Source organism: Andrographis paniculata, unplaced genomic scaffold, assembly GCF_009805555.1.
Source record: "Andrographis paniculata isolate CXL003 unplaced genomic scaffold, ASM980555v1 Contig78END, whole genome shotgun sequence".
In the NCBI taxonomy this organism is placed as follows: Eukaryota; Viridiplantae; Streptophyta; class Magnoliopsida; order Lamiales; family Acanthaceae; genus Andrographis; species Andrographis paniculata.
The window spans coordinates 135884-207972 of record NW_026137615.1 but is presented as its reverse complement, the minus strand read 5'-3'; the positions used below and the strand labels follow the sequence as shown (position 1 = coordinate 207972).

The following is a 72089-nucleotide window of genomic DNA, read 5'->3' as shown; positions in this document are numbered from 1 at the left end:
GATATTGTTCAATAAATTTATTGATCCATGATATAAATTCATAACATAAATATTTACATGTTTCTGTCACTTTTTGTTTTTATTAGTAGAATTCTTTCGATCTTTAATCCATTTTTCTCTTGAATTTTTATCCCAATTTGTGCAATGGGCATCATAAAGAGCAGATAATTTACCGAACATCACAAATATAATTAAACAATGAATGCAAAATAACAGTAATAAAAAAAAAAAAAGAAAATAATAACGAATGCAAAAGTATTATCTTAATCATCAAACAACACGCTTTGAAATACAATGAAATGGGGATGAAATCCTCTATTTGCAACTTTTCTATTCTATTTATTACAGGGAATAAAATTGTGACATGTGTGTTAAAGAAAGTCGAACAAAATAAAAATTAACATCTATGATCTACGTATTTTTGCTTACCTATATTTTTATTATTTATTTTTTTTTACAAAATAATAAATAGAAATTATATGCAAATTAAATTTCAAGTTTTTTTTATTATATTATTTTACAATTTTTCTAACACAATAGTCTTATTTTTTATTCTTATAAAATATCATACCCAAATTTTAAAAATATATATAAATAAATCCTTAAAATATTAAATATAAAATAATCAATTTTAAATACTCTCTTTGTCCCACAAAAATAATCAATTTTAAATACTAATATCATATCAAAAAAAAACTTCTGTTATATTATATAAAACTTTTTTGATATGATATTAGTATATAATTTAACACTATCGATATACATCGAACTACCAAAATTATTTCGGTATACAAATAATACTATATTACGCTGATATTTTTGTATTTTATATATTGCTATATATCAATAATTTGGTACATTTAAATAATAAAAATAAAAATAAAATATATTGGCTGAATTTTTTTTTTTAAAAAAAAAAATTTTAAAATTTTAAATAATATATTTCATAATTAATAAACACTAACCATATATTTGGTTAAGATTCTGGATTTGGATTTAAATTTTGAATAATATTTTTTTAAAAAAAATTGAATAATTATTTGATGTAATAAAAAAAATATTGATGTTCTGAATATATAATTAATTTTATAATATAAAAATAAAAACTAGAAATTTGATTTGATATTGTTAAAAAAAATATCCGTTCACCTAACGTAATTGATTTTTGATGTATGGTATGAAAAATATTTGATTTTTTTTTTTTTTTTTTTTTTTTGGAATGGGTAATTGAAGTTTTTTTTAGACTTTTTGAGTTTTGTAGAAAATATTGTGTTGTTTATTATTATTAGCGTTGAAAGAATAAAGTGTAACTAAATACAATTTTTTTATTTATATTTAAAATAATTATAATGATAATTTATTACAAATAATTCAAATTTATCTTTATATACTTTTTAAATTTTTAGTATTTTTACAAATACTTACACCAATAATTTGTCTAAATATAAAAATTATTTGCGTTAAAATTAATTTATATTTATTTTATTCATAAAATATTAAATAAATAAAAATATATTACTCTATTACAATTATCATATCAACTAAATCCAAAACGATTAATTTTCTAATACACTTTTCTTAATTATTGTGCCGAAAAGTTTTTTTGGCACAACGGGATGATACCGAAGAAGTAGTTTGTAATATTTCACGATTTTTTTTTTTATATTTTTTGACAGTTATATTATTACAAGAAAAAAAATTATATCGGAATTTAATTTTTAACTAAGAACATTTTTTTGCCTGATGTTTTTGATTTTTCACAATTTTTGTAAAACGTATCATTATTTTACAAAATATCACATTAAATTTAAATTTTAGTTGAAATAATACTTAACACTACAAAAAAAAATAATATATTTGTAACAGAATTTCATCCCTAAAGTTCACGTAGCTAACGTAATTTCATTCCTAATTCCGTCTCTAATGTCATTAGTAACGGAAAAAGTAAATTTAGAGACAAAAAAATTTTGTTACAAAAATGATTTTTTTTATAGTGTAAATATGATATTGTATAGAAAAATAAAATATTTTTATCTAGCTAGTACTGTCTAAGCTTAATTCTACCATTATAGTTAAAATATAAATCAAACACATTCAATGAATTTTTTTTTTTTTAATGTAATATAATAAAAACTTAAAATAAAATGAATTTAATAAAACCTAAGTTTAGATATAATTTTATTTTTATTTATTTTTGAAAAAAATTGATAAGTAATAAAGGTAAACTTAAAAAGTAAATACATAAATTTAAGTCTTATTTATATGCTCTCTATTTCACTAGCCATTGTTTCATTGGTGGGAATGGTGGGAATAGTGAAAGTAGATTAGAATCTTTTTTCTTTTTCTTTTTTTTTCTTTTTATGTGTAACTAACTCATTTATCTCTGGATCTAGATTCCCGTGAGTCCCCTTTTAGGAAAAGGGTAAAATAGCTATTTTGTACAAAGACGTCGATGATCTAAAATTCTAGTACAATTTAGGTGAAATCAAATTCAATACTTGTCGGAGGAAGCACGCAAAATAATAGGACATGAATTAATGTAGTAACTATTGGAAGCTAACAACCTTAATTAATTATCAAATGAAATGTAGAATCTTCTCTAAATCTAGACCAGTCAAGCTGAATTTATAAATTTATCAACATATAACAGATGAAATCAAGATCCACCTAAATGCAACTAAAACGAGTTAATTGCAAAAATGAAAGAGATTTGAAAAAAGTGCGGGTGAAGTAGACAACCCGGCCGGCTGGCTTCATTGACGAGGTCGTCAAAAGCGACGATGAACCTACACTACCACCAGGTCCGATTACTCGAAACCGTGCCAAGAAGTTTCAAACTAATATTATGACATTAATTCTATACTTGAAAGAGGAGAACATGCATAAAGTTGAAGCATGGAGGCCAATGGGAAAAGCATTATAACATTGGACCACCCTTGAAGACCACAATTTATAACATGGAGTTTCTACTCACATCATTACCCATGTGGGATAAGAGGTGTTTTATTTTATTTAATAAAGTGGGTTCCATCAATCTAATTAATTGGACATCTCTTATTTACTTAATTAGTGAGATATAAATAATATATTTTTTGTTCCACATTGGTTGTAGAGTCTTTTTCCAAGCTAGCCTCCCTTGTAAATAAGGCACTTGGGTTCACTTGTTAGACACCTTGAAAATTATATCAATTAAAGGATCTCTTTATTCCATTATATTGGAATTAGTGTGTGAGCGAGGGTTACTCTTGCATACGCGTATCATTCTCAAATCGGGTCCTTGGGTTGATTTCTTAGGTTCGTGGCTTCCAAAACCGACCGGAGTTTCTAGCCAAATCGTTCGAGTCTCCATTGGTTTAGAGGTGTTGGGTCTAGGCAACTCTTGGGTTCACATCCGATCGATTGACGAATCGGACACCGGTAATATCTTTTTTTACTTAGTTTTTTATTTGAATTTAGTTTTAAGTTTCAGTTAGTATAGTTTAGTTACTTGGGCTGCGTCATCAATTTGGTATCAGAGCCAAGTTTTTATTGGAATTTTTATTCCGGTAGTATTAGTAGTCTTTATTTCATATTGTTAAATTATGTTAAGCTCTTTTAAATATTTGTAAGTAGCATTATCATTGTTGAGAAAAAAAATATATAAATATATTGCAAAAAAAAAAAAAAAACTGCAAAAAATTAAAAAAAAACTGCAGAAAATTAAAAAAAAAAATACTGCTGAAAAAAATAAATAAAAAAAATACTGCAGGAAATTATTTTTATTTTTATTTTTTTTAAAAAAAGCCCTCTTTGAAATACATTGTGATTTTGAGTATTGTATCCACTTGTTTATTTGTGGATATCGATTTTCTTGCGGTTGTGCTTGTTGGTTTGTTGCTATGGTTGAGTTTGGCTACTTGGGGTACACTCGTCAATTTATATTGGCTATATTCCGTGAAGTTTAGTTGGCTATAACTCGAGGGGCTTACCAAGGACCGTGAAATTTGAGCGCGTGTGTAAGACGGAGAGGTACATTACGTGGGTATACACGAGAGGGTGAGGAATCATTTATCTAACCATCTATATATATTTCCAGTATATTTTTCTATGGCAGGTGAGAGAAGTGACGAGGAAAATGATATGGCATCCGCATCAAGCTTTGACCCTAAAATGCTCGTGAAAGATATGATGGTGGAAGTACAAAGGGTACTTCGACATGAGGTTGAAGGACTCCATGCCCGAATAAATAAGTTCGAAACATCGAGGGTAGAAGGGAATGCAGCCCCTCCATGTCCGCACAATGGCATTCCACCTTTAGGACGACGACCTCCTGGGAATGCTCCAAGGCATGAACGAGTTCGTGATCTTATCGAAGATGATCGTGATATGAATGAGTATGATGGAGAAGTAGAGAGCAATGTTCCCCTTCGAGCACGACGAGGGGCACATAGGAGAGATGACAATGATCCAATTCGTTCTATGAAATTCCAAATCCCACATTTCTACGGGAAATATGATTCAGAAGCATATCTTGATTGGGAGCGGAAGATTGAGCTGATATTTGATTGTCAAGATTTGGATGGTCCACAAAAAGTCCGAGCTGCGGTCTCCGTGTTCAAAGATTATGTCATTCATTGGTGGGACAATATTTGCCTCAATCAAAGGCGAGGTAGAGCACCGATGATTCAAACATGGGAGGAGTTGACACGTGTCATGCGAGCTAAATTTGTGACGAGTTCGTATACGCAAGACTTGCATGTTCGACTGCAATCGATGAAGCAAGGAAATAGGACAGTCGATGAGTTCTACAAGGATTGGAGGTGACTTTAATGCGGGCTGATGTTCGAGAGAGTCAACAAGCCACGGTAGCGAGGATCTTGACGGGGCTGAATCGAGACATTGCTGACAAAGTGAGAATGTATCGTTTTGATGATATTGATAAATTGGTGGAACGTGCTATTACTATTGAGAAAAAATTGAAGCGTAAGGGCAAACAGAAAACATTTGGTACGAAGCCCTTCATACCAAATTATACCAAGAAGGATGACAAAACCCAAGTGGCCCAAGGGTTCGGTAAAGGAAAATGTATTATCAAGGATGACACGCCACGGAACAAGCATGTTGGAGCTGATCCGGAGAAGCCGAGGAATCGAGATATCATTTGCTTCAAGTGTCAAGGTCGAGGCCACATTTCAAGTCAATGCCCAAACAAAAAAACGATGATCTTCAATAAGTTTGGGGAATACGAAACAGAATCTGAAAATGAGGAGGGGGTTGATCAAAGAGTAAATGAGGAAAATAACACGGATGATGACTCTGATTCTGGTGTTGGTTTGAGTTTGGTTACCTTACAAGCCTTAAGCACTATGTCAAGGACCTTTGATGAGGAACAACGAGAAAATATCTTTCAAACTCGTTGCATAATTGGAGGCAAAGTGTGTAGCCTCATTATTGACAGTGGGAGTTGCACAAATATTGTAAGTAAACTTGTTGTTCGAAAATTGAATTTACTAACAACACCCCACCCCAAACCATTCAAATTGCAGTGGGTTAGCAGTTGCGGAGAGTTGAATGTGAACAAGCAGGTGACGGTTCCTATCAAGATAAAAAATTATGAGGATGAAGTCGTATGTGATGTGCTACCGATGCAAGCTTGTCACATATTACTTGGGAGACCATGGCAGTTTGGTAGAAATTTTTATCATGATGGATATTTGAATAGATACTCATTTGAGTTTGGGAGTAGAAAGATATGTTTGAAGCCGTTGTCTCCAATGGATGTCCATGAGGACCAACTCTACTTGCATCGTCAATTTTTGGAAGAAGCCAAAGAAAAGAGAGAAGGAAAAAAGAGTGAAAAAAATAAGAGTAAAAAAAGTGAGCATGGGAGTGAGAAAAGTGAAAGCAAAAAAAATAAGAGTGACAAAAGAGAGCAAGTGAGTGAACAAAGCAAGAGTGAGCTTGAAAGAAAAATGCTTGTGAGCTTGAGAGAGGCAAAAAATTTGAAAGTTCACGAGGGAAGTTCCTATTTACTTTTGATTAAACCTGTTTATTTGTCTAAGCAAGAGCTAATGGAACTCCCTTCCAATGTTGCTTCTCTTTTGCAGGAATATCAAGATGTGTTTCCTGATGAAGTAACCGGAGGATTACCACCTATTCGGGGCATTGAGCATCAGATGGATCTCATTCCGGGTGCATCAATCCCAAATCGTCCAGCTTACAAGGCAAGTCCAGAGGAAGTCAAGGAAATACGTAAGCAAGTGGATGAGTTTCTTGACAAAGGCTGGATTCGCGAAAGCCTAAGCCCTTGTGCTGTACCGGTTCTTCTTGTCCCAAAGAAGGATGGTGGATGGAGGATGTGCATCGCTTGTCGAGCCGTAAATGCCATAACGGTAAAGTATCGACACCCTATCCCTCGTTTAGATGATATGCTAGATGAACTGCATGGGTCAAAATACTTTTCTAAAATTGATTTGAAAAGTGGATATCATCAGATTAGAATGAGGGAAGGTGACGAATGGAAAACTGTATTTAAAACTACATTCGGCTTATATGAGTGGTTAGTCATGCCTTTTGGCCTTACGAATGCTCCAAGTACGTTTATACGGTTAATGAATCATGTATTACGTACTTTCATAGGGAAGTTTGTTGTGGTTTACTTTGATGATATTCTCATTTATAGTAAATCAATGGAAGAACATGTAGAGCATATTCATAGTGTTTAGGAAGTGTTAAGAGCTGAAAAGCTTTATGCTAACCCGAAGAAGTGCGACTTTTGTGTCGACAAATATATTTTTCTTGGTTTTGTTGTAGGTGCTGAAGGAATAAGTGTGGATGAAGCTAAAAAACAAGCTGTTCGGGATTGGCCAACACCTAAAATGATCAAGGAAGTTCGTAGTTTCCTTAGACTTGCAAGCTTTTACCGCCGCTTTGTGCGAGATTTTAGCTCCATTGCAGCACCACTGACTGAGCTTACAAAGAAAGATAAACACTTTGATTGGGGAGTTTCTTAACAAGCATCTTTCGATTTGCTTAAGAGAAAACTTACTAATACTCATGTTTTAGCTCTACCGGATTTTACTAAGCCATTTGAATTGGAATGTGATGCCTCAGGAATTGGGATTGGAGCTATTTTGATGCAAGGAAAGAAGCTGATTGCGTACTTCAGTGAGAAGCTGAGTGGGGCTGCCCTCAACTATTCGACGTATGACTGAAAATTGTACTCGTTGGTTCGTGCACTTCAAACATGGTAGCACTATTTGCGATCACAAGAATTCATTGTTCACACTGACCATGAATCATTAAAGCATTTAAAGAGTTAAAAAAAGCTTAGCAAGCGGCATGCAAGATGGGTAGCATTCGTGGACACATTTCCTTACTCGATTCAGTACAAGAAAGGAAAGGAAAATGTTGTAGCTGATGCGCTATCAAGGAGGCATGGGTTGCTAACCTTGTTAGAATCTAAGCTTATGGGATTTGCATTCATAAAAGATATTTATGTGAATGATGTTGATTTTTCTGATATCTTTGCAAAATGTGCTACACATGGCTTTGGTGATTATTACTTGCATGATGGGTATTTATTTCGTGTGAATCGTTTGTGTGTACCTAGGTGTTCACTTCGTGATGTGTTAGTGGTTGAGGCACATGAGGGAGGCTTGATGGGTCATTTTGGGTGTGATAAGACATTGAGTGCATTGCATGAATACTATTATTAGCCTAAAATGAAGCATGATGTTGAGTCTTATGTGAATAAATGTGTTGTTTGTAAGATTACAAAGTCACATGCACAACCACACGGTCTATACACACCCTTACCTATTCCAGAAGCACCATGGACTGATATTTCAATGGATTTTGTTATGGGATTACCTAGGTCTAGGAGAGGAAATGATTCGATTTTTGTCGTGGTTGATAGATTTTCAAAAATTGCACACTTCATTGCATGTAAGAAAACCAATGATGCATCTCCTATTGCAGATCTATTCTTTCATAATGTTTTGAAATTGCATGGTGTCCCTAAGACAATTGTGTCGGACATGGATACAAAGTTTCTTAGTTACTTTTGGAATACACTTTGGGCTAAATTGGGAACTAAGTTGCTATTTTCTACATCTCATCATCCCCAAACGGATGGTTAAACTGAAACAGTGAATAGAACCTTAGGGAACCTACTTCGTGTCTTGATAAAAAAGAATTGCAAAAGTTGGGAAGAATGTTTGCCTCACGCTGAATTTGCTTATAATCGTACGTTGCATTCTTCGACACACATGTCTCTTTTTGAGGTTGTTTATGGCTTTAATGCTCTAACACCTTTGGATATGTTACCATTGCCTAGCAATGAGTATTTTAATAGTGGTGGCAGGAAACGGGCTGAATTTGTGAAGGAGATGCATTCAAAGGTTCGGGATAACATTGCAAAATCAAACGCTCGGTATGCTAAAAGTGCTAACAAAGGTCGAAAGCATGTAGTGTTCCTTCCAGGCGAATGAGTATGGTTGCACTTGAGAAAAAGTAGATTTCCCGAGAAACGGAAGTCTAAGCTGAGCCCAAGAGGAGACGGGTCATTCCAAGTTGTGGAACGCATCAATGACAATGCATATCGTATTGAGCTACCGGGTGAGTACCAAGTTCATAGCACATTCAACGTTGCTGACTTAAGTTCTTTTGATGTAGGAGATGAACAGACTAAGAAAATGGGGGACTCAATTTTTCAAGAAGGGGGGGATGACAAGGTCGTCAAAAGCGATGATGAACCTACACTACCACCAGGTCCGATTACTCGAAACCGTGCCAAGAAGTTTCAAACTAATATTATGGCATTAATTCTATACTTGGAAAAGGAGAACATGCATAAAGTTGAAGCATGGAGGCCAATAGGAAGAGCGTTATCAACATTGGAGTGCATCCACCCTTGAAGACCACAATTTATAACACCGATTGGAGTTTCTACTCACATCATTACCCATGTGGGATAAGAGATGTTTTATTTTATTTCATAAAGTGGGTCCCATCAATCTAATTAATTGGGCATCTCTTATTTACTTAATTAGTGGGATATAAATAATATATTTTTTGTCCCACATTGGTTGTAGAGTCTTTTTCCAAGCTAGCCTCCTCTATAAATAAGACACTTGGGTTCACTTGTTAGACACCTTGAAAATTATATCAATTAAAGTTTCTCTTTATTCCATTATATTGGAATTAGTGTGTGAGCGAGGGTTACCCTTGCATACGCATATCATTCTCAAATAGGGTCCTTGGGTTGATTCCTTGGGTTCATGGCTTCCGAAACCGACCGGAGTTTTTAGCCAAATCGTTCGAGTCTCCATTGGTTCAGAGGTGTTGGGTCTAGGCAACGCTTGGGTTCACATCCGATCGATTGACGAATCGGACACCGGTAATATCTTTTTTTTTTGCTTAATTTTTTATTTGAATTTAGTTTTAAGTTTCGGTTAGTATAATTTAGTTAGTTGGGCTGCGTCATTCATGCACACCACTCTGCTCCCATCTTCTCAACTCAAAATAAACTTTTTTCCTCAAATTGCTCGCCAACTCAGCCGTAGTAATTGTAGGATGAGTCTAGTGAATAAACAACAGAGTCGAGCAAACTTTGCAATTTTATTAAGAGAAGATGATGGAAGTGCTACATCAGGTTCATGATTGAAGACGAACTAGAAAAATATGGCAAATATTGTGTCAATGATTGGGTAATTCAATTTTTTTTTGGTGAGTTTCCTCAAATCTCATAGGAAATTTTATATTTTTGTCGTAGTGAATTATGTTAGCAAATGAGTTGAAACAACCTACTCTTCCCACCAATGTTGCAATTTAGGTTAAGGAATCCGTACAAAAAAATAAAATATTTTCTCATGATTTGGTGTTTGAAGGTCCTTTGTTAGCGGCAAAGTCACCCATTTTGTTTATCGGTGATTCACCACACTTATCACGAGGTACAATGTTTGTCATAGCCTCGCCACCCTCTACCACCGATTATCAAATGACCTAGTTGAAGTGAGAAATCATGAGATGAAGTATATCTTGAAAACCACTGTGAATAAGAATAAAAATATTGGTTCTAAATTTGGATGATACACTTTAGGCCTATCATATATACTATCTTCAATATACACCAATAGGGATGTCATTGTTTCTCCTTGTATACGGGAAGTCCTGCCCTCTACCATTCGACTTGGAGAAATTTCTTAATAAGGTACTTAGATTTTTGAATTTTGAGCTTCTACCAGCTCAAGATAAGCGAAAGAACTATTGGATGGATTTGGACGTGTTTTGTTTTATCCAATAAGAGAATGGAAAAATCTAGATAAGGAAGCATGTATCTACCATCATAAAGTAATCCGCCCCAAGCACTACACCAGAGGAGATGGAGTCCTACTCTACAATTACATATTGCACTTATTCATAGGAAAACTTAAATCGTGATGGATTGGGCCATCAATAATGAAACAATTTCTACTTATGGAGCAATGAAAATCTACAATTCAAATTCCTGAGATGATCATTATGGGTCCAATCTGATTTGTTTGAAAAATATATATCAAAGGATTCTCCATGTTCCAAGATTCGAGAACTTAGGATCTAAATCTTTCAACTGCGAAAGATGCAAATTCTACACCCAATTAACAATTGTTGGAGGATGAATAGTGATTTTGTGTGAGCAGGAGAAGATCCTTACAGAAAATTGTATTGTTCACAACATCGTTTTTTGCCCACCCTACTGAAAACTTATAACAAACTTTTCACCTAGTAAACTTAATTTTCTAGAGTAGTTAAATGTAAGGCTTATTTACCTTGTTGTTAGTTTGAATGATTTGTATGTTTATTTCTCTGAGTTTCACATTTTACGAGACTACCCTTGCAACATTGTAAAATAAAGGGTACGCCACTTCTGAATTATTTACATTTTGCAAGGATGAATAGTGGTTTAGTGTGAGCAGGAGTAGATCCTTAGAGAAAATTGTATCCTTCCCCCATGCCCAGCAACCTCACGCCGTTGTGACATCGCCCGCCGTGCCTCAAGCCACTCTGTGAACTGCTGACGACCACCGCCCTAATCCTTAATCCTTATATTGGGTAATATCTCTAATCTATTTGTCTAGTACTTGTAATTCAATCTTCGGAAAAATTTCACCAAGGGCTATTGTGATTAGTATTTGAGATTGCAAGTTGGATTTGAATTTGTTCAAATTACAGGAATTTGATGTGAATTTAGGTTTTTATTAGTTCGATTCTACTTCCATTTTGGTATATCTTGCTTGGGTTGATGCTATTGGCACTATGAATTGATGCTATTGATAATTGGACAATTGAGCTTGATTTATTGAACTTTTGTGCCTAAGAGTTGATTATTTTGTGAATTTCATCCCTGTAGCAACTAGTAGCTTGCCAATTGATTGTGATATTAGAATGCTGGGAAATAATTGAAGAATGCAAAGGGAAATAAAAACAAAGCGTGTTGTGTTTGTGATCTACCAAATAGAAAAAGATCAATATTTAATTTGTAGAATGGTTAACGAAAACTTTGAATACATAGGAAAGTGTACAGTCTTTATCAAAACAATGCATGTTTTTTCTATAGCTTCTTTGGATCATGTGGTACCATTCTTTTAAGCTATTTTAAGAGCAATATTTAGTTTTTATTGTGAAATGTTATGTTGTTTCCCAGGTTGTCGTGATATTGAAAATTTGTCATTTATGTATGAATGGTTGCAATGACTTCAAGACATTCTACATGCAGGTAAGTATTTTGGCAGGAGTAACTTAATACGCAAACTTGCAAATTGCTTCTGCTTCATGTTTTGGCTTCCTGCATTTATTATTATCATTATTAAGTTAACTTCTTCAAAACAGTTTCTTCTTCTTATTATTAAGGTTACTTCTTGAAGATGGTTTTTGTCTCTCGATGTAATTAATTTTGTGGATGTGTATCTTGTCCCCATTTGCGAGTGGCTGGTTTCCCAATTAATCTGTAGAATTTTTCTTTGATGTGTATGGGTTTCTTGCAGTAGTTCATCAGCCCATTTGTTTGATTTGGCTTATTTGTAGCAACCTTGTTTAGTACCAACTTTAGATATTTGGAGCTTAAAACAACACAATTTCATGTTAATGGTAATTCTAACATAATACCCTTACGACTTTCTTCTATATGTGCTAGAGGTACGGTTTTAGTTAGAGAGGGGAAAGATGCTCTACCCAAAATTTGAATTCGTACAAGGTGAAATTCAAAGTTTAGGCCAAAAAAACTCATAGACACAATCTCTATTTTTATGAACCTTTTGATAAACACTGTACACTTGCTACAGTTTAAATCAAGTGTCTTACAATAATCAAGTTTCTGTCACTGATTTTGCAAAAACTTGTCATACTCTTTCACTATTTTTGCACCTCTTTTTGCTCCAATTGTCTTTGTCTTGGTATCATTAATAGTTGTTGCATCATTAACCTTGGAATACGCCTGATAAAGGGCATCCTAAATTGCCTTAGATGTAGAAGAAACATGTTTTTATCATTATTCTTAAGTATCATGGCATTCCATAACCAAGAAATAATCATTAAGTTATTTTCTTCCCATGCTTCAAGTCTTGCCGTTCCAGCATCTGGTATTGTTGCAACATATGGCTCAACTTTCCTTTTTCCTTTCACAAATGTTCGAACATATTATGTGGCTTTGTCCTACATTGGTTTGTTTTAAAGTTTTAAGTAATAGTTGTCCCACATTGCTTGTGGTGACAAAGTTGCCATAAGTCTTCTAAAAATTTGTAGTCTTGGGTTGGGTTTTAAGATACACCAAAATTAAACAAATAGTCTTTCCATATATATTTGTGCGATACTTGTTTTGTCTTGAGGGTGTTTTGGGAGATTGAGAGTTGTGGGTGTCAGAATCGTTATTCGAGCCAATTTTGTATTCCTCTCTTGATAGTGAAAGTTTGCTCCGTCTTTGCCCGTGGATATAGGTCATCTTGACCGAACCATGTATATTCTTATGCCGTTTAAATTTCTTGTTCTTATTTTTGTCAGTGTTAAGATTCTGCAAATATTTGTTTGGGGCCATAATCCTAACAAATTGGTATCAGAGCACTTGCTATATTTGTGGGAATCTTTTTCACCACACAATTACAATCACAAGGACGTTAGTGGAGAAATTTGACAGAAATGTCAACTTTGGGATATGGCAGCTCAAGATGGAGGCTATTTTTGTTCAAGGTGAAGTCGATTTGGCTATCCAGGGTATTGAAAAATGCCTAAGGATATGGAGAAGTCCATATTTTTGGAGTTGGATAAGAAGGCTCGTTCGAGTATTATCTTAAATCTCTCTGATGAGGTTTTGCGGGAGGTTATAACGGAGACTTCGGCTAAGGCAATGTGGGATAAGCTTAAGGCCTTATACATGAAGAAGTCTATTGAGAATCGTCTGTACCTAAAGCAAAGCCTTTATATGCTTCGAATGGAGGAAGGTCCATCATTGCTCTCCCATCTTGATAATTTTGATTCCATTATTATGGATCTAAAAAATATTGATTAAAAGATAGATGATGAGGATAAGGTGTTGCTACTTTTGTGCTCATTACCCCATTCTTTTAAGAATTTTTGTGATACTATGATTTATGGGAAAGAACATATTTTTTAAAGAATAAGAATGATGTTTTCCTAGCTTTCCTAACAATATCTATTTGCTTATATAACCTCTAAAGTACACCTACGTACTATGCTTATTAATTGCTTGTAATGCAAGCAATGGCGCAACCAATATTATGGTATTATAATGGTTCTTATATAACCTCTAGAGCACACCGACTTTCTATGTTTATTAATTTCTTGTAATGCAAGAAATGGTGCAATCAATATTATGGTATTTTAATGGTTCTTGAGTCTCTGTACAATCAGATAATGTAATCTATCTATGTCCCTTCACACATAATGAGCTTGCAATCTTATGCTTTTTAAACTCAATCTTCCTTATAGGTTTAGCACCGATCCACAGACATTAATGGGGCTAGTGCAACATGAGGGTTGGGAATATGGCGTGTTAGCTGCTATACAGGTAATGGTTTATTTCTAATTTATCTATAAAGTAACAAATGTTAGTTAGACAAATGGATAGTTCTAGTATATATATATATATAGACACATACATATATACACACACTAAAAAAATGCAATGAAAGAAAAACTGTAAATTATTTTCTTTATTTTTATTATCTATATGCTTAATATGTTCTTCGTGCAACTGTAGACTTTTTTATTATTTGTTGTTAGACTTGCTTGTTTTTTATACTTATTTCATATATGTTCTTTTTAAAGTATTTTTATCTACAAATGTAGTGAAGTTTGTAGAAATGTAATGGTAATGATGCTAAGACTTTCAAGGTGTTAGATATGAAAAGAAATTGGTGCAACACCAGCTAACTCAATATCCAGACTTAAGAGCAGTTGAGTATTGGGAAGACAAATTCAAAACTTTTGATTTTGGGAGGTGATCAGGTTGCCCACAGGGTTTGGAAACATTATTACGCCAAGGTACAGACTAATTTATGTGAATAATATATGAAATTCTGATATTCCTACAAAATATTTTAACAAGGTATTAAAGAGATATCATTAAAGTGAAACGTAAAGTATATGATTGATGGGTTTATATTGTTGAGTTAAACAATTTTTGCCTTGATCAACAATTGTTATGCTGCATATTCAAAATATATAGGACTAAATGTGAGTTGTTATCATAATAAATGAAAATGAAAGCAAAGATGTTCTAGCATTGACAGTTTCATTGCTTTACCTTATTGTTCCAAAATTTAAAATAATTTATATAATTCTTTTATGTTTTTATAGTTCTTGTGATCCTATTCATCTTGAATAGAAGAATTCAAATGTTTCAAATATTAGAGCTATAGAAGTGAAATGTGACCTTTATTTGATCGTTATTGGTAGCAACATCATGACCATTTATTTCTTCCTAATGAATCTGAAAATATTTTTTTTAGTTGTATTCTTGTCTTGTACGTTATCAATGTCATGCCATGGTTTAAATTTATGTAGTTAGAGAATGTTTTATAATACCTCAGCTCATAGAAGGAAAAGACAGGAGGGCCCTATGGAGAATGCCTTAATTCTATATTTGTTGATTCTAGTGATATTTGTCTTAATTTGCTTAATTATTGTTTCATAGGTGTATGTATGGAAAATCATCAAATAATATTATATATATTTGGGAGCTCTGACTATAGCCTAGCTGAATCTATGGAAAACAGCAAAAATAAACATTTACAATTCTACTCTTTTCAAATAATTTGTCTGGGGAATGCAAATAAGATTTGTAATTTTTTCTGGGTTCGTAATTATCCTTTACAATTGTTGATTTTACGATTGGGCCAACTCAAGATATGGAAACAGCATAATGTAAGGTGCATGGCTCAAGATAAAGGTATGATGTAGATGGAGTAAGCATTAAAATTTGACATTTAACATGCATTACTCGTTTATACCACGTATACGTATTGATCCTTACTATAAATTTATTTTGCTTATAAGTTATCCACACAAAAGAACGTTGTTGATAGCTGCAAATCTTTTGATGTAGATCGAATCTCATGCTATCCGTACCAAACCCATGTTCGTTTGCAATTTTAGTTTTTAATGGTTGGGAGCCTTTAAGTGCTTCGGAATAGTTAATACTTAGTTGTCCTTTGTTTAATTGTGGGGGTTGTCATATATTTATCTAGTGTATTTGGTTGCTTGGTTACCGTTTGCCCATTTGATTATATTTTCCTTGCCTTGATCGTCTTGTTTTGTTGTATTTTTATGTCTTTTTGTTGCTGAAACTTTTAGAAACTTTTTATTGTTGTTGTATAGCATGCATAGGGGTTTATTATTGTTGTTGATCCACTAATTCAATACTTGCCCCATTTGGAACTTCGGAGGGATGGATATTATGTTATACTTTTAGATATTTGAGAATAGGTTGGGCATAGTTGTTCGATTTACAAATGTTATATTCCTTACAAGTTGTTGTAAGTCCTACCTGAGTTGTTTCAAGTAGAAGCTTTTGCAAAACTTAACAATAGCATAGGAAAAGTAAATATATTTTTTTCCTTAATAAATTTAGAGATGCTTGTGACACTAGTGTAAACCAGTTACGGTAACTATGACAAATATTATTAGTATCTGAAAAATTGTATAAATGTTAATATTTTTTTGGGAGTTCTCATCCAATGCTATTGAATGAACCAAAAGTCGCTTTGGTTAATTTAGCAGATAGATTATCAATGTTATTTTTAGTTATATATTTAATAGATGGTTTAGAGAAGAATCTGATAGAAATTTCTTATTATAGTTTATAGTTGTGTGTGCTACAATATTTTTAGTCTGTTTCATGTGTTAAGCAAAGGGAAGTTCTTCTCTTGTGTGACATTTGTGAAATGTATCTGACTTATGTTGTAATGTATGAGTATTTGTGATGGTTAATCTCATTACTCTTATTTATTCGTTAATTATTATGTGACATTGTGAATTATTTCACTAAGTGTAACAAGTATTTATGATTTGTATTTATCAATTTTATATAAAATTTTTTATAACTTCGCATTTCATTGCAGTTACTTGGCCGTCCCTGAGTATCTTCCCAGAGATTGCAGCAACAACGATCATGTTGGCCCATTTGTCTCTTTGTATTTAGATTGAATTGGTTTATTGAATAGATACTTTTTCATAGTTCTTTATCTTTCGGATGTTGGATATTTTGGATATGGTGTACACCACTCATTTGGCATGGTTGTCGGGAGAACAATATTGTATTTATATTTTTGGTGTGCCGGAGAATGTTGTTGGATCAACATCATTTTGTATGTTTCTATATTATTTTTGTATTTAGTATAAAAAATAGGTTTTATGCTATTTGTGATGAAATTAATTCTGATTATTTTCATTATTTTTGTATGGTTGTTACAAAAGTATTTGTTACAGTCAATAGAATATTATAAAAGTTTTGTTGTTACGGTGAATTTTCATAAAAAATACTTTTTCTAACGACATTAAAGTATTTGTAACGTTTATTATTACGACGAAGGATAATAATGGATAATTTTGTTAAAAAATGAATTCAACCGTTACAAATAAATTTAGCACGTGCGTAATAGGGGTGTTGACAATCAACTTTTTGTAACGGAAATTGTCGTTACATAGACGTTTTGTTACTCGAGTTTTTGTATCGGTAAAAATCCGTTACAACATCGATACAAAAGGCTTCTTGTGTCGAGAAATGAGCATTCGTATCGACTTTTCGGCAGCTACAAAAGGCTTAATTTCTGGTAGTGCGATAGTCACTTGCATGTTTTGTGAATATAACTAACTGTCCATGTAGTGCCAGAGAGTATCCCTTGACCACCCTCTTTCAAAATATATAGGTGAAATATTCTCTTCTTCTATTGCTTCTTCTTTAATTCAAAAGTTACCCTTCGTCAAGGCCAAATTTCCTTCTTCTTTTCGGCCTTGCACTCGGAGTGTGACAAAACAACAATATAGATCTTGAAGAAGGTCAATCGGTTGTGTGAGGGTTTGCTTAAGATCATGGATGATTTTTCATCTTGTCATGTCTTGTTAGTCTTTCAGTAATTGTCTTTGTTCTACTGGCTCAGGTGGTAGAAGCTATTTGAAGTATTTGGGCTGACGGCTCTTACATAATTTGGACATCTTATTTTCTTAGGTTTTTAAATTCTTAGGTGTGTATTTTATGTAAGATTTATGGCCTTTGGTAGTAATCATATTTTATGATATATATATATTTAAATTATTGTCAATGATGACAAACAATGCTTGTGACAATGCCCTGTGTTTGTAAAATTTGAAAAACGATTCAGGATTAAGTGAGGTGTTCATAAATTTAAATAAATAATGTATTCATTTACATTATGAATGAGAGAAGAGTAAAGTACAACATAAATTACTTGTATGTATGAGATAGAAAGGCTTTCACATTTTACTATTGATCTAAATTGATATTTACAAATATTTTTGACAAAATTAAGGATTGAGTGTTCTTCTCATCAATAATTTTTTTTTTTCTCTCACAAAATATCATATATAATATTATTTAAATACAAAACTCAAACAGATATTATAGTTTAGGTGATGCATTCTTTGATGATCCTAGCTGTGGGGAGATTTCCGCAGCATCGTCCTCCCAATCATACCGCTCTGCCACACTCACTAGTGCTCTCTCCCTTGGCACATGATTCTTTTGAGATACTCCAGCAGCTGTCAGCTTTGTGCCTGAACGTTTTTTATGCTCTCCAAAGGGATGAAGCTTCTTTCTTTTCCTCGAGACCTTTGTATGCCATATAAAGATCAGAACTGGTACCAGCAACTTCTGCTGTTCTATACAACTCCGTTTTCTTCTTCTATCATCCAGAAACAATAGCTTTTGTCACATTTACATCTGCTAAAATATTTTCTTTTTTATTCAATGAAAGAACAATAACATATGGTGTATATGCAACCTTAGTCATTCGTTAATAAGAAGCATTATCTCTTGTTTCAAGATAATATAATCTCATCAGATCTGACTTTTGAGAAATTAGATTTGACGATTCTAAACTTTTTAATTAGAAAATCATTTAAAAAGTCCATCATTCAAGAAATCAAAACGCTTAGGTATACTTTCCTTGAAGAAGACCCCAGATTGATGAAAAAATAATAATAAAACATCTTTAAAAAATCAACCAACTTAGATACCAAAACCCTAGTTTTGCTTTACATGAAAACAACGTCCAAATGGTGAAAAGAGAAAGGATACAGTAGAGAAGGAGGTGGATATCAGATCCAGGACATCGAACAATATATTACCTTCAGATGAACAAATTAAGGAGCCGGAGAATGAAAGCGCAACTCAAGGGATCTGCAAGACACCGATCAACAATTCGCGGTGACACAAACAACTACACAGACAGAAAAAAAACCTACAAATGACTTTCTCACGTATATATCGTCAAGGAGAAGCCTTGGTATATATAGATCGATATAGATATAAGTCTGTGAAAATAAGAGCAAAACAAAGAGCAACAAAATGACTTTCATTTTCTCTCCTCTGTGCAGAAACAGAGTTGCCTTCGTGTTTATCCAATCCCAAAACCTATATTAATTAACTTCTAAACTATTGTTCTATTCTTAATCTATTTAAGGAAGAAAATAAATACAATTAATGGAAAATAATTGGACAACAATCATGCAACAATATACGCCAATGAAGACGGGAAATGCCCAACTTGACTCTAAGGTTGTCGAAAACTGGCTTCCCAAGAGCTTTAGTAAGCATATCAGCGAGTTGTTGAGATGAAGACACAAAAGATGGACAAACAAAGCCACGTTGTATCTCATCTCGAATATAGTGGCAATCCACCTCAATGTGTTTGCTACGTTCATGAAACACAAGATTCTGAGCTAAATGCAAAGCTGATTTGCTATCACTGTAAACCGGAATCGGGAAAGAGTTATAAACTCCCAAATTCTGTAATAAGCCATGCAACCATTTCAATTCACACGTAGTTGCAGCAAGAGAACGATATTCAGCTTCAGCCGAGGATTGTGACACGGCATGTTGCTTCTTCGTGCACCATGAAATTGGCAATTCTCCCAAGAAGATGAAATAAGCTGTCAAAGAACGCCACGTCAAAGGACAACTAGCCCAATCAGCATCACAATAGGCTCGTAATTCTAGAAGAGAGGATGACTTGAACATAAGCCCTTGCCCAGGATCAGCTTTGAGATAACGAACAACTCGAACAGGAGCATCCCAATGATCTTCCTTAGGACAATGCATAAATTGCGCCAAAACATGGACCGCATAAGACAAGTCGGGTCGAGTAATCGTCAGATAAATGAGCTTTCCAACCAAGCGGCGGTAGCGAGCAGGATCGAGTAAATCGGCACTATTGGATAAAGCGAGATGATGCTTTTGCTCCATAGGTGTTCCAACAGGCTTTGCACCCAAAAGACCAGTCTCAGAGAAAATATCTAATGGATATTTACGTTGACTCAAGGATATGCCATTCGTGCCGTATCCCACTTCTAAGCCAAGAAAATATTTGAGCTTACCAAGATCCTTCATATGAAAACATGTGGAGAGGTATGACTTAAACTTTTCTATCTCATGACTGTTATTTCCACCAACAACCAAGTCATCAACATATATTAAAATCGTCAAATGAAGAGTGTCCTTATTGTATGTGAACATAGAGTAGTCCGAGGTGGATTGAGTAGAACCATATTGGGCAAGAGCAACAGTTAATTTGGCAAACCAACAACGCGAAGCTAGGCGAAGTCCTTAAAGAGATTTGTGTAGCCGACATACTTGATTATTTTCAGAGACTTCAAAACCAGGAGAAATCCGCATATACACTTCTTCTTCCAAATTGCCGTGTAAGAATGCATTATGAACATCCATTTGGTGCAGCTCCCACCTTTGGACAACAACTACGGCTAGAAAAGTTCGAACAGTCACCATCTTAGTTGTGGGTGCGAACGTTTCATTAAAATCCAACCCCTCCACTTGATGATTTCCAAAGGCAACCAAGCGAGCTTTATGACGCTCAATTGAGCCGTCCACCTTAAATTTAATCTTATAAACCCATATGCTTCCAAGAGCGTTCTTTCCTTTTGGTAAATCTACGATTGTCGAAGTACCATTTTTTTAAGAGCATTAATTTCCTTTTTCATGGCATCTAGCCAACATGCATGTCTCATAGCTTCCAAAAAACTGGAAGGCTCAACTCCTGCAGTAACCGCAGCCAGAAAATGACGATGCGATATGGAAAAGTTATTACAAGTCAGATAGTTAGATATAGGATATGGTGTACCAGAGGTTGCTGAAACAATGGTGTTCAGATGAGCTGTATGTGTCACATAATCCTTAAGACGAACAGATGAGAACTTTTGTCGGTGGCCTCTTCCAAGTACCTCGGACCTCATTTGATTTTCACCGGAAGGTATATCACAAATTGTTGCAGGCAGCTGTTGGTGCATTTGAGATGGATCAATAATGGTCTCTGATTGCACATCATGGTCATTCAAATCAATATGTGGCTACATAGAATTCGCAACAGCTCGATCACTAATTGGAGTAGTCTCAGATACAATATTTACATTTTGTAGAGTATCATCGATGCTACTATTATGGCAAGGCATTGAAGGATTCACCCAATAAGCTTTCTCGAACATGCTTCCACATGGGTCATGACAACATCCTTCTCTTGATTCTCAAGTTGTCTAGAAAACGGAAACTCTGTTTCGACAAAAAACATATCACGTGACTCAAAGATCTCTTCGGTGTCCAAATCAAATAGACTCCATCCTTTCTTGTCATATGAATAGCCAATAAAAATGTATTTTCTAGTTCGACTAGCAAACTTGTCCCTAGCTCAGTTCAAATTCTTTGCATAGGCGAGGCATCCGAACACAGGTATATTATCCATTAAAGGTGGTCGCCCCATCAACAACTCATATGGTGTTTTACCCTTCAAAAGGGGTGTGGGGGTTCTATTAATAAGATACCAGCTGTCAAAATATACTGCCCCAAAACTTAATTGGTAAATGTGCTTGGAAGCGCAATGCTCTACCAACATTCAATACATGACAATGCTTACGTTCGACACGATCATTTTGTTGTGGCGTATCAACAATGGATGTTTGATGAACAATTATTTGTTCTTTCAAGTAAGTATTCAAGCAAGTAAACTCTCAACCATTATCACTACGTAAAATTTGAACTCTTTTATGGAATTGCGTCTCAGTCAAGGCAAGAAAATTCTTTATAATAGGTGCAACCTCATTCTTTCCTTGTAGCAAATATATCCAAACAGCCCGAGAGAAGTCATCCACAATGGTAAGGAAATATCTAGAGCCACGTAAAGAAGCCTCCCTGTATGGCCCCCACAAATCACAATGTATGAGTTGGAAAGCCTCACTAGCTTTATTTTCAATAGAAATAAATGGATTTCGGGTTTGCTTTGCTTGCATACAAACATCACAATAATGCTCTTTATTTTGCCCAATGACCACTTTATTTTGCATTTGGGAGAGTAACTCTAAAAGTTGGGAAGACGGATGCCCCATTCTATTGTGCCATAATATAAAAGTATCAACCTCGATTTCTTTGTGATGCACTTTATTTGTTCGAGCCAAAAGTATTTCCTGCACCAGATATAGTCCACCTTGTTCTTTACCCACTCCAATCAGCATCTTCGAAATGCGGTCCTGGACAACACACATCCGATCAGTAAACTTCAAGATATAATTTCTCACCCAACAATTTAGATACCGAGACCAAATGACAATCCAAAGTGTTGACAAATTGTTGGATCCTGCAATTCGGAGGTTCCAAGAATGTTCGTCGATTTGTCGGTGTAGGTTCCGGAAGTACTCCAAAGAGCCTGTCCGTCGTCGGATTGGAGGCGGCTCCTACGATGGAGCCTCCACAGCTTCGATCGTCCACGAGGCTTCGAGCCTAAACGACCGATTTCGATGGATTTAAACTAACATCTAATAAAACTCGGATAAATCTACTGGAAAGCGGATAAAAGTATGTAATTCGAATAAAAATGCATTAAACGAAAATAAAACATGAAAGGAAAGTAAGAAAATAGACGAATTGTTCTGTTGTGCGTGTGTGTTGTGTTTCTTTTTCCTACTTGTAATCCTAAGCTAGAATAACCACTTCTCCCGCTAACAGGGATGGTTATAAATTATTCCCACTTCTTTCTACTTCTCTTAACTATTAAATAACCTCCTTCCATCAGTTCCCAGTGGCTTCCATTGCTCCTGGACCAGGTTCCATTCGTCTTGAGCATCTTCCATCGTTCCTGGACCAAGTTCCATTCGCTTTGGATCTCTTCCATTGCCTTCGGATCATACCTGCAACCTACCCTGATTCGTTTCCATCATACTCCCAGCCGGTCTACGGGAATATGTTCCCGACAGCCTTGAGTTACATGGAACCCTCACTCTTCATGGTCTTCCATTAGTGTCATGAGGTTGCCGATTCAGAGTTGATGGAGCTTGTCATCCGAAGGTCTATGGAAGTCATATATTCTTGCTCCATGGAAGCTCCGCAGCCTGATGGAAGTCACTATCTTCGACATTTAAGTCATTTTGGACTTGGGGTCCAACAATTGACCTCCTAAAAAAGAGATGAAATGTAAGCTACGTGAAGCTTTGCTCTCTTTTTGGGACTTCCTTCGTGTGGGACTTACCTTCTTGGGCCTTGGCACAAAATTATCCCAACTTGATATCTCACGTCAACCCCTCTAACCTTGATGTGACGGCTGCTTCCTTCGATTCCCGCATCGTCTAAGAGAGAAAAGACATTCAAGGGTATTTTCCTAAGGGTTTATCATCACTTCCCTTTCCACTTCTTCTTTCGTTTCTCCTCCGAAGGCTTTTCTCCTGTTTGGTAAACGCAAGTATCAAGTTGTATGGCTTCTTCGACGACTCTTCCTTCCAGTAGTGTAGTTGAACCTTTATTGCAAACTGTTGCCGACGTCCATGTGTCTATTGCTCACGTTGTGAGGGATTTGATGTCAGCCTTAGAAGTGGCAGCAGACCATAATGCTTCCGAATCGCCTTCGACTTCAGCAGTCCTCGTCTCCGAGGAAGCAGCATCGATTCCAGAGGGCTCAGCTTTAGCCGGTGTAGCTTCGAGCTCTAGTGGAGCAACTTTATCTTCGGGGGGTCTCATTTCTGCAGGTCCAATTCCGATCGTTGATGGAGCAGCCCCGACCTTCGACGTTTCAACTCCAGTGGATGCGGTGCCAGTTCCTGGTGGAACAGTTCCAACTATCGAACATCCAATTCCGCCCCCGACAAGTCTGATCCCCTGGTAGCGGTTCCAGGGCCTGCTAGATTGGCTCCAGATTCGGTAAATTTGAGTTCAACTCCGACAGATTCAGTCCCTATGAGAGCGGCGTCAAGCCTCGATGGAACGGCTCTGTCTGTGGAAGATCCGACCCCAGTCCTGGCAGATCAAACTCCCAAGGACACCGGACCTGGTCTTGATAACTCTGAACCCACTGCGGGCCCAGTAGCAGAAGATACTCTTCCTGCAGTGTGTTAATTTTGGGAACCATCCGCCTCTCTTTGATCCACACGCCGTTTTGTTTGGATTTTATGATCTACTACTCATTCAGCCATTTACGATGGCTCATTTTCGTTTTGTTTCCATTCGCATATTAGCGGCTTGCTAGTCTGCTTTCATTTTGTATATTAACGGCTTGCTAGCCTGCTTTCATTTTGCATATTAGTGGCTTAATAGCTCGCTTTCGTTTTACATATTAGCGACTTAATAGCCCGCTTTCGTTTTGCTTTATATCTAGCGGCCTAAATAGGGCCTGCCTTCATTTCGCTCATTACATCTAGCGGCCTAAACAGGGCCTGCTTTCAGTTTGCACATTTCATTTCTTTATCTGAACTCGAGTGGTGACATATATCCTTTAAGGTGCTTAATGTTGATAACGTTTCTGTGTTCTATCCCGTCAATACTCATCAATCTATAAGCACCGTTAGGCAGCACTCTACTTACTTGGTACGGACCTTCCCACGTAGGAGACCACTTCCCGAATGTATTATCTTTGAATCCTTCGGGTAGCACTGCCTTCCATACCAAATCTCCTTCTTGGAATGTTCACCGACGTACCTTTGTGTTGTAGGCTCCCGCTACTTTCACTTTATTTGCCCTGATATTCTCCAAAGCCATCATCCGATCCTCGTGCACGTCATCCAATCTTTGTAACATCGTTGTGTCGTACTGCTCGGGACTAAGCGAATTTTGCTTTAACACTCGTAACGATGGCACCGTGATTTCCAACGGCAATATCGCTTCTTCTCCATAAACCAGTTGGAATGGAGTGCAACCAGTGGCTTTATTTCGGTATTGCCTGCAAGCCCATAAAGCCTCCCCTAACACTTCGTGCCATCTTCTCGGGTTATCTTCTATGGCCTTTTTTATTACCCCAATTAAGAATTTGTTGGCTGCTTCGGCCTTCCCATTTGCCTATGCATAATACGGGGACGAATGCAAAAGAGCAATCTCATACTGTGCGGTGAAGGCGGCCTTGATCGGCGGTAATCGTCTGCGGGATTTCGTACCGGTGAATAATGTGCTCCTTAATGAATTTGGTCACTTCCTGATATGTCACATTGGCTAACGGTACAGCTTCTATCCATTTTGTGAAATAGTCCGTGGCCACTAATACGAACAAGTGGCGTCTAGAAGATAGCGGGTGAATCTTCCCGATGATATCCATCGCCCATCCCCGGAATGGCCATGGTTTCACCACTGCGTGCATTTCTTCCGCCGGAATTTGGACCAGAGGACCATGTCGCTGACACGCTTCACATCCTTGAGCGTACTTGATACAATCCTCTATCATTGATGGCCAGAGATACCCATATCGTCGGATCGTCCATCTCATGACTGGCCCGGATTTGTGTGCTCTACAAATTCCTTCATGCACCTCACCCATCACCTTCATGGCTTCTTGATTATCTATGCATCTCATTAACATTCCATCGGTGGCTATGCGGAAAAGATCTCCGTCAATCAGAGGATACTTCAGAGCCTCTTTCCGCAGCTTTTCCGGAGTTTCACCGGTTGGTTGTTCCAAATATTTCCTCAGTTCCATACGCCAGTCTTCCGTATCTACTGGGTACAGATGTACTCGACCTGATTTGAAGTTTCCTGCGGCTGATGACTTGTACCCAGATGCTTCTTGAGCCAAATCATTAGCTATTATGTTTTTGGCTCGAGGTATGAATTCCACCACCGCGTCGTCGAAAGTTTGCAACATCCTAACTGCTTCCATTCGAAGATTTCTCATCCTCTCATCTTTGCATTGGAACTCTCCAGTAATCTGCTTCAAAATTAGCTGTGAGTCGCCTTGAAATCTGATCGCCTTAGCCCCCTTTTTATGTAGGATTCTCAATGCAACTAATAAGGCTTCGTATTTTGCTTGATTGTTAGTGAATCCGGGTGTTAATGACCTGGCAACAGTCCACTTTTGTCCACAGGGACTCTCGATGAATACACCAGCCCCAGCATTAGTCTGCGTGCTGGACCCGTCGAACTTCAAGATCCAAGGCATCGGACTAATACCAGCTTCCATGCGATAAGCTGCTTGGTCAGCCACCGGACTCCGATGATCTGCTAGAAAGTTAGCAACAACCTGTCCCTTAACAGCTTTGATCGGTACTTACCGTAGATCGAACACGGCTAGCTTTACGGCCCATTTTGCTTGTCTTCCCCTTAAAGCTGGCCTGCCTAAAAGATATCTCAAAATATCGACGTGACATACCACTTCTGTTTCTCTTGGGGCTAGATAATATTCAAGTTTCTTACAAGCGTAAAATAATGCGAGACATAATTTTTCCATAGGAGTGTACCTTGTCTCCGCATCATTCATTACCTTACTGAGGTAAAAAATGGCACGTTCGCTTCTATCGGGAGCTTTATGCGCCAGTAAGCAACCAACCGTATTCTCAGTGGCGGAAACATACAAGCGCAGAGGTTTGCCTGCTTGCGGAGGCATCAACACTGGTGGATTGGCCATAGCTCCTTTAATGGCTTCGAAAGCCAGTTGGTGTAGCGGCTCCCATACGAACTCTTCTGTTTTCCGCAACTTGAGCAGTGTAGAAAAAGCTTTAAGCTTGCCTGCAGCATTCTAGACAAATCTCCATAGAAAATTGACCTGCCCAAGGAATCCTTGAAGTTGTTTCAGATTCTCAGGCGGTCGGGCGTTGATGATAGCTTTCGTCTTGTTACTATCCACCTCAATGCCCTTATTATGCACCATGAAACCCAAAAAATTTCCGGAGGCCGCTCCGAACGCGCACTTCGCTGGATTCATCTTCAAGTTATAATGCCTCATTCGTCGGAAGGCTTGTTCGAGATCCACCATATGCTCCGGGAAACTCTTGTATTTCACCACTATGTCGTCATTGTAGACTTCCACCGACTATCCAATTAAATCGTGGAATATGGTGTTCATTGCTCGCTGGTAAGTCACTCCAACATTCTTCAACCCAAACGGCATCACCACCCATTCGTACACTCCAAGGGCTCCTGGGCATCGGAATGCCGTCTTTCCAACATCCTCCTCGGCTATAAAAATCTGATTATAGCCGGAATACCCATCCATAAACAACAAACTTCCGTTCATGGCGGCTGCATCTACTAACATATCGGCAACAGGCATGACGTACTCGTCTTTGGGTGTTGCCAGATTCAGATTGCGATAATCGATGCATACCCGTAATTTTCTGTTTTTCTTAAGTACGGGAACGACATTGGCTACCCATTTCGGGTAACGACAAGTCCAAATGAATCCTGCTCCCAAAAGCCGCTGGATCTCTTCCTTGATCTTCGGGTATACATCTGGGTTGAACCTTCGCGGCGGCTGTTTGTTGGGTTTATACCCGGCATTTATGGGTAGCCGATGTTCCACTAGTTCCCGAGCCAAGCCTGGCATTTCGTCATAATCCCAAGCGAAACAGTCCCGGTACTCCTTTATAAGTGTTACCAAAGCAGCTCGATCTTCTGACTTCAACAGCGCGCTAACTTTAGTGATTCGCGGAGATTCATCGGTACTCAGGTCGAAATCTTCCAGTGGATCCTGGGCCTGGAACGCTGGATAGGTTTTATGCACAAGTGACGGTAATTCCACTTCACCAGTACTTTTCTTAGACAGATCCGGACCGCCGGTGCATTTTCCTCTAAGCCGTTCCGCTTCTTCCTCGGGGTCTGCTCTGGTCGGCTCTGGATGTTGCGTAACAAAGGCTGTTTCGAGCGGCCCAGGGTTTTCTAAGGGGCCAGCTCTAGACGGCTCCGGACTCGCCACAGAACCTGTTTCCAACCGCCCACCACCTTCTGTGGAACCTGCTCTGAACGACCCTGTATTTGTAATAGAGCCTGCTCCGTGCGGCTCAAATTGAATTTTGACGCATTTGAAATTCATCATAATCTTCTTCATTCGTAGGCCGTGGATCGGCCTTCTCTTGAATTCTGAATTGATTATCGCTAAACACGCATTCATAATTTCTCTCGTTAGGCATGGAGGCGATTACTTCAGACAACGGATCATCTTCGAATAGTAGAAAGTTGCATCTACAGCTGTAACTTCTGCTGCGAATGGGTCTTTCTCCGCCTCCACTTCTTGAACCTCATCGCCATCCCAGAACAACAGTTTTTGGTGCAAAGTTGACGGTACACACGCGCAAGCGTGAATCCAATCTCGCCCCAATAATGCTGCATACGAAGGGCGACTGTCTATTATTACGAACGCTGAGGACAACTTCTTGGTGCCTACTTGTACCTCCACATTAGCGATTCCCGCCGGTTTATACGAATTTCCCATAAAATCTGTAGCTCGCACCGAAGTTGGTATTAACTCATCCCTTGTCTTTCCTAACTTTCTGACCGTCCGAAATGGCATTACATTGGCGAATAAGCCACCGTCTTATCAATACTCTGCCCACTGGTCGTCCTTCCATTAAAGCTTGGATATACAGGGGTTTTACGTGTTTATTCTGCCCGGACCTGATTCGATCAAAAGTGACCGTTGTCACTATATCGTTCCATTCTGCCGCTGGTTCTTCATCTACGGTCACTCCCTCATAACTCTGCTCCCCTTCTGGAGCTTTGAATTCAGAAGGCAATACCCCCACGACTGATAGATGACCATCTCCAGCACCACACTCTTTTGGTTGTACAGTTTTCGGCACCCATCGATGCTGCCAGTTTGGAGTCGGTCCGGCGCTTGGAGTAGAGAAAATTATGCGAGGTTGTAACTCATGATTTTTCTGAGGTCTCTCTTTTTGCTCACAGGTTTCCGAGACTTTTCCGTCTTGATTTGTTGTTTGCTGAATTTCCAATTCAATTTTCTTGCCTTTAAACCCTGCACTTTTCTGATTTGGCTGAACACCTTCAGCTTCCAACTTAGCCTGTAGTTGTTTCCTTTGTTGCCTTCTCTTCTGGGAACGTGTAAGGTCACCCATTTCCCTCCTGGCATTTGTCTCCAGCACATTAACAGTCCACTTCTCCGAATCTACGGCTGATAGAGGTTTCCGTGTCTTTCTTGAAGTAATAGTAATCTGATCGGCAGATGTAATGGTCTAGACTCGTTTCCCACTAGCAACTTTCACTTCAGCCACCGTGGCATCCGGCTTAATAATTGGGCCTGGAGCTGTGGCTTTCGTCGTCATATTATGATGCTCCCGAATTTCCTGGGCATTCGGAATTGTCACTTTCAGATTAGGGCTCTTTTCTACGACCCTAGGCTCTTTATTTCCAACATTTCCATTAGGCATCTTTCTTACAGACAGCCTATTGAACACTGAACCCCGTTATGGAACCCTGGGCCCGAGTCGTTCATGAACCGGTTGTCGAACCAGTTCTTTCCCTTTGTTTTGTCTCTTGAGACCTCTTGTAGACATATTATTAATGGATGGTGCAGGAAACGGATTCGCATCCACCTGCATACACATTTTTGTTAGCTTCAGTCTACCCTCGTCTAAAGCCTTATGAATCGTGTTTCGTAGGTACGTACAATTTGCGGTAGCATGTGTATAACTCCCATGCCACTTGCAATACACTTTCCTTTTCAATTCCTCTAGTGACGGCACTCGCTGCCCGTCTCGGAGTTTGATTTGTTTGTCCTTCAGTAGATGATCAAAAATCTGTTCTACGTTAGACACATCGAAGGTATACTGCACGCCTCCGACCTCCTTACCCCTTGTAGGTTTTAATGCCGAACAGGAGTAAGTTTTTCCTTTCAACAATTCAGCCGCTAACACATCTTGTTCTTCGCCATAATCTTCGTCGGCTGAACTTTCCTCATCCACACAGCAAGTTATCCCTGCTTTTCCATCCTTTTTCCACCTACCTACATCAGCATCCCGTCTTTCTCGAATGAGCTTTTCTGCCCTCATTGCGAGTGCACTTAAATGCGAAAATTCCTGGAAATCCTGAACTCCCAACCGGTCTCGAAGATCTGATCGCATATTATCCACTGCCATCACGGTTGCTTGCTGTTCGGGGATCTGCACTGTGCACCGTGTCTTAGCTTGTCGAAACCTTTCCAAAAATTGTGCCACAGGCTCATCATATCCCTGTTTTACAGCTACCATGTGGGATATCGTAGTCTCCACCGGTGGCGCGTAAAAACGGTCGTGAAATAGCCTCTCCAAATCCGACCAAGACTGCACAGTACCTGGAGCTAATGATGTATACCACGAAAATGCCGTACCCGTCAGAGACAAAGAAAACAATTGTAAACGATACCAATAATTTCCTCCCAAGTCCCCGCACTGAGCTGTAAATTTCCCGATATGCTCTATCGTTGATCTCCCATCCTCGCTGGAGAACAATGTAAAATCTGGTGCTTTATTTCGAACGGGCAACGGCATCATCTCACTTACCCAAGCTGGGTAGGGTCTTTGATACACCGGTCGCTCTTCGAATTTCATTCGCAGGAAAGCTCTTCGGATACTTTCCACTAGAATAACCGTATCTATTAATGGTCGGGCTTCCTGCTGATTAGGAATCAGCAGCTGCCCTCCTGGTCCCCAAGCTTGACCAGCCATTCCTCCTTAAGGGACAACGGCATAAGGAGCCTGCTGCGCCCACGGCGGTGGAGGTGCGTTCCAAGCAGACTGTCCTGCGACCTGCCCTGGCAACGCTGTTCCTGGAGGGGCTCTGTAGACGCCATTTCTGGCGACATCTTGTCCTCCCACCATTTGAGGGCCACAACCTCCACTGGGTTGCCCTCCTTGCGGGCGTTGGAGAATCGTCACATTACCGAATTGCAATCCTGCTCCACCCGTCGGTCCCCTAGGCGATCCAGTGTTTCCACGAACCAAGTTAGAACCGACGTTTCCTGTGAGAGGTGGAATCCCTCTAGCAGATGGAGTTACCCCTCTCGGTCCTCTTTATGTGTTTCCTGAAATTCCAGAATTCTGGATTCCACTAGCCGTTGCTCGGCGTTCTTCTTTGCGAATCTGAAACGCTTCATTCCTTACAGTTGGCCGGATCACATCAGCCAATTGCCTGGAAATTTCATACGCGATATCTTCAATTCCGGCCTGAATACACTGATTCACTTCTCTGCGCACCATGGTCACCATCGTCTCGGTCGACGATGATTTCTCATGTCTCCTCAGCCCTGGGATGCGGCTTCCACTGGGATGAACCGGCGTTCCAGTTCCAGTAAATCCTGCACCCTGATTCTGATTGTCCATGGCGATCACTTTACCGCTGCGAAGTTGCATATATGAATACAAATCCGACTTGGTCCCACTGGGCGTGCCAATTGTTGGATCCTGCAATTCGGAGGTTCCAAGAATGTTCGTCGATTTGTCGGTATGGGTTCCGGAAGTACTCCAAAAAGCCTGTCCGTCGTCGGATTGAAGGCGGCTCCTACGAGGCTTCAAGCCTAAACGACCGATTTCAATGGATTTAAACTAACATCTAATAAAACTCGGATAAATCTACTGGAAAGCGGATAAACGTATGTAATTCGAATAAAAATGCATTAAACGAAAATAAAACATAAAAGGAAAGTAAGAAAATAGACGAATTGTTTTGTTGTGCGTGTGTGTGTTGTGTTTCTTTTTCCTACTTGTAATTCTAAGCTAGAATAACCACTTCTCCCACTAACAGGGATGGTTACAAATTATTCTCACTTCTTTCTACTTCTCTTAACTATCAAAGAACCTCCTTTCATCAGTTCCCAGCGGCTTCCATTGCTCTTGGACCGGGTTCCATTCGTCTTGAGCATCTTCCATCGTTCTTGGACCAAGTTCCATTCGCTTTGGATCTCTTCCATTGCCTTCGGATCATACCTGCAACCTACCCTGATTCGTTTCCATCATACTCACAGCCGGTCTACGGGAATATGTTCCCGACAGCCTTGAGTTACATGGAACCCTCACTCTTCATGGTCTTCCATTAGTGTCATGAGGTTGCCGATTCAGAGTTGATGGAGCTTGTCGTCCGAAGGTCTATGGAAGTCATATATTCTTGCTCTATGGAAGCTCCGCAGCCTGATGAAAGTCACTATCTTCGACATTTAAGTCATTTTGGACTTGGGGACTTAGGGTCCAACACAAATAGAACACCCTTTAGAAATAGTTGTCCTAGTTTCATTGAACCCTCCTTAGTAGCTAGCACTTTCTTTCCATTTGGCATGATAACAGGACAAGGGTTAATGTCCCAGCATTCACAGAGCAATCCAATATCTCCAGTCATATGATGTGAAGCTCCCGTGTCAAAAATCCATTGAAAAGATTTCTTACCGGTTAATCGATTCGTCGAGGTGGACTTGTGATTACTTCCATAGAGACTTCAGAATTTCCCAATCTTCAATTTTAAGATCTTCAAGTCCAACTTTGTCCGCATCACCAATGGTATTGGTGGATGAAGTGGGTTCGATTATTTGAGCAGCATTTACCTTTGCCAATTGCCCTGCTCCTCTTCCCGCTTGAGCACCTCTTCCTCGACCACCATGACCTTGTTGATTGGCTCTCCATTCCAGAAAAGCATGAATACAATAACAAGTATCTACTGTATGGCCTGTGCGTCTGCAATGTGAACATATCAAACCTTCTCGTCGATCCCCCCCCCTTGATTTTTTCCTCCTGAAGTTTGAATTTTTGTTGCAAGGCTCATAGCTTCAAGCCGCTCACCGCCGCCTTGTGTCATGACTCTAACTTGCTCCTGCTCAGTGATTTGCGAATAGATCTTATTCATATTCGGCAAGGGATCAGACGCAATAATATTTGATCTTATTGTGTTGTAGTGCGTGTCATCCAATCCCATCAGAAATTGATGAAATTTTTCTTCTTCCCTATGCTTTGTCAATTTAACATTGATATCATAATTGCACCCATTACAAGTGCACAAAGGCATTTGATCATAGTCGTTAACATCATCCCACAATATTTTAATCCTTCCATAAAAAAGACATGATAGAGTCACTTCCTTGTTTGCAGTTTGCGACTTCAGTCTTCAATTGGTGGATTCTCGCAACATTTCTCACCGAAAACCTTTGTTGTACATCATCCCATAATTCCTTTGCAATTTCTCTATAAGATATCGTAGACCTTAAACTTGGTTCGATCGTGTTGAAGATCCAAGAAATTATCATGGAATTGACTGTCCACCAATCTTCTATCTCTTCCGAATCATCAGTAGGTTGTTTGATTGTTCCAGTAATAAAACTCATCTTCTTCTTTGCATGTAATGAAACTTTGATCGCCTTTGCCCATTGTTCAAAATTAGGCCCTTTCAATTGAGTATGAGTTATTAGATTACCTGGATTATCATTGCTTGTGAGAGCATATGGAGAAATAGACGATGAAGTCATCTTGGCAACCTTGTTCTAATCATCAACCACGAAGAAAAGGATGAAACCAACAAATAATTGCTCTGATAACATGTGAAAATAAGAGCAACACAAAGAGCAACAAAATGATTTTTATTTTCTCTCCTCTGATACCATGTGAAATCAAAATGATTTTGATTTTGTCTTTGTGTTTATCCAATCCCAAAACGTATATTACTTAACTTCTAAACTATTGCTGTCTTCCTAATCTATTTAAGGAAGAAAATAAATACAATTAATGAAAAATAATTGGACAACAATCATACAACAATATACACCTATGCTATAATATACACTAATAAAGTCTTTGGGCATACCTGTGGGCAGATTTGTTACCTGCAGCAGCGGTATTGGAATGGCAATACAAACTAAGAAATAGTTTTCGAGGGTGTGAATAGTGGTTGTTGATATATATATAATATATATATATTTTATATATTGATATATATATTCTACCTAATATATCTCTTGTATAAATATAATATTGTACCCTAATTGTGTTCAATGAAAATAGAGTTTATTCCATAAATCGTAACATGGTATCAGAGCCATGCTTTTTCCCGACTAAATCGAAACAACCCACGAATTCCAGATAGCATATTTCCGATCACTTCCGACCGTCAAACACCGACATATCCTCGATACAGTCCGCACCCTTCTCTTATCAGCCTCTTGTCCAGATCGCTTTTGGGGAGAAGCCGCACTCACCGCTGTCCACACTATAAATCGTGTCCCTTCCTCTGTCCTAGGTAATGTCAGTCCTTTTGAAAGACTATTTAATCGTACCCCTGATTATAGTCTTCTCCGCCCTTTCGGTTGTGTCAGTTTTGTCCTCCTCCCTCCTCATGAGCGCACTAAGTTAGAACCTCGCGCTCGTCTGTGTTGCTTCCTGGGCTATGGGTTAGAACATAAGGGTTATCGTTGTTGGGATCCTATTTCCAATAGGCTACGTATTTCTCGTCATGTCACATTTTGGGAGGATACCAAATTCTCTTCCTTGTCTCACTTCCGAGTCCCCTTTGATCGTTCGTCTCCGTTCTTTACCTTGTCCTCTCCACCCCTATTCCCTTCCAGTGACACGGCTCCGTCTCCATCTCCCGCTCCTGACGCTGTCTCGGTTGCGCCTCCTGAACCGCAGCTGATCCCCGAGCCTACTCTTGCTCTCGACTCCGATACATCACCACCACCAGAGCCTGACACGACTTCGATCTCAGCCCCTGATCCTGGCCCTCGTCGCTCCACTCGGGTTAGTCACCTTCCTACTCACTTACTTGATTATCACTGCTTCTCTGCCACCTTGTCCCATCATGAGCCCAGGACCTTTCGTGAGGCGTATGCGGATCCTTTGTGGCGGCAGGCTATGTCTGAGGAGTTGCAGGCTTTGGAGAAAACACATACGTGGGATATGGTTGATCTTCCCCCTGGCAAGAAACCTATTGGCTGCAAGTGGGTATTCAGAATCAAAACTAACTCTGATGGATCTATCGAGCGCTACAAGGCACGTTTGGTAGCCAAAGGCTACACCCAGCAGTATGGTATCGACTATGAGGAGACATTTGCCCCGGTTGCTCGTCTCACCTCTGTCCGCTGTCTTATCGCCATCGCTGCCGCTCGTCGGTGGCCCCTACATCAGCTTGATGTCAAGAATGCGTTCTTGCATGGTGATTTATCCGAGGATATCTACATGTCTCCTCCTCCTGGTTTTCCTACCTCTTCCAAGGTATGCAAACTTCGCCGTGCCCTATATGGTTTGAAACAGGCACCTCGAGCTTGGTTTTCGAAATTTAGCTCTGCTCTACTCCAGCTTGGCTTTACTTCTAGTGATCATGATTCGGCTCTCTTCCTTCGACGTGGGTCAGTTGGAATTACTATTATATTGCTTTATGTGGATGACATGATTATTACGGGAGATGATGCATCAGGTATCTCCGAGTTGCAAGCTCATCTAAACTGCCACTTCGAGATGAAGAGTTTAGGGCCTCTTCGGTACTTCCTGGGACTTGAGATCTCCGACACCTCCGACGGATATTATCTCTCTCAAGCCAAGTATGCCTCCGACCTCCTATCTATTGCCGGTCTCGTTGACTCCAAGACTGCTCCTACACCTCTTGATTCTGACTGTCGTCTTACTCCGATGGACGGCGTTCCCCTTGATGATCCGACTTTGTATCGTCAGCTAGTGGGAAGTCTCATCTACCTGACTGTCACTCGACCGGATATTGCTTATGCCGTCCATATCGTCAGTCAGTTTATGTCTGCTCCTCGGACGACTCATCATTCTGCTGTCCTACGGATTCTCCAGTACGTCAAAGGTACCCTGCTTCATGGACTTCATTATTCCGCTCGATCCTCCTTAGTTTTGACCGGGTATTCTGACGCTGATTGGGCGGGAGATCCCTCTGATCGCCGCTCGACCACCGGGTTTTGCTTCTTCCTTGGCGACTCGCTTATTTCATGGCGCAGCAAGAAACAGACGGTTGTCTCCCGGTCCAGTGCAGAGTCTGAATATAGAGCCCTTGCCGATACCGCTGCTGAGCTTCTATGGCTTCGCTGGCTTTTGGCTGATCTTGGAGTGCCTCAGCCCTCTGCCACTATTATCCATTGCGACAGTCAGAGCGCCATGAAGATTTCGACAAATGATGTCTTCCACGAGCGTACGAAGTATATTGAGATCGACTGTCACCTTGTACGTCATCACGTTGCTCATGGAAGCATCTCCTTGTCTCCTATTTCCTCTGCTGATCAGACGGCCGACGGATTCACCAAACCTCACCTTCCCGGCCGTTTTCAGTCATTTTTGAACAAACTCAAGTTGGGCTCCACCGTTCCACCTTGAGTTTGAGGGGGGATGTTGATATATATATAATATATATATATTTTATATATTGATATATATATTCTACCTAATATATCTCTTGTATAAATATAATATTGTACCCTAATTGTGTTCAATGAAAATAGAGTTTATTCCATAAATCGTAACAGTGGTAATGGACGCAGGAGTTTTATAGAGGGCCAACGTCACACAGTGACGTGTATGCGTTCGTCATGATCTACTGCCTTACTGAACTACATCTTAACTATTAATTAAATAACGTTAATTAAGTAGTTTTAAATCTTCAAAAAAAATCTAAACACATGCTTTGTCTGTGACACCAATTCAAAATTTCTTACAAACTATATTAGAAAGTAGGCCGCGGCTATCTGAATTCAGCACTGTGCTCAACATATGGTGTGCTATTTGACCGCAAAAACAACACATAGCTTGTGTTGTATGTAATAATAATGTGTGTTGTTTTTATATATACGTGTGCTGAGTTGATGCAATGAGCACCGTAACCATCCCTTAGAAAGTAAATGAGAAATGATATAGAAAAAGCGAATAAAAAAATGAAATGGAAAAAGCTGAGACACTTGCCCACGCAGACCATCATGAGAGTTTGCACCTGACGACATTACCCCCTGTCACCCTTTGCCCCTGCTTTTTGAGTGTTCACTTCAACCGTATCTTCTCATTTTGTCTTCATGGAGGAAAGAACCTTGGTAATTTGTGCTGTTTCTTCAATAACTTCTGTTCCTGATTTTCTCTCTTACGCATCAACGCTGGTGTTAGGCGATGGCAGATGTTTGATTGAATTGTTTCTTTTTCTATACGTTTTGACTGGAGGAGGAATTGATTCAATTTAGGGGGTTTTGAATGCTACTTTTTTGAGGCGACAATTCAAGAGAACGAGCTAGAGAGAACTTATTTTGCGTAAAATTTTATACTTTCCACTATGGATGTATTTCACAATTCTAGAGAGAGAGAGATAAGATAAGAGTCGGGGTTAGTCAATAGAAACATGGATTAACTTCTTAGGGTTATTTACGTTTTTTTGGCGAATATGATTTTTGTGAAAATGAAACCAGATTATATCTTTCAGTTTTGCTATGTTTTTCAACATTAGTTGATACTCATGTTTTGGGTTGCTGGTGAGCCTCTTCAATTTTGGCTTACATTTATTAGAATTTCAATCTTTATATTGATTATTATAATCTTTTTTTTTTTTCGTGTCTGTGTGTGTTATGCAGGGTGCCTTAGATTTGTATGTGTGCCTTGAAATAGATGCTTAGAAGATTCTGTTGATCTGTTCTTGTAACCTTGATACACCACACTCTGGTAGATTGTTGGTAAGATTCACTATATATTTGTCAAGTTATTTTCCTGTCCAACATTGTGGAATGCAGATATATTAGAGATTGTGTTGATTGTTGTATATAATCTTTTTTTTTCTGCTTATCTCTTCTGGTGCAATAAAAGGAGTAGATTTTCGATTGCTTCCGCACAAGTATATCTGCATTCTTGTTTCAATGTATTTAAGTTTTCACATGTCTGTTGTAGTTATTGTTTTAATACATATGCAGTGCATACAATATTCAACTTCTTCGTTTATTGGTTCCAGAACAAATTCATCGCCGACATGGTGTCTTTAATTATCTCTTGGGTTTATTAGCTGATTATTAAGTATTTCCCATTGAGAGAATTTTATTTTTTTGGAAAAGTTAGCTAATGTACAAACTTCGATTAAATGTATCTTTAGTTGTTGTATTTGTTGTTTTCTCTTCAACGTCAATAATGGGAATGTTGAGTTTTAATACTGAAACTAAATGAATCCTCTTTACCCAACTTCATTAAAGAATTAATCAACCCGCTAAAAGCTGCCATACTATCATTTCAATGATTCATCCGAACATCCTATCTTGTTCATGGATGGTCATTTTGTCCTATAAAAAAGCTTCATTTGTATGGAACCATTGTATGTTGGGGTATAGTGTATTTTCAAATTGTGCTTTGTCTTGGTACCTCTGTGTATTAATATACCATATTGTGTTTATATATATATATATATATATATATTCCAGTGAAGAACCTTTCATTTTCAGAAGCATAGATACCGGAGAAATTAAACCGATGTCAGTATAGGAAATTTCAACCCAATATAATCTATATATATGCCAACAATTGGTCAAAGGTATAAATTCCAAAATATATATATTTTTTGTTTCCATCAATTGATAATTTCATTTTAGTTGATGATATACAATTTTCGCATCAATTTCTCTCATGAGCCACCACTCATTTTTTCTTTTTTCTCTTTCTCAGTTGTTATTTATGTTTTTATTATTACTCTGTAAATCTCTCTATTATACTTGGAATGAGTCTCATTGGTGATTGAGCATGAGGCCTTTTTTTTTTTTTATTTTAAATTGGTGCAACATAAGAGTTTTTCAGGAGTTTATCCATCATAGTACTTTTGTCCAAACATACTTAACTTTTGATTATGTAACAGGGCTTTTGGTCACTGAGATTCAATTTGTCGGTTATGAGTCAAAGTAATTACTGGGCACTAAGGAGAAAGAAAGTGGCTGTTATGGAGGATTTCTATTTGTTTTTATAATGCCTTTAAATTGCTTTTATAATCAATTATGTAGTAACATTTGAGTATTATTGTCAAGAAGTGAGAATTGTTTGAGAAGTTGTCCTGTTTTTCTATTCCTGCGCCAACAATTGTGGTATCAGAGCAGCCACTTTGTCCAGGTATCGATCCCTTTCCACGCAGATAGATCAAGAGTGTTATTTTTCCACACACGAGAAATCTGCCCGCAGGGTTCTCAATGGCAAGCAGCAACAATTCATTTTCTCAAGCCCTAATCCCCATTTTCAAAGGCAAAAATTATCATCGTTGGAGTCTTAAAATGAAGATCTTGTTCAAATATCAAGAACTATGGGACATTGTTGAGAGTGGATTTGAAGATTCAACTCCTGCAACGGTGGAATCCAGTCAACAATTGAGGGAACATCGAAAAGAAGATGCTAAGGCCCTGCTTCTCATTAATTGGCTTTGGAAGATGATGTATTTTTCAGAATTTCAGCAGCCACCTCTTCCCAAGAGGCATGGGAGATTTTGAAGATGGAGTACATGGGTGAAAAACAGGTACTCACTGTGAAATTACAAACCTTGCGACATCAATTTGAAACATTAGAGATGAAGCCTGACGAATCTGTGCAAGCTTTTATGTCGAGAGTTTCGTCCATAGTGAACCAAATGAAATCCTATGGTGAAAAAATTACTTCTGAAATTGTTGTAAGTAAGGTTTTGAGGAGTTTAACTCCACAATTTGATCATGTGGTTGTTGCGATTGAAGAGTCAAAAGATCTCTCGATATATAGTTTTGATGAATTGCTGGGTTCTTTGCTAGCACATGAATCTAGAATTACCAGGCCGCTTGATAAATTTGAAGAGAAGGCCTTTCAAATAAAGGGGAGTCTTGTATTGAACAAAAGCAGGACAATAATGTTGGAGGGCGTGCTCGAGGATGGAGCACGCATAATTTTTGTGGTCGAGGAAGAGGCCGAACTGATGGTTATGGCAGACGAAAATTTGGAGATCAATGCAACTATAAAAGTAGTAATATTCAGCGTTACTACTGCAAAAAAAATTGGCCACAAAGAAATTGATTGTTGGGCCAAAGAAAAAGCAGAAAAGCAAGCCAATTTTACCGAAAAAGTGGAGGAGAGTAAGTTGTTTATGATTCATTCAGCACTTATTAACAATGTCAATAATATTTGGTTAGTTGATAGTGGTTGCTCGAATCATATGTCAAGTTCCCAGTCTCTATTTCGTAATCTTGTTGAGACGCAGAAAAGTGAAGTGCGACTTGGAAATAACAAGCAAGTTCCAGTTGAAGGCGGGGTACAGTTGCTATTAAATCTTTGCAAAGTGACACTAAGCTTATTCATGATGTCCAGTATGTGCCTAATTTAGCTCATAATCTTTTAAGTGTGGACAGCTTATGAAAAATGTTTTTTCGGTCGTGTTTGAAGGAGATCTTTGTGGAATTAAAGACAAAAATTCAAGTCATACAATTGCTTCTATTCGTATGACCCCAAATAAAATGTTTCCTCTTGATGTGTCGAGTGATGTAAAGAATGTTTTGATTGTCAAAGATGATAATGAAGCTAAATTATGGCACTTACGGCATGGACACTTGAATATAAATGGCTTAAGGCTTTTAAGCACAAAAGAAATGGTTATTGGCTTGCCGAAAATTGGTGAACTGGAATTTTTTGAAGGTTGTGTCTTTGGAAAACATAATAGAGGATCTTTTCCGGTTGGGAAGTCTTGGAGAGCTTCAGATTGTCTTGATCTAGTACATGCTCATTTATGTGGGCCTATGCAAGTTCATTCATTTAGTGGAATACTTTTTGCTATTTACTAATGATTGTAGCCGTATGAGTTGGGTTTATTTTTTAAAGTCTAAATCTGAAGCATTTGAGAATTTTAGAAAATTTAAAGCTTTTGTTGAGAAGCAAAGTGGTAGGAGTTGAAAGCATTGCGAACTGACCGAGGAAGTGAATTCTTGTCTAATGAATTCACTAATTTTTGTGACGAGAATAGGATTCGCAGGGAGTTGACAGCCCTGTATACACCGGACCAAAATGGTGTTGCAGAGAGAAAAAACAAAACGGTAGTTGAAATGGCTACAAGCTTGATGAAAGCTAAGGGTCTTCCGTATGAGTTTTGGGGAGAAGCTGTTGCAATGGCTGTCTATCTCTTGAATATTTCACCCACAAAAGTTGTTTTTAATCGGACTACAAAAAAACTCTTGATTTGCGAGGGAAAAATTCCCTCGCAAATCAAATTATTTCCTTCGCAAAACATGTTAGCGAGGGAAGTTGTGAAGGAATACATGTCATCGCTATACACTTCCTCGCTAATTTGGATCCAAGGAAAAACTCCCTCGCAAATGTTTGTGAGGAAATTTAGCGAAGCATCGATTCCTTCGCAAATGTTTGCGAAGATATAGTTTTCCTTCACAAATTGATTCGAAATTTGCGATGGAGTTCATTTCTTCACAAATATCCATCACAAATTGATTCAAAATTTTTGAGGAAGTTCATTCCTTTGCAAATATCCATCACAAATTGATTCGAAATTTGGAAGGGAATTCATTCCTTCCCAAATATCCATCGCAAATAAAGGGACATCCTTGGTAATAAAGGGATTTGTCAGCAAAATGAAAGATGCGGGTAAGTATTGAATGATTATAACAAAACAACAAATTAAAAGAAAATACCTTATCAGCTCGAACACCAAAGGCCAGATAGCTACCATCATTTGACCTTACAGTAGCAGAAAAAATGAGTTAAAAAGATGATCCAGAGTTGCCCTTTATAGTAAGAATGCTGTACAAAAAATTGTGAAGACTGAATAAAAATTCGGGAATTCATACTCCAGGCAAGAAAGGGAAGAACATGTATATAACACCAACTCATTCTAAGTGTCGTGTCTAAACAGAAGCAGCAGGAGGAAGCTAGATGCAATACATTTTTTCAAAATCATATACTATTTCCTCATCCACCTAAACAACATATCTAAATGATGGTTCCTACTTCAAATCTAGAACTGGTAACCATCAAAATAAGTTAAATAAGATCAGTAGTACCCCAAATTCGTGGTCTTGTCACATAAAACATAAGCCTAACACTATAGATTCAAACGACTTATATCAAAGAACTGAACAGCTGATGAGAAATTTTCCATTCGACTACAAAGCAAGCTTATCTTTGCTCACACACACAAAGGATAAACAAACCAGAATTCCGTCTTACCACGAAACAAAATTGATTTTTGCACCACTTGGAAGACCATGTACTTCTTTTTCAGGTCCCAATGTACAGTCCTCCATTATCTAATAGATTCCAATCCCTGTATAATATGACCTGGAAATAAATATTAAAAATTATTTCCATCTAAAGAATAGAAGTAGGAAAAATAGATAAAAATACCTAAAGCCCATCACAGTTTTATTGCAGAAAAAAGAAGTCCGTGGAACATGAAAAGGTCCAACAGTTATTCTGTTACTCACATTCGACTCTGGGAATTACATTTGGGATCAACGCGAATTCCAGCAAGCTTCTCCTCAGGCCTTGCCAATTTCTTCCAGAGGAGGCAATGATCTCCTTTTGAGGAAGAGTATTTTATCCCTACCAGGTGAAAATGATAGTGTTGGAAGGGGCGGAGCATCAACAATATTTCTAATCTCTGGTGGAGGAAGTCTATATCCATTTCCCTCTGATAATTCTACAAGGATGTGTGATACAGCAAATGAGAATCAGACATTTAACCTTTAAGATTGATGTGAAAAGTTAAGATTCAAACTGAACACCAGATGCAGATCCTCTTCTTCTTGAATCAGACAAAAAAAGATGAGAATCCTATTAAGTACTACTGTGCAGTACAAACATGAAAGGACCTAGTGATTTGTTGAATAATGGCAAAGTTATGAGACAACAGTCACCAACTAGCTTCCTCCCGACTAGATGAAACAAAGAGTGAGCGTAAAGTCACCAAAACCAATCCGTTTCGGCGATACAGCTTGTTGAAAAACCAGGGGTGCAACAGGCCGGAAAGATAGTTTCATCAGATGAACGTCATAAAAGTACCTCTTCCACATGAATTATAATAACCTCATATAAATTGATCACAAATTTCAATACGAAGTCTGAATCTTAATCAAAGAGATTCCCCATAGCTGACGGATGTATGTAGGATCTAGAAAGATGAGAAAGAGCCGCTACTCGTCATTAAGAAAATAAACAGACAACAAGAGAGAATAGCAAAAGATCATTTAACAACAGCAACACAAAAGATTTATATCTTCCGATCAAAGCCAAGCACAAAGTCACGCAAACGCTTCGGGGCGACAGGATAAAGGAAAGAGAGGTAGAGAAACAAGCTTCCCTCCCCGACCACAATTACATTCATACAAAATCCAGATTACAGTGCAGAGTAACAATATCGGAAAACCCCAAGCAGTTGTCAGTATTCCGAAAATGCATTCATACACACACGAAGTCAGGAAGCTAGTTTATCTAATAGCTACCTTCATAGTCAACGGTGGATGGAGAAGAATTGGTGGCGCCACCCAAGCTCCCGGTGGCCCCGTTCATGGCAACAGCGCTGCGGAACATCATCGTCCGCGCCCCAACGGCAACTGATGACTTCGGGTTGAAGAATAGAGAGGATGGAGGGAGAGTCGATTTTAGTTTTACAGAGAGAAAGCGCGGTGAAGAGGAGAGAAGGAGAGGATGCTTGTGTGAATGAAGGAAGGAAAAGCGGGGCGCATGTTAGCTAGCTGGTGAATGGATGAATATAATTTCTCTAACCTTTAAGAATCTCCTTTTAGGAGTGGGTGAGTGCGCGCCTGCCTGCCTGCATCCAGGACCACGAAGGAGCTGTTGGGTATGATAGATAGTAGAAGAACTTGCAGAAGAAAATATTACGTGCTGTTTTTGGATAAGTTCTTTTTTTCACTCACCATGAAGTAAGGATTACATCCATATGTATAACCAAGAGACTTTCTAGACAACTCCATAGGACTCTTGATCTTCGTGCCATTACTTCAGGGTATTATTATTGGCAATTACTAGAACTTAAAGTTCATATTAACTATTCTGAAAGTTACAAATTATTATTTCAACACCGTCTCTTAATTTGTAATTTTCAAATGCTGTTTGTGCTTCTCCATCTTCTCCGCACCAAGGGGTTTGGTGAGAATATCAGCCGGTTGCTCACTTGAATTGATGAATTCAATGTTTGTTTCCCCTTTCGCCACAAGGTCTCGAATGAAGTGATGACGTAGTTCAATGTGTTTTGAGCGAGCATGAAACACGGGATTCTTTGTTAGTGAAATAGCCGACTTGTTGTCACAGTAATAGCAGAGTACTCGGCTTCGGTAGATGATAGTGCTACTGTTCTTTGCTTCTTTGAACACCAAGATATTGGTGATTTCCCAAGACAAAATATATATCCTGTGGTACTCTTTCTATCATCAATCGAGCCAGCCCAATCGCTATCAACATAGCCAACCAAATTGCAATCGTTTTCTTTTCCATATAGAATTCCGAGCTTCCTGGTTCCTTGAAGATAACGCAGAATTCTTTTTGCTGCTGCAAAATGATTTTTTCTTGGATCATTCATGTACCTGGACACCACACTAACTGAAAAAGCAATGTCTGGCCTCGTGTGAGTTAAATAAATGAGAGATCCCACTAAACTTCGAAAGAGAGAAACATCCACTTTTTCCGAGTCATTTAACTGCTGGAGTTTTTCATTTGTTGCCATAGGCGTGGACATGGGTTTGCAAGTAGCCATGTGGAATCTCTTCAAAATATCATCAACGTATTTTTCTTGTGATAGAAAAATTTTTCCTTCGCTTTGCCTTACTTGCATTCCCAAAAAATACTTCATTGTCCCCAAATCCGTCATCTCAAATTCCATCTTCATCTTCTGCCTAAAACTCTCCAGCAATGATTCGTTAGTTCCGTAATAAATCAAATCATCAACATATAAACAAACGACAAGAAAATCACCCCCTTCTTTCTTGATGTATAGTGAGGGCTCATTTGGACTTTTCTGAAAACTGCAGCTTGCAAAGTAGCTGTCAATTTTGTTGTTCCAGGCTCGCGGAGCTTGCTTTAGCCCATATAAAGCCTTTCGAAGTCGGTAGACTTTCTCCTCGCTCTTTTTCACGACAAATCCTTCAGGCTGCTCTACATAAACCTCTTCCTCCAATTCTCCATTTAAGAAAGCGGACTTCACATCAAATTGATAGATTTTCAATCCATAATGGGCTGCAATTGCTATAACAGTGCGAATGGTCTCCATTCTCGCCACCGGAGCAAATGTTTCATTGAAGTCGACGCCGGGCTGTTGCGAGTACCCTTTGGCAACAAGACGTGCCTTATGTTTCTGCACTGAACCATCCTCATTAAACTTTGTTTTGTAGATCCACTTCAGCCCAACAACATCCTTCCCTTCTGGTAAATTGACAAGTTCCCACGTTCGGTTCTTTTTAATCATATCAATTTCTTCGTTCATTGCTTGTACCCAGAATTTTTCTTTTGCAGCTTCTTGAAAGTTCTGTGGTTCATGACAGAAAAATGCAAAATTGCATGAGGAGTATATGTCCTGCAAAGGTCGTACCTTCAGAATTGGATTTTCTGAATCCGGTTCTTTATCATTTGGATTTGGTTGAGCCGAAGTTGGACTGGCAGGAGCATTCTCGCACTGAGTTGTGCGCTCATTCTGTAATCGCAATGGTTCTGTAAACTGGCCAGGCTGATTTTATGGCTGTTCATAATCTGAATCATTCTTGGTCTTCCAATCCCATGATCCACTTTCATCGAATATGACATCTCTAGAAACAGTCAGCCGATTTTCCTTTGGATCGAAAAGTCTGTACCCCTTGCTTTCATCACTGTAACCAATGAAAATATATTTCTCACCCTTCTTGTCGAACTTCTCACGTTTCTGAGCTGGTACATGAGCAAAGGCTATGCTTCCAAATATCTTCAAATGATCGACCACCGGCTTTCTCTTATTCCACGCCTCGAACGGAGTCTTGTTTGGCACAACTTTGGTGGGTGATCTGTTTAGCAGATAAACAGCAGTATTAACTGCTTCAGCCCAAAAATTATTTGGAAGTCCTTTCCCCGTCAACATGCTCCGAGCCATCTCAACCACAGTGCGATTTTTTCTTTCAGCGACCCCATTTTGTTGTGGGGTATAACTCACAGTAAGCTGTCTCAAGATGCCATGTTCCTTGCAATGTTGTAGGAATGGAGTAGATATAAACTCTCCGCCATTGTCAGTTCGGAGTGTTTTTATTTGGCAGCAACTTTGATTCTCTGCCATAGCTTTGAACTTCAAAAAAGATTTGAATGCCTCTGATTTTTCTTTCAAAAAATATACCCACATCATCCTCGTGAAATCATCGACAAACAAGATAAAATATCTCTTCTCGTTGATCGATGGTGTCTTCATAGGGCCGCATATATCCGAGTGTACCAGCTCAAGTGGTGCTTTGGCTCTCCATGACGTTTTGGGAAATGGCAATCGATGCATTTTCCCATAGATACAACCTTCACATATTTTTTCTTCATGATGAACATCCGGTAATCCCAGAACCATTTTTCTTTGCTTCAAAATGCGCAGCCCTGCCATATGTAAGTGACCATATCTTAAATGCCACAAGAATGAATTTTCCACGACTTCATTCTTCAAAGCAAACTGATTGCTTGAAGGCATAGTCAACGGAAAAACTTTGTTTGCAGACATCTCAACTTCAGCCACCAAGTCATTATTCTTCGTGAAAATTCTTGCCATTCCATCACCAAAAATGACCAAATAACCACTTCGTATAAGCTGCCCCACACTCAAGAGGTTTTGCGCTAGATTAGGCACATAAAGAACGTCATGAATTAATTTTTTGTTACCTCCTTTGGTAAAGACTGCAATCGTACCCTTTCCTTCAGCGCTTTGAACATTTCCATCTCCAAGCTTTACGTGTGAAGTACAGCTCCTGTTAAGTTGCTCAAAATTGGCTTTCATTACTTGTCATGTGGCTACTACAGCCACTGTCCAGATACCATAGGTCGGATTTCTGATCTTCATCTTTTTCGCTCGTATAAAATAATGTCTCAGATTCGGCATTCTGCTCCTTCAAGAAATTTGCTTCAGTTTGCCCCTTCTTTTGATACCAACAGTCCCGTTGTGAGTGATTAGGAATTCGACACCTCCTGCACTTATGAAAGCAGTCCTTCGAATCATGATTGGACTTCTTGCAGATAATGCAATACGGGCTGCGTGCTGGTTTTTTCTCAAGATTCTCGTCCCTGTTCTTTGGAACAAATTCTTTCTTTCGTTCTCCTCCTCGGTTGGGTTGATCGCCTCTATAAAAATTCCGTCTTTGTGGTGCATTTTGGTGAGACTTTGCTGAAACAAAAGTCTTCAATTGAAAGGCCTGCTCAAGGGACTGATTTTGAGCTCTTTCAATCCTTTGTTCGTGAGCCCGAAGCGAGCTCATCAACTCATGAAGTGACATCACAGACAAATCTTTGGATTCCTCTATGGCAGCAACACAATGGTCGAATTTAGGAGGTAAACTTCTGAGAATCTTCTCGATTACCTTCTTGCTTTGGATGGTGTCTCCAAGACTTTCAATGTGATTGACAATGTCAACAGCTCTTGTAAAAAATTTACTCACATGTTCACTCTCTTTCATCGCCAAGTTGTCGAAGTCCCTCCATAGAGATTGAAGGCGAATAGAGATAACTCTATCATTGCCATGAAACTCCTCCTTCAACACGTCCCATGCATCTTTTGCCTTCTTTTTATTGAAAATCCGTGGATAAATTGCCTTACCCACTCCTTGCTTGATGTAGCGAAGTGCAGTGCAATCCTTTTTCTTATTTTCTTTGTATTGTTTTTGCTGAGCGTTAGTCCAGGCTGCAGATGCACCTTCTACAGGTGGTTCTTCAAATCCATCTGCAACAATATCCCAAAGGTCATGTGAAATGAAGAAATCTTGCATTTCACTACTCCAATAATTGTAATGATCGCCTTCAAAGATTGGAACCTCACTCGGGGAATATTTAAACATGGTAGGAACAGAACTGGACATTGTTTTCAGGCTCTGATACCAAATTTGTTGGGTATGATAGATAGTAGAAGAACTTGCAGAAGAAAATATTATGTGTTGTTTTTGGATAAGTTCTTTTTTTTCACTCACCATGAAGTAAGGATTCAATCCATATGTATAACCAAGAGACTTTCTAGACAACTCCATAGGACTCTTGATCTTCGTGCCATTACTTCAGGGTATTATTATTGGCAATTACTAGAACTTAAAGTTCATATTAACTATTCTGAAAGTTACAAATTATTATTTCAACAGGAGCCATCCTTAGTGTTTTATTTGTTATATAAAAATATATTTATTTTTTTATTTAAAAATATTTGTATTTTTTAATAAAAAATTAAATTATTATGTTATTAATTTAATAAAATCTAAAATTTATTAAGAAAATTAATATTTTTTTACTTTCGATTCTTTTTAAAAATAATTTAAAAAATATTATTTATTAATTAAAAATACTAATTTGTAATTTTGTGAGGGAATATAAATCTTTCCCAAAATTCTTCGCTAATAGCAAGGAATTTTTATATTCCTTGCAAATTATGTTCGTTAATTTTGAATTACTTAATTCCCTTACAATTTTTTTTTCGTAAAAACAAAATTCATCGGTATTTGCGAGGGATATAAAATTCCTTACAAAAATCGTTCTCTAATGTATATTTTTTTTAATAGTGGTTTGAAGCATGGAGGGGGAAGAAGCCTCGGGTAAGCCACTTAAAAAATTTTGGATGTATAGCGTATGCTTTGGTAAATCTGCTTGATGATAAATCTGAAAAATGCATTTTTATTGGATATAGTCCACAATCCAAAGCATATCTTCTATATAATGTTTTAAGTGGCAAAGTGGTAAAGTGGTAATAAGCAGGAATGTTTGTTCAATGAAAAGGCAGCAATGAAGTGGAAAGTTGATAAGGATTTTGTTCCAAGTCATGTAAATGCAATATTAGAATAGGACCATCCTGAGCAACTGTCTATTCGGTCAGCTTCTATATCAACTAGCAGTGGTAGTAAGGAAGTTTCCATGAGTTCTGAAACAGATTCAGACTCTAGTGAGACTACACCAAGAAACTTTCGGTCTTTGAGTGATCTTTATAACTCATGTGATTTTGCTTTGATGGTTACTGATCCATCTACTTTTGAAGAAGTTGCAAAATATTCTTATTGGTAGAATGCTATGATGGAAGAGATGCATGCTATTAAAAAAACTCAACATGGGAGTTGGTTGAAGCTCCTTCAAATAAGAATATTGTGGGCCTTAAATGGGTGTTTCGGACGAAGTATAATGCTAATGGAAGCATTCAAAAGCATAAAGCTCGGCTTGTACAGAAAGGATATTCCCAACAAGAAGGTATTGATTACAATGAGACATCTCTCCTGTTGCACGGTTTGAAATTGTCAGGGTTATTGGCTTTAGCTGCTCACAACTGCCTGTGTATCAATTTGACGTGAAATCTGTTTTTTTTTTTAATGGAGACTAATTGGAGGAAGTGTTTTTTTTTTTTTTTATCAACCACAAGGCTTTATTGTGCATGGAAATGAAAATAAAGTCTATCGGTTAAAAAAGGCGTTGTATGGGCTAAAGCAAGCACCCCGTGCGTGGTATAACAAGATTGATTCTTTCTTTCTTGAACATGGATTTACAAGAAGCGAAAGTGAGCCAACTCTCTACGTAAAAAGGCAAGGTATTGGAAAATTTCTTATTAGTTTGTCTTTACGTTGATGACATGATTTATTTTGGATCATCGAAGTCCATGGTGGCTCAATTTAAATCATGCATGATGAGAAAGCTTGAAATGTCTGATTCGGGGTTGTTGACGTATTTTTTGGGGCTTGAAGTTGTTCAAAGTGGACATGAAATTTTTTTGTGTCAAAAGAAATATGCTGACTATTTGTTGAAGAAGTTTAATATGTTGAAGTGCCATGTGTCAGCTACTCCAATGAACATCAATGAGAAATTGCACTGAGATGATGGAACAGAGAAGGCTAATTCAACGTTTTTTAGGAGTTTCTATGGAGGGTTAATCTATTTAACTCATACAAGGCCTGACATTGCATTTTCTGTAACTGTTGTTTCCAGGTTTATGCATAATCCGACAAAGCAACACTATAGAGCTGCAACGAGAATACTTCGCGTGTAGCTGGAACAATCAATTTTTGAGTTTGGTACAATAAAACATCAAATTTCAGATTGATTGGATTTTGTGATAGTGATTGGTCAGGATGTTTGGATCATGGAAAGAGCACCTCTGGCACTATTTTTTTCTTTTGGTTCTGGAGCTGTGACTTGGAGTTCTAAAAAGCAAGAAACTGTGGCTTATTTCGTCTTCAGAGGCAGAGTATGCAGCAGCGACAACAACAGCAAAGCAAGCTCTATGGCTGAGAAAAGTGTTAACCCATGTGAACATAGAACAAAAGGAAGCAACATTGATCTTTTGTGACAATAGGTCTGCGATAGCTATGTCCAAAAATCCTACATTTCACGGAAGAACAAAACATATCGATGTGCAACATCATTTCATTCGGCAGCTTGCAGCAAAAGGCGTGATTGCATTGGAGTTTTGTGGCACAAATGAGCAAGTAGCTGACATTTTGATAAAGTTTCTTCCCCAAGCAAAGCATGAGTAGTTCAGAACTTTAATGGGAGTAGGAGAGTTTGAATCAAGGGGAGTGTCGGTTATGATTCAAAATAATTAGTGGGCATTACGGAGAAAGAAAGTGGCTAGCTGTTATAGGGGGTTTATATTTATTTTTATGATCCCTTTAAATTGCTTTAATAATCAATTGTGTAGTAACGTTTGAGTGGTAGTTTAAATATGATGTATTTGGTATTATTATCAAGAAGTGATAATTGTTTGAGAAGTTGTCCTTCTTTTGTATTCCTACACCAACACAATCTTTCTAAAGATTGTAACTAGAAGCAGCCTTAGGCTATATTAGTTCTACGACTTTTGCTAATTTTGGTGGAGGGAAGCACAGAGTATCTCTAATGCATCAGAGCGCGTTTTAATTCAGTTTTTGTTGTGATAAGAAAATTAGTACAAATCCTGCTCAATATAATTATATTTCAATTGGGTTTTCTTTCCCTATTCTCTCTTCTCATTTTTATTTTTCCCAATCAGATTGTTTTTCTTATGTTTTTGTTGGTTAATCAATGTGATTCAAATCGTTCTAATTTTTCTTTCAACTACAACGAGAAATGACCATTCAACTTCTTAACTTTGTAGAATATGCTATACTGCATTTTCCAGACAGAAAGTATTGTTGCCTATATATTCCCCAGACTTTATCCAGCCGCAGGTAATTCTCTTACTACATCGTAATAATATAAAAGAGACCTATGTAATTTATATTCCTGACTTGTAAAATCACATTATATGATTTATGTACAACATTGTATTCTATTGTTCTATAGTTTTAGGCAGAGACCGCTCTATAAATAACTTTTTACCAGTATCATAATATATAAACTTACAAATAAAATTAACTAATAGGTTTAATTTTATTAAGAGAACATACGAACAATTTATCTTTTCTAATTTAAATAGATATTAGTAACACTTTAAATTTTAATTAGGACACCAAAACTTTCCATTGGTAGCATATTTATTAAATTGTAAAAATTTTCCTAGTAAAATCAGTGGTGACACAACCGTGATTTAAGAATACATCCGCGGCCCAAACTTTTAGGTTATCCAAATATTTGCATAGATAGAAGTTTGTTACGTATGATTGCGGAAATTTGTCATTTCTTACAAATTACACTTCTTTGTTTGACATACAATGATAACATGTTATTAATTGCAGTTGCGGATATAACTAACCCCTTTTACGTTTTACCAATAAAATGAGATTTAATTAATTGAAAGTAGCTTAATTGTAAAAAGAATCAACTGAAATAACGTCTGCATCCAAACTGAATTAACTACTCTATGTTTGATACAATAAAGTCAAAATAAACTTGAAATATCTATTATTAAATATTGATAAATTATTTTTGTCTAATTTTGGCGTATATATGATATTCAATATGCCAATGTAATGTGTTCTTATAAAGTACCCTCATGTACCAACAACACTTAGATTTGGATATATATATATATTATGTCTCTTATATCTGATTTCTAGAGTTCAGAATTGTTTTAGGGATAGTTAAGGTGCTCATTGACTCTACTTATCACATAGTAAATGTATACATAACATATGACTAGAATTAAAACTATTATCATGTGTCGACAGTAAATGCTATGTATAATGCTACGTGTGATATATGAAAAGATCAATGATGGCATGCATTGTCAGTATTTATACTATGTCAACATGTATTTTTGTGTTGCAAGCAATTAGAGCACGTGCTTTGGGTCTTTTTATTATATACTAATTGGGATTAATTTGATTAATTCTAATTAGCACCGTAAGTGCTGTTGTTTTAAATGTATCAAGAAGAACTAATGAACATTTAAGGTGGTTCTAATAAGTACCATATTCTCTCACTTTCCCCTTGTATTTTTAGGAATTTCTTGTACAGGTGGGTTTCCGCAAGTTGATCTGCCAGATAAACTGAGGCCGAAAATATTTTCTATCAGATGCTATATATATAAAATGTTGGAAGAGAGTTGCAGTCTCCACTATTCGACAAGTCTTGTGCATGTATACTTACTTTATGATACAAACATATTCTGTCACAGCCACTCAGTCTATTAATGATCACTCCAGCCTGAATTAAACTGCTAAAGTATGTTGTCTTAAGCCATCCACAAAGATCTTACATGAGGTAAATGCTCTTTATTTACCATTGCCGAAAGGTTACGGAAATATATATGATTGAATAATATACTGCTATGCAGCTTATTTGCTTATTTCCTATTAACATCCGATCTTGTCTTTCAGAGTTTGGCGATCAGGTTGCCATGGCCTGCTCATCCTAGCTCATGGAATACCAAGGCCTCTAATACTAAAATACGATGTCGCATTAGAAGTAGTTCAGTTCAGATTTATTAACATTCTTGAATCAAATTGAGATGTCAAATGTTAAGTTTTGCTCAGCACTATACTAATGGATCCCTGAATCCTCTACCATTGGTGTACATTAGTTGGCACAAAGATCAAACTGGTTGTTTGTATTCCTCCGAATGAAAATATGCGTAGATGGTTGAAGATTACTTCTGAAGAATGAACATCAACAGGGCAGTATTAAATACATATAATTCTCAAAGAAGCTTTGTAGGTTTCATTGAATCCCTCGTTAATCTTCGCAGCCAATGTAGAATGATGTCTGCGTTTTGCAAGCTCGCTCCACCATCTTGCTTTAATAACGTACCAAGGGATTAGTAATATATATATATATATACAATCATATGTATGGAATTATACAACTATAATTTGGACCTGTATTATCATTTCCATTCTCTATAAAAATAACCTAAAGACAAAAAGAGAAAAAACAGTGAGCTGGTGTTTCTTTTTGTTGACGAACTGTCCAAATAAAACAAAAAAAAAAAAAAAAAAAAAAGAGAATTAAAGCCCAATTTGAAACCCTAATTTGTGTGCAGTAAGAGAAAGGCCCTAAACGAAGAAATGCAGTTGAGGCCAGGCGGCCCAATAATTATCACAAAATATCTTCCACTAGACGTTGGCCCTCTCTATAAAACTCCTGCGTCCATTACCACTCTTCACACCCTCAAAACCCATTCTTAGTTTGTATCGCCGTTCCAACACCGCTGCTGCAGGTAACAAATCTGCCCACAGACTTGTATCTATATTTATCTATATATACCAATGCTTCTGCTTGACGATATTTGCAGTGTTTTTTCTATCTGTAAAGCTGTTTGTTTCACCGCAGAATTGTTGATTTCTATCTTGCAGATCCCTTGAGTTGCGCTTTAATTCTTCATCTCCTTAATTTAATTTGTTCATCTGAAGGTAATATATGGTTCCATGTCCTGGATCTGATCTCACATCTTTCTCTACTCTATCCTTTCTCTTTTCACAATCTGGACTTTTTCTTTTATAGAAAGCAAAACTAGGGTTCTGATATAAGAGTTGGTAGATTTTTAAATGATTTCTTATGATTATTGTTCATCAATCTGGGGTCTTTTTCAAGGAAAGTAAACTTAAGGGGTTTTGATTTCTTGGTTGATCTACTTTCTAAATGATTCTCAGATTAAAAATTTTACAATCGATAAGATGAGCATCAGATCTAATTATAAGAAAACCACATCTGATTATTTTATGACTTTTCTTACATAATATTTTCTTTCTATTTTTTTTTGTTTAAATTAGATCTGATCTAAGCTGTAGTTTTTTTTTAAAAAAAAATAAAAATTATATACTTAATCCTATAGAAATGTCTCGTTTGTGTTTGATTGCAGCGTAAGAAGATCAAAAGCCAATTTACACGTGTGCTCCTAGAATACAACTCGATCCATGGCGATCAAATCAGGACCATGATCGAGCACATGGTGTATGTTCACAATGGATAAATGGTGCCGTATCTATGATCAGGTATCAATGAAAAAAGCTTATATAAATAGTGTTTAATATATATATATATATATATTGGTTCATGGGTTATTAAATCATGGGATTTGGAGTGGCAGTTATTTCTAAGCAATTTAAAGTGTGTTTACGCATGTTCTCCCAGTGATTTTTGAATGTTCTTGTTTTCACTAATCTTGACTTCCATTTTACATGGACTTCATGCTATTTTTTTCTAACATCTAGGTAAATCAAGGTTAAAAAAAAAAATCAAAAACCAAAAAAAGATGGCATATAGACATCATGAGGGCTCCATATCTCACCTGACAGAGAAGGAGTTATTACCATCAATTCCCCGTGATGCTGATGTCTTACATGCACTGGTACTCTCTCCTTCATTTTGAATTTTTGGACTTTTTATTCTTAACCTTTGGGAGAATGCTGCTTGTAATCACATTGTAATATGTAGTGTCTATTATTATGGGATGAAAACATGGTTTGACGAACAATTATTGAACTTTAAGTAATTTATTACATTAAGCAAGTATCCTCTCATCACCCACCAACTTGTTGAGTACTAAATGTTATAGTTTTAGGATGTTTAGTAGCGAAATTGTTGATCCGTGAACATGAAATTCTTCTGTAATTTCTGCAATTTTTATAAAGCATGCATCCTTGTAAAAAATTTAATATTTTTGCAGCGCTTGCCATGTTCATTTGCTCCAAAGGTGAAGCACTTGGTGGACCAAGAAATCCTCCTTGAGGATTTATGTGGGCAGATATGTCCCGTGACTCTATCCTATGTTGACAACGTATTATCATTTGCATTGGGATGGAAAATATTTTATAGGGACCATGCTCTCACTACCAGAAACTAAGCCTTTTGTAGCTGCCGAAAAGTCGATACGAATGCTAATTTTTCGATACAAGAAGACTTTTGTGTCGACTTTGTAACGGATTTTGACCGATACAAAAACTCGAGTAACAAAGAGTCTATGTAATGACAATTTCCTTTACAAAAAGTTGATGGTCAACACACCTATTACGCTCGTGCTAAATTTATTTGTAACGGTTGAATTTATTATTTGTAACAAAATTATCCATTACAAAAAAATCCGTATTATTATCCTTCGTCGTAATAATAACCTTTCCGTAAGAAAAGAAATGTTACAAATACTTTAATGTCGTTAGAAAAAATATTTTTTTTATGAAAATTCACCATAACAACAAAACTTTGATCCAACAACATTCTCCGACACACCAAAAATATAAATTCAATATTGTTCTCCCAAAAACCATGCCAATTCAATACGAAGATACTCAGGGACAGCAAAGTAACTACAATGAAATGCGAACTTGTATAAAGTTTAATTTAAAATCGATAAATACAAATCATAAATACTTGTTACACTTAGTGAAATAATTCACAATGTCACATGATAATTAACGAACAAATAAGAGTAATGAGATTAACCATCAGGAATGACTCATACATTACAACATAAGCAGATATATTTGACAAATGTCACACAAGAGAAGACCTTCCCTTTGCTTAACACATGAAACAGAACAAAAATATTGTAGCATACAAAACTACAAACTATAATAAGAAATTTCTATCAAATTCTTCTCTAAACCATCTATTAAATATATAACCCAAAATAACATTGATAATCTATCTGCTAAATTAACCAAAGCGACTTTTGGTTCATTCAATAGCATTGGATGAGAACTCCCAAAAAAATATTAACATTTATACAATTTTTCAGATACTAATAATATTTGTCATAGTTACCGTAACTGGTTTACACTAGTGTCACAAGCATCTCTAAATTTATTAAGGAAAAAAATATATTTACTTTTCCTATGCTATTGTTAAGTTTTGCAAAAGCTTCTACTTGAAACAACTCGGGTAGGACCTACAACAACTTGTAAGGAATATAACATTTGTAAATCGAACAACTATGCCCAACCTATTCTCAAATATTTAAAAGTATAACATAATATCCATCCCTCCGAAGTTCCAAATGGGGCAAGTATTGAATTAGTGGATCAACAGCAATAATAAACCCCTATGCATGCTATACAACAACAATAAAAAGTTTCTGAAAGTTTCAGCAACAAAAAGACATAAAAATACAACAAAACAAGACGAACAAGGCAAGGAAAATATAATCAAATGGGCAAACGGTAACCAACAACCAAATACACTAGATAAATATATGACAACCCCCACAATTAAACAAAGGACAACTAAGTATTAACTATTACGAAGCACTTAAAGGCTCCCAACCATTAAAAACTAAAATTGCAAACGATCATGAGTTTGGTACGGATAGCATGAGATTCGATCTACATCAAAAGATTTGCAGCTATCTTCAACATTCTTTTGTGTGGATAACTTATAAGCAAAATAAATTTATAGTAAGGATCAATACGTATACGTGGTATAAACGAGTAATGCATGTTAAATGTCAAATTTGAATACTTACTCCATCTACATCATACCTTTATCTTGAGCCATGCACCTTACATTATGCTGTTTCCATATCTTGAGTTGGCCCAATCGTAAAATCAACAATTGTAAATGATAATTACAAACCCAGAAAAAATTACAAATCTTATTTGCATTCCCCAAACAAATTATTTGAAAAGAGTAGAATTGTAAATGTATATGTTTGTTGTTTTTCCATAGATTCAGCTATGCTATAGGCAGAGCTCCCAAATATATATAATATTTATTTGATGATTTTCCATACATGCACCTATGAAACAATAATTAAGCAAATCAAGACAAATATCACTAGAATCAACAAATATAGAATTAAGGCATTCTCCGTTGGGCCCTCCTATCTTTTCCTTTTACGAGCTGAGGTATTATAAAACATTCTCTAACTACATAAATTTAAACCATGGCTTGACATTGATAACGTACAAAGAAGACAAGAATACAACTAAAATAATATTTTCAGATTCATTAGGAAGAAATAAATGGTCATCATGTTGCTCCCAATAACGATCAAATAAAGGCCTCATTTCACTTCTATAGCTCTAATATTTGAAACATTTGACTTCTTCTATTCAAGATAAATAGAATCACAAGAACTATAAAAACATAAAAGAATTATATAAATTATTTTAAAATTTGGAACAAGAAGATAAAACATTGAAACTGTCAATGCCAGAACATCTTTGCTTTCATTTTCATTTATTATGATAACAACTCATCATTTAATCCTCTATATTTTGAATATGCAGCAAAACAATTGTTGATCAAGGCAAATATTGTTTAACTCAACAATACAAACCCACCAATCATATACTTTACGTTTCACTTGAATGATATCTCTTTAGTACCCTGTTAAAATATTTTGTAGGAATATCAGATTGCATATATTATTCACATAAATTAGTCAGTATATTGGCATAATAATCTTTCCAAACCCTGTGGACAATCTTATGATCTCCCAAAATCAAAAGCTTTGAATTTGTCTTCCCAATACTCAACTCCTCTGAAGTCTGGATATTGAGTTAGCTGGTGTTGCACCAATTTCTTTTCATATCCAACACCTTGAAAGTCTTAGCACCATTACCATTACATTTTTATAAACTTCACTATAAAATACTTTAAAAAGACATATATGAAATAATTATAGAAAATAAGCAAGTCTAACAACAAATAATAAAAAAGTCTACAGCTGCACGAAGAACATATTAAGCATATATATATACTAGAAATAAAGAAAATAATTTACAATTTTGCTTTCATTGCATTTTTTTAGTGTGTGTATATATGTATGTGTCGATATATATATATACTAGAACTATCCATTTGTCTAACTGACATTTGTTACTTTATAGATAAATTAGAAATAAACAATTACCTAATAAACCACTACCTGTATAGCAGCTGATACGCCACATTCCCCACCCTCATGTTGCACTAGCCCCATTGATGTATGTGGATCGGTGGTAAACCTATAAGGAAGATTGAGTTTAAAAAGCATAAGATTGCAAGCTCATTATGTGTGAAGGGACATAGATAGATTACATTATCTTATTGTACAAGACTCAAGAACCATTAAAATACTATAATATTGGTTGCACCATTGCTTGCATTACAAGAAATTAATAAACATAGAAAGTAGGTGTACTTTAGAAGTTATATAAGAACCATTAAAATACCATAATATTGGTTGCTCTATTGCTTGCATTATAAGCAATTGATAAGCATAGCAAGTAGGTGTACTTTAAGGTTATATAAGCAAATAGATATTGCCAGTGCAAAATGAATTACTTCAATAGAGAAGCATAAACAAACAATAATAGAAATATCATGAATGTCATTTTGGAAATATAGGTCATGTTGGCGGCAAATAACTTCCGTAACCAGCTAACAAAAAATGAGTTGACCAAGTTCTCCAAGAATCCGTTACTGACTCCTTGAGTGCCACAACCTTAATAATACCATCAACTTAAGAAAAAAAAATATTTGCCATGTAAGTAAGGCCTCTGAATTCCCAAGGGCAATACTGTAGGTATTGATTCTGATTATATCAACACAACAGTCAGATAAAGAATACTACAACATCATTTAAGTTTACTGTAATGGATATGGAACTTTAAAAAAGACACCTTGTTGTTTGGCTCACCATAATCGATACAAAATCTTCAACTTCCGTCTTTCTTCTTTATCAACAACAATAAGCTCAAAAATGGAATTGAACTTGGGTGAATAATCCTTGTTAACATATCCTTCACCATGAACTCAATCTCATCTTTTTTCAAATGACCCATAACAATAGCGCCGTACAGAAACTGGGCCAGAACCTGGTTGGAGTTCTATACGATGATCCTTGTCACGCATTGATGGTAACCTTCCCGACTCCTCAAACACATCCGCATATTGCTCTAACACTTTCTCGAGATCCTTTTGGCTTGCAATGTTGGCCTGCATTGCTAACATGGCTCCTCGAATCTCTACGCAACTCGCCGGTTCCACCACTAAGGCCCAAAAGTCCGCTTCCGTTGTTTTCAACAAGGTTCGAAGTGCCACCGGTGAGCGCAACAAGGTCGGATCCCCTAGAAGGGTCACAAACTCTTTTCCTTGGTTATACGACATTGTCATAGTACCCCAATTGACTCGCACATCTCCCAAAGTCTGCAGCCATGCCAATCCTAATATAACATCCACACTACCGACTGGAAATACGTAACAATCAGCTACAATATCTACCTTGCCAACCAGCAACTGCAGGGCCCTACAGACTCCAGTACACAAAAGTTGTCTCTCATCCCTGAGTGTCACCGTATAAAATCCAGCATGTTGGATTGACAATGATAATCTCCCCGCCAACTCCTGCGACACAAAATTATGTGTTGCTCCGCTATCCAAAAGTATCGCCACTTCTATTCCATTAAGAATTCCATAAACCCTCATAGTTCACGGACCCGTGAAGCCCGCTAGTGAATACAAAGGTAGGGACGCCTCCCCCATGTTCCCCTTTTGTCCTTCTATATCAATTCTTGCCGGCTCGCTATCTCCATCATCCATTTGTCCTAGCCCGGAGTCCCAAGATTGCCCTTCGTCCATGATCAATGTACATATCTGTTTCATTGGACACTCATGAGTCGGGCTGTAGGGTTGTCTGTATCGGAAACATAAACCTTTTGCTCTAAGATCACTGAATTCCTGTGGTTTGAGTCGCATATTCTGTGTCCTTGCCGAACATTGACCAGAGGCTGTCGACCGCAATGTGTGGATACGGCTACTCAAAACACTCTCTTGCTCCGAAGAATGCCCCGTTGACTGATTTACCATTGGTAAGCTCACTATATTTCCTGCTCGGATAGAAGATGGTCATCGGCTTACTCCATAACGGCTCAAATTGCTTCATTGAGATTCCTATAATTCGATTTCTACACTACGACTTATCATTATTGCAGTGTCTAAGTCTCGAGGGTCCAACGGTCTCAATCTATTATAAATTTCCCGATCCAAACCGCTAAAAAAGTATCCCAGCACATGTTCTTCCGCCAGATTCAGAGTTTGTTGGGCTAGTTGTAAAAACTTGTCGATATAAGTATCGACGCCTCCTTCCTGTTTTAGTGAAGCAAGTCACTCATAAGGGCTCTCTTCTTAATGGTCATCAAAATGACGTATAATAGCTTGCGTGAACTTGCACCATGATGAATCTTTGTGCCTGGATCGAAAGTAGAGGAACCAATTCAATGGCATTCCTTCCATGAGCTCTATTGCTAGTTGTACTCGGAGATTCCCCACGACATCATGTAGTTCAAATTGTTGCTCTGCCTTTCCGATCCAACCAATTGGATCAAAACCATTACATATCGGCAGTTTTACGTTTGGTATTGCTACCGGGTTTGTAAAGGCTAGCGGTTGGCACCCTGTCGGTGGCACATTAGGTTCACGCTTATTAATCACACTCGAAGATCTTGTGTGGTCATTAACCACAGTCGTAGGGCGGGTAGTGTCACCCCGGAAAGTTGCCATCAACTCGTGAAATTGTTTCGTTATTTGGCTCTGAATGGCTCCTATCTGAGTCTGCTTCTGAGTTTGCGTTGTCTAAACCATATCCACCTGTTGTCGTGTCTCCGTTTGGGCTGCATCCAAGGCGGTTAGGTTATCTTCTAATGTGCTGAGATGGCTGTCCATATCTCCGGATCATGTATTCACCATCCTTACTAAGATCTGGCAGGTCAGACCAATTGATACATACTAAAGTATGAATCTTTATTGAATAGATAAAATAGAATACAACGGAATGTGTTCCCTCCCAACCGAAAGGTTAATTCCAAAAACCCTAAATGCCCTCAAGACTTGTGACTTTAACATATTTAAAGACTTGTTACTGAGCCCTAAAGGCTTAATAATCTTATTATTAGACTTTATAATATATAAAATAAAAAATACTTAAAAGTGCTACTATCAATCCAAAGTGGGTTGCTTCTCTTTGGATCCGCCCTTGAGTAAACCACAAAGGAATGTGAGGAAATGCCCAGCGGGCACCAACTGAACTGATATATCTGAATTCCTCCAAAACCCACAGGTATGGTTCGCTAACAATCAATTTGTTATTTCTGGTGGATTCCGATGCTTCTATTGTAGCATTGCTTCTTGTATGCTCCAACAGGTGAACTGGGAAATCATGGTGGTGATAAAAAAACAAAATGCAGTTGGAGCTTGACAAGGACAAGGAGAAAGCTGGCTGCTCATTTGCGGAAGAAAACATGCCACCGAGAGCCATAACTCAACAATAGAACCAGATGCAACATACCTATCAAATGAAGAAGACGCAGGAGGCAATGAAGGAAGTTCCTAGAAGAGAAAAAGCAGCAGCAGCAGATTTAATTCTAACCTTGCCCCCGACCATGAGGCGAGCCAGGTTTCCAAGAGAAGTAAGTTGGCCATCCTAAGGCTTTGCTGAATACAAACTATCCCAAAAAGAGTCGTGGCCCGGTGGCAGACCAAGAAAAAGTAATTCACAAAATTAAGGGAGCACCATACTGCACAAAAAATCTGTTAGAAATAAGGAGTTGTGGAAGAGAATTATAGTAGAGAGAAATTTTATTCGAAAGAAACGTTGATACTTTATTATTTTTCAAATGCGGCATACTACATGGGTATTTATAGGAAAATTATTTGTAGTAGGTAAAATTTATTAATACATTGAGAATAGTAAAAGTCTGTTCTTGAATCTTCACTGCCTTGAGAATTGGTGCGTTGGAATCCTTATTCTTTTTATTTTGGGATTGCAAATTATATTTAACACCCCCTCTTAATTTGTAATTCCAATATCTTTCTTGAACTGTTGAAACTTCTCTTCGGTGACTGCTTTCGTGAGTGCATCGGCAAGCTGTGCTGTGGTCCTAACATGCTCCACAAATATTTCTTTTTCTTGCACCTTTGTACGGATAAAGTGATGTCTGAGCTCGATGTGTTTTGTTCTTCCATGAAACACTGAATTCTTTGTCATGGAAATTGCTGCCATATTATCACAGAAAATTGGAGTGGGTCCATCAACTCTCTGTAACAAATCCTTCAAAATTCTTCTGAGCCAAACTCCTTCTCGAACTGCTTCATTCGCAGCAATGTACTCTGCCTCCGCGGATGACATAGCAACTGAATTTTGCTTCTTCGAACTCCACGAAATTGCTTTTGATCCCAAGCAAAAAATGTATCCCGATGTGCTCTTCTTGTCATCTTGGCTTCTAGCCCAATCACTGTCCGTGAATCCAATCAACTAATTGTTCTCCTCCCTCGCATATTTGATGCCAAGACATTTTGTCCCTTGAATGTATCGGAGAATCCTTTTTGCAGCCGCAAAATGTGACTTGCTTGGATTGCTCATAAACCTGGAAATCAAACTTACAGCATGTAAGATATCCATCTTGTGTGTGTTAAGTAGATGAGCGATCCAACAAGGCTCCGATAAATGCTTGGGTCGAATTTTTCTGCACCATCATCAAACTTTAATCTTTCGTTCAGGGCCATGGGTGTTGCAGCAGACTTGCAATTCTCCATTCTAAACTTCTTTAGCATGTCTGCTGCATACTTATCCTGGGAGATGAAGATACTTCAATTTTCTTGCTTTACTTGAATGCCGAGAAAATACTTCATCACTCCGAGATCGGTCATTTCAAACTTTCTCATCATCGCTTCTTTGAACCATTTCACCATTGCATCATTTGTTCTTGCATATATTAGATCATCGACATATAGGCAAACCATCAAAAAATCATCCTCACTTTTCTTCACATAGAGAGATGGTTCGGAAGGACTTTTCAGAAATCTATTTTGCCGGAAATATGCATCAATCATGTTGTTCCAGCATCTTGGCTCTTGCTTCAGCCCGTACAGTGCTTTGTGCAGCCTGTACACTTTTTTTTCTTTGCCTTTCGCTTCAAATCCTTGTGGTTGTTTGACGTACACCTCCTCTTCAAGTTCACCATTCAGAAATGCAGTTTTTACGTCAAGTTTGAGCACTTTCAACTCCAATTGTGCTTCGATTGCAAGAACAGCTCTTATTGTTTGCATTCTAGCTACAGGTGCAAATGTCTCCGTAAAATCCACTCCAGGCTGTTGTGTGTATCCCTTTGCCACAAGTCGTGCTTTGTACTTTTGTATAGTTCCATTTTCATTGAACTTGGTCCTGAAGACCCATTTCAATCCAATCGCTTCTTTTCCTTCGGGAAGATCCACCAACTTCCATGTTTGATTCTTTTTGATACTTTTCATTTCATCGTCCATCGCATTTTTCCACGCTTCGTCTTTCATAGCTTCTTCAAAAGATTGTGGCTCGCATGCAAATAACGCAACATTAGATGAGTTATAAATTTCATCTAAAGAATGATACCTGCGTGGCTCTTCATCCGAATCCGATTCTTCTAGCTGAGAGTTACTGTTTGATGAATCAGTAATTCTTTGGGATGATTGTTGTGGAAGAAGTGGGTCAAGCTCAATGAAGGTTTCTGTTGTTTCTTCTTTATCCCATTTCCATGTCGCAGTTTCATCAAAGACAACATCTCTTGATAGTACCAATTCTTTCGTTGATGGATTGAATAAGCGATATCCCTTTGATTCGTCGCTATATCCGATGAAGATAAGTTTTTCTCCTTTTCCATCGAACTTCTCCCTATTCTTGGATGGAATTAAAGCGTAGGCAATGTAGCCAAAAACTTTCAATTGATTTACAACGGGTTTCTTCTTGTGCCATGCTTCGTACGGTGTCTTGTCTCGCACAGCTTTCGTTGGAGATAAATTCAGAATATGCACAGCGGTGTGAACAGCTTCTGCCCAGAATTCATTCGGGAGATTTTTTTCAATAAGCATGATTCGCGCCATTTCTTCAATCGTCCGGTTTTTCCTTTCTGCTACACCATTTTGTTGTGGTGTGTGTCGGACTGTGAGCTGCCTTTTTATCCCTTCTTTTCTACAAAACTCCATGAATGGCTTGAAGATGAATCCTCCTCTTCTATCAGTTCTTAAGCACTTTATTGCAAAGCCAATTTGTTTTCAGAAAGTGCTTTAAAGTGCATAAACCTTTGAAATGCTTCCGACTTATGCTCTAGGATGTACACCCACATCATTCTCGTAAAGTCATCAACAAATAAAAGAAAGTACCTTTTATTTCCCAATGACGGTGTTCTTGTTGGACCACAAATATCTGCGTGCACAATTTCAAGAGGTGTACATGCTCTCCCTGCAACTTTCGGAAATGGGACCCGATGCATTTTTCCATATATACATCATTCACAAACTTTTTCATAATTTCTTATTTTTGGAAGATCGACAACCATGTCCTTCTGCTGTAGAAGCTGCAAGCCTTTGAAATTGAGATGTCCATATCTCAAATGCCAAAGGTAAGTGTCATCCTCGGCAGCAGTCTTCAATGCAACATGCGACTCCATTTTGAGAGGAAAAAGATTGTTAGCCGTCATCTCCACCTGTGCTACACAGTCTCCATAATTTTTGTCAAAAATTTCACACCTTCCATTGTCAAAAATCAGCTTGTATCCATTTCTCATCATTTGCCCAACACTCAAAAGATTTTGTGATATATTGGGTGAGAAATTTACATCATGGATGAATTTGTCACCTTTTTTGGTTTGAACGGCAACAATTCCTTTTCCTTCAATCATCACTTTCTTTCCATCACTGAGCTCAAACATGTGAGGAGTAGCTTCTATCAATTTCATGGAAATCTTCTTGATTTCCAGATAGATGGTTGCTGCAGCCGCTGTCCAAGTACCACATCGTGGCTGATTTTGTACTATCTGATCGGGAGATAAATAGCTTACATAATTTATCCCCTGTTGAGAAGTGTGTCTCTTTCTGCTCTTCTCCTTGTTTGTTCTTTTGTTTATGCCAACAATCTTTGTCGGCATGGTTTGGCACCTTGCATGTCTTGCATCTCCACCAACAATTTCTTGATTCATGGCCTTTTCTATTGCACAAGTAACACTCTACATCTGATTTTTCAAATTCACCTTTCCCTCTACCCCTGTTCTGAAATTTTCGGCCTCGCCCTCTCCCGGGTGCTTGACCGAAGGAAGATCCCCCTCTTCCTTGTTGCAATGAATTCTTGGAAATCTGTGTCTTTACTTGAAAAGCCTGTTCTAATGGTTGTTTGTTGTAGTTGGTCATTCTTTGCTCATAGGCTTCCAAGGTTCCCATAAGTTCGAATTGAGTGAGTGTCCTGAGATTTTTCGTCTGAATGATGACAGCAATGATGTGCTCAAATTTCTGCGGCAAACTTCTCAAAATCTTCTCCACTACTTTTTTTTTTCTGGAACTTCCTCTCCGCAACTTTTAATTTGATTGATTATTTCAGCGACTCTTGAGAAGAAATCGCGTACCATTTCATTTTCCTTTATAGACAATGTTTCAAATTGTCTCCACAAAGATTGCAGCTTTATGATAATCACCTTTTCTGATCCTTGAAACTCTGTTTTCAGAATCTTCCAAGCTTCTTTTGCTTTCTTAATGCCAAAAATTCTGGGGTAGATAGGTTTACCAACAGCTTGCTGGATGAACCGCAATGCTGTCGCATTTCTCTTCACATTTTTCTTATAATTTCTCTACATTTCTTCTGTCCAATCTTCGGTTGTTGCATCTGGTGGTTCTTCATAACCATCTTCCACAACATCCCACAAATCTTGTGAGATGAAAATGGTCTCCATCTGCGAACTCAAGTAATCGAAATGGTTTCCATTTAAAATGGGAATTTGGGCACCCGTATAATTGAAAACTTAATTTGATGATGAAGCCATCTTCTCCTTAAGGATCTGATACCAAATTTGTTGGAAATAAGGAGTTGTGGAAGAGAATTATAGTAGAGAGAAATTTTATTCGAAAGAAACGTTGATACTTTATTATTTTTCAAATGCGCATACTACATGGGTATTTATAGAAAAATTATTTATAGTAGGTAAAATTTATTAATACATTGAGAATAGTAAAAGTTTGTTCTTGAATCTTCACTGCCTTGAGAATTGATGCGTTGGAATCATTATTCTTTTTATTTTGGGATTGCAAATTATATTTAACAAAATCAAATGATCAATAAGAAAGTTCCAGAAGCAGCCGAGGATGGAAATCTTTCACCTTCAAGTCTTCTGCGTCTTAGGTAACCTCTTTCTAAAGGTAGTAACTTTGGTTTGAGAGTGGACATTGCTGTAAGATTAGACGTTCTTCCAATGTGGAAGTTCACGTTCTGTTTGAGATCCAATGCTGCTCAGTTTTAAAATTTGAATTTGGAGAGTTGTTTAATGTGATATAAATAGGATTTAAAGTGGTGTTGTGAATGTAAAACTAATTTTTAATATAATATATAAAAAAAACAAATATTTAATTTGATGCTTTTGGAAAAAAATAATATTAATAGTATAAATTAAATCAAATCACTCAAACAAACACACCCGAAACGTTGAGTACTTAAATCCGGATATTTTTGCAAATAAAATTTTATTCATGAGTTTGAACTGTCCACACAAGCATATAAACACTTGCGTGTATAAAAGCACGATACTAGTCCTTTATATGAAGACTTTCAACAAATGCTTGTGCATATGCCAACCTCACCAAAACAAGATAATAGAATTTAAGGAATATTGCCTAATAATATAAATAAATGGTATAAAACATAGATGATAGAAACATATCGACAACTAGCTTGTCGGCTAATCGTGCATAAGTGACACCATAACTTGCTAGAGAAATTTTGGCATAGAGGTAAATTGAAACAAAATGTTTTCAAGAGATTATTTAGTGTGTCAATAATTTTCTTGTCATCAATTTCAATTGTCTTTTTAAGTGCTTGTGTGATGAAGTATGCACCGTTCAAATGGAATGCCGAAAAAATTTCATTATACTGACTTTCTTATAAGATGTAGGTATGAAATTTTGACATAGTTAAAAATTCGTTATACCAAAATATTGGTACACTATGGATATAGAATTTTATATACCAAAAAATTTGATACATATATTGGACAGTGTAAATTTTTTTGTATATGGTGTTTAGCCGTCCTAATTGATGGTGCTATACCTAATCCACGTCCACTAACAAATAAAGACAAAATTATTAATAGTATACTTTTGTAATTTAGAAATTTTATGCAATTAAAATTGTATGAGACTCTTTTGCACTTTAGAAAAGAAATTTGATTGAAAATTGTTAGGACATGAAGAAGACTCATACGGATTCTAAAATTATGCGTAATATTTTTTAAAACATAAATGGATCTCCCTTAATTTAGATTTTCGAAACCACAAGTAAATTATCAATAATTTTTCAATAAATAATAAAATAGTATTCCAACCCTTCCTTAAAGTAGGTTGCAAAGGGAATATGTCATCGGGTGTGTTTCCTTAAAACAAATTTTTTAAATTTTACTATTTAAATTCTGTATTTGAACATCTCATCAAGGTCCTGCCTATTCAAATGTCAATTCATTTTCGGCTTTATTAGATGCATTTAACTAAATATTAAATGAATATAATATTTTTAAGAAAATAAATAATAAAATATCCAAATAAATAAAACTTCATGTTGACTTATTCTTCGTACGTAAAAGCAAACTTGTTTTCATCCAAATGTGTTTGCATGTATTATGAATTGATTTTCATATTAATTTTTTTTAAAAATAAACTAGATTTCGAATACGAAACTCTAAGCAAAATATAAATTTTAGTTGCAACATTTTTTTCATCGAATGTTTGGTTTTACACTAACATTGAAGCATGGGAAGCTTTAATTATATATTCAAACATATACTCAAACTATTGAAAGACTATAAAATATGTAATCAAATAATGCATTTTCCTACTAGTAGCAGCAACAAGTGGACTAAATGGCTTAGTGTTATGGTGAATCTAATGCGGTCAGTAATCATAGTGTTTTAAGTAAGGTTCTCAGCAGTTTGATTTTCAAAATATAATCACATTGTTGCAGCAATGGAAGAAAGTAAAGACTTGCCTAACATATACTCTTGATGAATTGATGAGTTCTCTGATGGTGTGTGAAGACAGATTAAAAATAGTTCTTATGAAAAATCTGAAGAAAAGACATTTCAAATTAAGGGGGAGACTCTAAAGGGGCAGTCTGATTTATCTGGAAATCAAGGGCAAAGCAAAGGTATATTTCCAGGATAAGGTCATGGTGGAGCCAGGGTAGGTCTTCTGAACTACGCTTAAAAATTCTATCCAGTGCGGATATTTAATAACACTAATTTGGTGCATATGTTCCTAGTAATTTTTATAAGCATATACTGTGATTTATTTACTGAATTCGCCCTGAACTGTGTCAATATACCATGGTAATCGTGTCTTAGTCATTTTTGTATGATTTGATATGTCTTGGTATTTTTAAAGTATTTTAGATGTGTTCTGAGAAGAAAATGGAGAAATAGGAATGCGTTATGAGAAGGTGATGTGATCTAGCATGCACCATGTTAGATTGCGAGTTATTCACTGATTTCAGCAGATGAAATTCAATTGGCAAGCTGTCTAAGGCGGTTGTTAGAGAATGTAAGGGTAAGTTGATGAGGATACACGTTTCCATCCATGTAGAGGAAATGTTGGTTGTCGATTAATAATTTACATATGTCGGATTGGATGGTGGAGAATAAGTTCACCAACTTTCAATTTTCTAAAAGCCATTCCGGCGCCTATAAATAGGACCCAACTCGAGAACATTTGTAAGAATTCCACAAGTTGGAATCACTAAAAGCATATGCTTAGATGACAAGTGAAACTAATTATTATTCTCTAATTTTTTATTTTTTTTTTACTTTTTCTCTTTAATTATCAATTGCTATTATTTCATCTGCAATAACTTTTTCTCGAGGAGTAGGATATCAATATATTTTTAAAAAAAAACTTAAAACATTACATTAATCAATTATTTAGAATTCTAACAAATGCTCACGGTTCTAAGAAAAATAATGTTTTCTGCACTCACTAAATCTATGTAGGTTTGTTTGGACATGAAAACTAAGAAGTAAGTATATTTTAATAAAAAAAGTGGGAGTGATAAAGTGTAATTTGGAGGTATTACGAGTAAATTACAAAAAATTGATAAAAAAGTGTTCCACTAAGTAGAAAAAATAGTGAAAGTCGTTATTATTGGTTAAGATATGAGTAATAAAATTATGAGAGCGTATAATTAGTTCTATAGTATAAATGGATAAACACTAATTTAGCCGACAACAAGAAAAGATGATTAACATAATTTTGGCTAATTAACGAAATAAGTGTATTTTTATTGGAAATGGTTCGTATTGAATTTTATGTATGTTAGTGACAGTGAATAAACCCTAAATAATTGGAAAACACAAACCTTTGCAGAAATACCAAAGAAATCAAGATTGAAAACTACCAATGTATCACAATGATAACAAAGCAAATGGTAAGCGAATACATATGGTAATCTTCAACAGCAAATAAAATCCATTCATCTTTAAGTCTCCATCTCATCGAAAATACTTCAGTTCATATATTGAAATCCTCACTACGGAAAAAACAAATAAAAAAATCAGACGAAACCGCCTGCTAAAGAAACGAAGGAGAGTCAATCCCATCTAAACCTGCATATATATATATATATATAATCATACAATCAAATACCAAAATCTGAATATAAAAATGATAAAAATCAAATTAAATAAAACATATGTAATAATCGGATCTTAAACCAAATTATGCAAGAAAAAGAATCCGGAGTAAATACGTTCATATATTTATGAAAGTGCTTCGCCCTCTTCTTGGGTCTCCGGGACGGCCTTGTTAAGAAGGGATCCCGACTTTCAACCTAAAATCAATTGGTGGTAGGTGGAGTGGCTCTTCACCATTATAAACCAACGGGAGATCCCATATTTTTCCAATATGGATATATTCAACACTTCCCTCTCGAAATGATAATCCCAGAAATACATACAGCATCCAAACCCAAAACGGCACAATGGCTCTGATACCATGTTGAGATTAGGGAAAATAATTGTATTGTATCGTATCTCAATGAAGAAGATGATACAACACAATATGTATACAAAAAGAAGAACAAAACAACAAATACAACCTACTTCTGAGCTATTAATTTAAATAAAAAGAATACACTAAGGTCCATAAAGGATAGGCCCAAAAGAAGGGAAAATACACTAGCTTGCTGAGCTGCCTTTTTCTTGATGGTTGTATCACCTTCACGTTCTTCATCAGCTTCAGAAATTGACAAGGAGCTGTCAACAATCCTAGGAGGATCAATTGCTTGACACCCTCCCATGGACCCAGCGTGTCCATACAGAGTCTGGTCCGAATATTCTTAAGAGCCGGTCCACATAGAGCTAGTGAAAATATTCGCCGTCTGAAGTTTGCTCCTCACATGAGCCAAAGAGATTACTCCATGCAGATATTGATTTAGTACCAGATGGCAAGCTATTTCCATGTGCTTCGTTCTCTAATGAAAGACTGAATTTCTTGCAAGATGAAGTGCAAACTGATTGTCAAAATGAAGCGGGATAGGTAATAGAATGACATCGCTTTAATGGCCCATGTATCTAGGCTTCTGAAGCTGAAAGGTTCTTTGATGGAATGTGAAGAAAACCCAACATGTTTTATTAATACAGGGGTACCAAAACAAAGCACCATTTGAAACTACACTACACCCACAACAGACAATGGTTGCATCCGAATGAAGCTTTTAGGGCAGGATGACCAGCCGCGCAGAAGATGGGATGATCTGATGAATCATTGGAATTATATTATCGAAGCTTTCCTTGACTTGATCAATTATTAATATACTTGGGTAAGGAGGATTCATTTAGTTTTAATTTTAAAACTTATATTCCAATTATTAATTTTGAAGAGAACAATGAACCGGAAAAAAGGCAAGTATCAACTAAAGATATATTTTATCTAAGTTTGGATATTCAACTAAATTTAAAAAACAAATAAAATAATCACCATGAAAAATGCTTCAATAATCAGCTAATAGATCCAAAAACAAACTTAAGACATCATTTCAATGATGAATTGTGCTTGGAACCAACAAGGGAAGAAATAAAAAATTCTATATACTCTTTGAAGAGAAAACGAAAGAAACAAAAATGCAAGTATACTTGTGCTAAAGCAATAGAAAATCTAGCACTTTGATTGCACGAGAGGATATAAGTAGCCAAAAAAACTTTTATACAACAATCAGCACGATCTACCAAGAATGTGCAGTTCACAATCCCCAATATGAAAACAACTTTTAAGCCAAATAGCGAATCTTACCAACATTCTTCCTAACAGATCAACCGAACTTAATTCCAAGTATCTACCTCAAGGGACACATACATAAACCATTGAAATTCACCCACAACCCAAAGCATGAGTATGAGCTAATGATGAAAAGCAGAGCAAAACTGTACGATAAAATGTGGTTTTTGATCTTCACAAAAATCTCTCTAGAATTTTTGAAACACATCCGTGCTTGAAACTAGCAATTTTTTGGCTAAATAAGTGTCAAAATACATCGATTATCTATTAACCCATGGAAGTCTATCCCTTGTGGCCTAAAAAAACTACCCTTTCAAACCCCCCAATTAAATTTCATCCTCCAATCTAAACGTGTATAGAAACAGAAACAATTCAATCAAATCATCGCCCAACAC

General features: G+C 37.2%; 3 protein-coding genes and 2 long non-coding RNA genes across 6 annotated transcripts; 2 read left to right on the top strand and 3 right to left on the bottom strand.

Annotated features, from left to right (window-relative positions):
• The first annotated feature begins 8249 nt into the window (after window positions 1-8249).
• Window positions 8250-8897, top strand: LOC127239551 (uncharacterized). The gene is made up of 2 exons (XM_051257753.1): window positions 8250-8413; window positions 8498-8897. Exons 1-2 carry the CDS (start codon window positions 8250-8252, stop codon window positions 8895-8897), a joined length of 564 nt encoding a protein of 187 aa, XP_051113710.1.
• A 14648-nt stretch (window positions 8898-23545) lies between these two features.
• LOC127239550 (uncharacterized) lies at window positions 23546-26939 on the bottom strand. The gene is made up of 5 exons (XM_051257752.1): window positions 26730-26939; window positions 26448-26660; window positions 25080-26207; window positions 24680-25036; window positions 23546-23863 (listed from the first exon to the last, which is right to left on the bottom strand). The coding sequence occupies exons 1-5, from the start codon at window positions 26937-26939 to the stop codon at window positions 23546-23548; spliced, it is 2226 nt and encodes a 741-aa protein (XP_051113709.1).
• A 57-nt stretch (window positions 26940-26996) lies between these two features.
• LOC127239549 (uncharacterized) lies at window positions 26997-28073 on the bottom strand. Its single transcript, XM_051257750.1, has one exon. The coding sequence runs from the start codon at window positions 28071-28073 to the stop codon at window positions 26997-26999; it is 1077 nt and encodes a 358-aa protein (XP_051113707.1).
• Window positions 28074-41373: 13300 nt separating this feature from the next.
• LOC127239880 (uncharacterized) lies at window positions 41374-43573 on the bottom strand. The gene is made up of 4 exons (XR_007836256.1): window positions 43347-43573; window positions 42330-42544; window positions 42073-42183; window positions 41374-41583 (listed from the first exon to the last, which is right to left on the bottom strand). It is a non-coding gene; the product is annotated as an uncharacterized LOC127239880 (long non-coding RNA).
• A 10052-nt stretch (window positions 43574-53625) lies between these two features.
• On the top strand, window positions 53626-55546 carry LOC127239879 (uncharacterized). 2 transcript variants are annotated; one of them, XR_007836255.1, is made up of 5 exons: window positions 53626-53668; window positions 53805-53861; window positions 54311-54443; window positions 54663-54799; window positions 55118-55546. It is a non-coding gene; the product is annotated as an uncharacterized LOC127239879 (long non-coding RNA). The 2 variants fall into 2 exon arrangements; XR_007836254.1 differs by lacking the exon at window positions 53626-53668 and having other exon boundaries at window positions 53746-53861.
• Window positions 55547-72089: the final 16543 nt, after the last annotated feature.

What these genes read in the sequence shown, in the direction of transcription:
- LOC127239551 (XM_051257753.1), top strand. Translation starts at nt 8,250, where the DNA reads ATGTCTCTTTTTGAGGTTGTTTATGGCTTTAATGCTCTAACACCTTTG. An exon ending in ATTGCAAAATCAAACGCTCG is followed by an intron (nt 8,414 to 8,497) that starts GTATGCTAAAAG and finishes GAGAAAAAGTAG; the next exon opens with ATTTCCCGAGAAACGGAAGT.
- LOC127239550 (XM_051257752.1), bottom strand. Translation starts at nt 26,939, where the DNA reads ATGGTGGATCTCGAACAAGCCTTCCGACGAATGAGGCATTATAACTTG. An exon ending in TTCAAGGATTCCTTGGGCAG is followed by an intron (nt 26,661 to 26,729) that starts GTCAATTTTCTA and finishes ACACTGCTCAAG; the next exon opens with TTGCGGAAAACAGAAGAGTT. An exon ending in CGGGAGCCTACAACACAAAG is followed by an intron (nt 23,864 to 24,679) that starts GTACGTCGGTGA and finishes AACCGCTACCAG; the next exon opens with GGGATCAGACTTGTCGGGGG.
- LOC127239549 (XM_051257750.1), bottom strand. Translation starts at nt 28,073, where the DNA reads ATGAATGCGTGTTTAGCGATAATCAATTCAGAATTCAAGAGAAGGCCG.